Source organism: Schistocerca piceifrons, chromosome 2 (assembly GCF_021461385.2).
Source record: "Schistocerca piceifrons isolate TAMUIC-IGC-003096 chromosome 2, iqSchPice1.1, whole genome shotgun sequence".
Lineage (NCBI taxonomy): Eukaryota > Metazoa > Arthropoda > Insecta > Orthoptera > Acrididae > Schistocerca > Schistocerca piceifrons.
This window is the reverse complement of record NC_060139.1, coordinates 839,017,220-839,089,308: the sequence shown is the minus strand read 5'-3', so window position 1 is coordinate 839,089,308 and position 72,089 is coordinate 839,017,220.

The window sequence follows — 72,089 nt, the reverse complement described above, 5'->3', positions numbered from 1 at the left end:
ACATCTATAGTTTTGATACAAGGTGGCACAAAATGCAAGATGTTTACCAATAAAGATACTATGAATTATTTCCTTACCATGTTCTATTAGTGGTGCTCTTGCTGTCCATACTTCCAAATATTTGCTGTATCAAAATGTTTTTATACTATGCTGGACTGAAGAAACATATTCAACAGTTTCTGTCTACTCTGTGATGGTATTCCTATTGTATTTAGCTGTTTCCATCTCAGAAATCGCCACTGTGGTTCTGATTGCAGAATTGGTATTTTCTTTTATTTCCTCCCTGATATTTATTTGTGAGCTGCCATCTAGCAAATAAAACAGATCCCATTTATCACTGGGAAGCATTTGTCTTTATTTATTATATGATTATGGTGGAGTATAGCTCAGTGGTAAATCATTTGAGAACAAAATTTGCTAATCAAACCATCAAAAACAAAGAACTGTCTCCCAGTGGCACACACATAGACTAACGTACTAATAACATAAATCCATCGACATAGATAGCTGTTGAGTGACCTCAATATGGACAGGGATGTCTCATTTTAGCAGTTTTCATGCAGCCGCCTTCACAAATAGGCAGCAGAGCTGCCTATTGACCTTAAAGAAAACCCACGTGATTTACCAACTGACCTGCCCACACTGTGAAGCTTTCTATGTGGGAATGACCAGCAACAAACTGTCCATTCACATGAATGGACACAGGCAGACAGTGTTTGTTGGTAATGAGGATCACCCTGTGGCTAAACATGCCTTGGTGCACGGCCAGCACATCTTGGCACAGTGTTACACCATCCGGGTTATCTGGATACTTCCCACTAACACCAACCTGTCAGAACTCCGGAGATGGGAACTTGCCCTTCAGTATATCCTCTCTTCCCGTTACCCACCAGGCCACAACCTCCGCTAATTTCAAGTTGCCGCCACTCGTACCTTACCTGTCATTCAACAACACCTTTGCCTCTGTACTTCCGCCTCGACTGACATCTCTGCCCAAACTCTTTGCCTTTACAAATGGCTGCCTGTGTCTGTATATGCGTGGATGGATATGTGTGTGTGTGCGAGTGTATACCTGTCCTTTTTTCCCCCTGAGGTAAGTCTTTCCGCTCCCGGGATTGGAATGACTCCTTACCCTCTCCCTTAAAACCCACATCCTTTCGTCTTTCCCTCTCCTTCCCTCTTTCCTGATGAAGCAACCGTTGGTTGCGAAAGCTTGAATTTTGTGTGTGTGTTTGTGTTTGTTTGTGTGTCTATCGACATGCCAATGCTTTCATTTGGTAAGTTACATCATCTTTGTTTTTAGATATATTTTTCCCATGTGGAATGTTTCCCTCTATTATATTCATATCATTAATTTGAACCCAACTTTAGAAGGTTACATTTAACTGGCATATGCACAAGTATTATTGAGCAGTATAGTGATAGTGTTGTTGAGGCAGGGCTCACATAATGTTTCTAAGAGTTGCTTATCTTTTGTTAGTTTATTTAGTGATTCATTCCACATTCCAGAAGATTTTTTTCTCTTGATGGACTGAGCAAGGTAAGTCAGTTGTGAGGCACTGGACACAAACACTTTTCATTAGTGACTGCACATAGACTTGGTTCTCTCCATTGGACCTGTATCTTGTGTAAGCTGTTCCTGTGTATTGTGTTCAATAAATGAGATATGAAGCACATCTTTACTGATGCTGCTGTTATTTACATCTCTCCTGATGTATTTGCAAATGGTGAAAAGTAACAGTGATTGCCAGTAAGCTGCTATTCAATCTCAATTTCTCTGCTTTTACTGTAATTACCACTGTGCAAGGAATATGTGGAAGGAAGTGGTATGTAGCTTGACTGTTCTTGGAATCTGCAATCTAGAGCTTACGGAGTAAGTCTGTCTGTGATCTACTGCATATTCCTAATGCTATTTCTCTAACAATAACTTTGTTGATGATCTCTTTAAAATAGTCATCAATCTCAAGCATTTATTGATCTAACAGCAACTTATGATATGATTAACTATCAAATGCTCCTGTCCAAAATTCATGGAATAACTGAAGATTGCAGTCTTACAGGAATAATTCAAGATTTCCTTCAAAATAGAAAAGGTTTTATAGAATTTCAAGGTCATCACAGATGATAGAGGGTCTGGAAGAATGTGTTACAGGGCAGTGTTTCAGTTCCTCTCTTATTTAATATTTGTGATAAACCTCTGCCTAATATCACCCTAAGTTTCACTTACACTGATGATCTCAGCACCTCTTCCCAGAGTGAAGGTATAAGGAATGAGTGGAACTAAATCTTAATACTGCTTTGGAGGAGTTTGTAAGAACCAGTTAAAACCAAATTGCAATAATACACAAGTTTATGCATTCCATTTGAGGTACAGACAGGTTCTCAGCTAACTTGCAGTGACTTGGAGAGGAGTTGCACCTGGAATAGAGTTTCCAGCACAAATATCTTGGGGTCACACTTCACCGTATGTTGACTTCCAAGGAACACTGTATGAATGTAAAACAAAAAGTAGCTACAAGAAACAATATATTGTGCAAAATTACAGGAACATCCTGGGGTGTAGCAGCAAAAACTGTTAAAATCAGCCCTGTTGATACAGTTATGCCCATGCTCAATAAATGGACATCATGGATACAGTTTTGGACAGGAACATTAATCATACAGTAAGTTGCTGTTAAATCAATAAATGCTTGAGACTGATGAATATTTTGAGGATTCCATCAACAAAGCTATGTGGGTTCCTTGTGGATGCCTGAAACATACATAATGGGAAAAACTCCACCATTTACCTGAAATTGTCCCTTCAGACACCAGGTGTGTGATAGCTGCAAGCAGAGAAAAATATAAGGTATCCAGCTGTGAGAAACACCCATTATATGGTCACCATCCTCCACCTCCAAGACCAATGTTCAGGATAAGATTCATGAGTGCACCAATAACACTTGCCAATGGAAGATGAAATCTGAACACCACTAAATGATGCTATCTGAAGAATGACCCATGTGGAAAATACTGAACAGGCTCGGAACAGGGTTTGGAAAGTCAAAAGACAATTTTCAGACATGGGGTTATCCCACATCATCAACCTTTTGTGACTGTGGAACTCAACAAACTACAGAGTGGTGATATCAATGCAGACTATGTTCTGTGAGGTATGCGAATGCTATTGATAACCTGATGCTTGTAAGGTGTGGAGCCATAGTGATTATCAAATACTGGGCTAAAGTTGCTGAAGTTGTCATCTTCCTCTATATTTCTTTTATGCTAACATTCCTTTAATGTGTTCTTCAAATTTGAAATTGGTATTAGTTTATAAGTGGCTGTGACCATGGAGTTCAATGAACTTTACCATTGTCTTCAAATTTTAGTTTTGCAGTTAGTTTATAGCAGCTGCTATGTATTGTATATGTATGAATGTATGTATGTATATAATAGAGGGAAACATTCCACGTGGGAAAAATATATTTAAAAACAAAGATGATGTGACTTACCAAATGAAAGCGCTGGCTTGTTGATAGGCACACAAACAAACACCAACGTACACACAAAATTCAAGCTTTCACAAGCTTTCTTCTATACTTTTCTCCATGTTACAGAGTGATGTCAACAACAGCCACTGTTTAACTCCCGGTTCCCATGCCAGTCACGTGACCAAATTGAATCTTATGATTCGTGGGTGGGGGGTAGGGGAGTCGATTTTGTTACCAATGCAGTAAGGCGTTGGACGTTTTAGTAACATAGGTTGATTTTCTACTGCTGAATTAACACTGTTCAAACTAACACCATTATCAGATTTCCCGTATTCTTAACTATAAGAATCAAACCATAACCTTGATTTCTTAAACAAAAAATGGAGTTGGCCATGTTTGTAACTAGGCTACTCATTCACTGGTGTGATATATATGTTTTGAACATGCATCGTGGTTGTAACAACAATATTTTCAACTGTACAGTTATGTTGTGTAGATCATTCTGAGCACCATAATAGAGGGTATATCCAGTTGTACCACGTATTAGTATTTTTTCCCAGCCCTTTTGTGCGTGAAGCAAAGGACAATTGAATGATTCATTGCCTCCTCGTACACCATAATTAGTCTAAGCTTGTCTTCACCATCCCTATGGGGGTGATATGGAGAGAACTGTATGGGATAAATGACACCTATCTTCAAGTGTCTCCCCATTCAGGCCCTTTAGGATTTCCATGATGCTCTTTCTTGAGTTAGGATGCTCTTTTTTGAGTCAAACAGACCTTTGACCATTTGTATTGCTCTTCGCTGTATACCTTTGATATACATTGTTATTGTGTCTGGTATGAGTCCCATACACTTAAGGAGTATTATAGGATTGCTTGTATGAGGGTTTTTGAACAATCACCTTGGAAAACTGAATGTATTTTCCCCAAATCCAACCAATAAAATTGTGCCTACCACCTGAAATCTTTGTGATCATGTTGAAGTGATTATTCCATTTCATATCTCTGTTATTGTTGTACACAGTAAAATCTGACTGACTGCAGTTGTGGCTCACCAATAATGTAGTATAGGTTGTTACATTTTTGTGTTTTGTGAAGTGACAATTTTATATTCAATTGTATATTGCTGAACATGTAAGACATGTTACCAATCTTTTCACCATTTTGAAATCATATCAAGACCTGACTTGGTATTTGTGCAATTTTTTTCAAATAGCTCTTCATTATAGATACCTGCACCATCTTTAAAAAGTTATAAGGTTATATTAATGTTGTCTTCCATGTAATTAATGTACAAGATGAACACAAAGATCTCAACACCCTTCCCTGGGGCATGCCTGAAATTACTTCATCTGTCAATGACACCCAATCTGAGGTAACATGCTGCATCCCTCCTACCAAGAAATCCTTAACCCAATCACAAATTTTGTTTGACACCCTGTGTTATCACACTTTTGTTAATTAGCATTGATGTGGTGAATGCTGTGGATTATCCAGTTGGTAGCCAGTGTCATACTGAATGAGATTTTCCATCATGCACATCTTCATAGATTCTTTAATAATAGAGTCCAAAATGTTACTGTAACGAAACTATTGTTTTATTAAACTCCACTGAATGTCCATTAGATACACACTACTAGCAATAGCAGATGTTGTTGGTTGTAGTGTATTGTGTAGAGTTTTTTACCTAGCTAAAAATGTGATGATCAACTATTTTATTGGTTACCAGTATTTTAGTTTCATCTTTATTATTTTGTATGGATCAAACATTTTGAATAATTAGTGTGAAATTATTGTGACACACCACTTGGGGCTGGCATAGTTAGTTGACCACTTACCTTTGCAGTAGAAAAGACTACAGGAGAGCATAATCTTCTGTGGCCACCAAAAATCCTCACTCCTTGCCAATGATCATCTTGAATAGATGGATTGCTTCCTTTTTGGTGTAGTCACCTCTTGTACATTTGAATGGGTGGTGATTTTAGTTGGTCCCAATTTTTGTGCAACTGTCACTAGTTGACTTCCTGTACTTGGGTTTTCACAGTTTAGGCTTATTTCAGAGTTTCCGTTAGACACAACTGATGCTACTACTGAAAACAATGCAAGTTTTCCGCTGATGATTCTACTGGTGTTACTGCCATTTCTTCCAAAATAGTAGCTTTCAGTGGCACTGAGAGTGGAGAGTTCTCAAACACATTGTACATTTCTGATAAAGTTGCATTTGCAAGTATGATTTCTCTGAGCATTCTGTTTCTTGTAAAGTTGCTACTTTATCAGCAATTATACCAACGAATTTTACATTGTGGAATGCTTTGCATATTTTTGGAGTTTCTAATTTGTAAAAGCAATTTCTGTACTCACACAGAAACTTTTTAATAGATCGTGTAGCTATGGATTTTGTAGTGCATGGCCAAATACTCTGATTGCATTTTTCCATTCATTTGAATATACATAATTAGTCTCTACAGTTCTTCACTATTTCCTGAAACCAAAAAAATTGAGTATATTGATGTTCCACCCAATATTCTTCCACTGTGTGACACATATCAACTGTGTAAGCTTTCCAAAAACAATGGCAATAATCTCTATGCTTTCACAATTGTAAATCTTCCTTATTCACTGCTTCAAAAAGGGCTGCAGCTTTAGATGATACAGAAAACCAATTTAACTTGAATTTCTAGAAGATTCTGGGTACAGTTGATTAAAAATTCCTGACATTTTGAAGGAAAGCTATGGATTTTTCTAGCATAATATCCTCATCCTATGGCTGACTTTTGCTTTTCACTAATAATCCTCTGTAATCTGTTGAGTGGAATATCCATTTTTTCTGACAACAGTTTTCAAGAAGGCATGCTCTTCATGTAAGATCTCTAAATCAGTAACACTGAGATGGTGTTTTTTTAGCACAGCCATGGTTTGTGAGAGATGATGATAACTAGACTCTAACTACAACACAGTATGAGTAAATTTGCAATAGACTGAATGCCCCAGAGTGTGCTCAGCAACAGGGTGGTCCACTTGTTTCTTGGACATGGTTCGTCAGTAACTATTCATGCAGACTGACAGCTTGTTGGTTGTCATGCCCACATAGAATGCAGCACAATGGTTGCAGCTTAGCTTGTACATCACATGATTTGATTCACAGGTAGCCCTGTCTTTGATGGGATAGGTGCTCTCAGTGACCGGACTGGAGTAGTTAGTGGTGGGAGGATGTATGGGATAGGTCTTGCATCTAGGTGTATTACAGGGGTATGAGCCATGAGGTAAGGTACACAGCCCCTGCTTCCAAGCAGGGGTTGTGTAAGGACGGATGAGTATATTGTGTAGGTTCGGTAGACAGTGGAATACCACTGTGGGAGGGGTGGGAAGGATCATGGGCGGGACATTTCTCATTTCAGGGCATGGCAAGAAGTAGTTGAAACCCTGGCAGAGAATGTAATTCAATTGCTCCAGCCTGGGTGGTACTGAGTTACGAGGGAGTGCTTCTCTGTGGCTGGACAGTGGAACTTTGGGAGGGTTACCTGTGAAACCAGTCAAGTGATCTACAGGCTAAGCTGCGACCACTGTGCTGCATTCTATGTGGGCATGACAACCAACAAGCTGTCTGTCTGTCACCGACAAACTGTGGCCAAGATCAAGTGGACCACCCTGTTGCTGAGCACGCTGCCCAACACGACATCCTTCATTTGAATGGCTGTTTCACAGCCTGTGCCATATGGATCCTTCCCACCAACACCAGCTTTTCTCAGTTGCACAGGTGGGAACTTTTCCTGCAATACATCCTACGTTCCTGTAACCCTCCTCGCCTCAACCTTTGTTAGTCACTGTCCTCACCCATCGAGCCCCTTACCTGTTCTCATTCCAGCAGTACACAACTGTCCTTCCACCATCACACCCAATCCTTTTACTTCTCATCCTTTTATATCTCTCCCTTTCTGCTACTCCCCCCCCCCTCTCCATTCCCTCCCCACCTCTCCCCTTCCCCCCTTCTCACCTGCAGCACTTCAGTGTCCACCAGCCCCACCATACTATCTCTCCCTCTCCCCGCCCCAGCCTCCTCCTTAGCCCCACCAAGTCACCACTCCCATCATGCACTGGTGCTGCTGCTCGTAGAGTGGTTTCAGTTGCCTGAGACTGCAGTCATCTGTGTGAGTTGTGTTTGTGTGTGTGTGTGTGTGTGTGTGTGTGTGTGTGGTATCTATTGTTGATGAAGGCCTTAATGGCTGAAAGCTTTATTTGTGACAGTCATTTTATTGTGCCTATCTGTGACTCAGCATCTCCACTATATGGTGAGTAGTAACTTTCCTTTTCATAATATTGGATTTTCCATTGTTTGATTTAAGCAACTGATTTACTTTTCTTTGCTTAGTGAAGTGGATATTTTTAATGAATGGAGTTCATATACTGCTTAAAATCCCATTAATTAATTTTCTTTACAGGGTCACAGCATACCACCAAAACAGTTGGTTTAAGGACTCTCTCCTCAAAAACCAGATCTCCATAAAAATTTTGACTGTCAAAGAAGAAAGAGGTTTTTCTCTGGTTATCTCATCAATCTGTTTAAAAAATTCAGGTAGTCATAGGATAGGTTGTGAAAAGAGCATGCTGGAAGAAAGCATTGTTGTTTAAATGAAACTTGTTATGATCAGTGTCAAGCCTGCAAGCAGGACCCTAGTGAAAAGTGAGAATATATCAGTGCTAGTTAAAAGGTCTGGACTGCTTATGTGTGAATATTAAGTAATAGCTTTGTCCATTAGAAGGCTTTTAATGTGCTAAATTTATTTTGCAAAATAAGTTCTTTTAATATTTAATATACAAATATACAAGACTTCATCATTAACAAGCTACCAGTTTCAAATATTTTTAATTATACAGAAATAAAATTGCTCCATTATGTGCCAAAAACTGTAAATGTAATATTTATTTACATGTTGATTATATTGTTCCCCCATCTCATGAAATTTCAGTTAACATATTTTATTCGGAGCTCAATTACTATTCTCAGTTCCTTTATTCAAAGATTAATGTAACATGAAAATAACATAATTGAAAATATGTTTTTATGCAACAAAGTTACAGTGTACCATGATGTATACTAAAGAGATGTGTCATATGTTGCTATTGGTGGGATCTGTTACATTACCTCTCCTTCAGATTGCATGCATAAAATTTATGCATGAGATTCTGCAAGTGTATGCATGAAACACTAACCAAAACGGCCTTGCTGTACTGGTACTGCGAATGGCTGAAAGCAAGGAGAAACTACAGCTGTAATGTTTCCCGAGGGCATGCAGCTTTACTGTGTGGTTAAATGATGATCGCATCCTCTTGGGTAAAATATTCCAGAGGTAAAATAGTTCCCCATTCGGATCTCCGGGCAGGGACTACTCAAGAGGACGTCGTTATCAAGAGAAAGAAAATTGGCATTCTACGGATCGGAGCATGGAATGTCAGATCCCTTAATCGGGCAGGTAGGTTAGAAAATTTAAAAAGGGAAATGGATAGGTTAAAGTTAGATATAGTGGGAATTAGTGAAGTCTGGTGGCGGGAGGAACAAGACTTCCGGTCAGGTGAATACAGGGTTATAAATACAAAATCAAATAGGGGTAATGCAGGAGTAGGTTTAATAATGAATAAAAAAATAGGAGTGCGGGTAAGCTACTGCCAAAAGCATAGCGAACGCATTATTGTTACCAAGATAGACACGAAGCCCATGCCTACTACAGTAGTACAAGTTTATATGCCAACTAGCTCTGCAGATAATGAAGAAATTGATGAAATGTATGATGAGATAAAAGAAATTATTCAGGTAGTGAAGGGAGACGAAAATTTAATTGTCATGGGTGACTGGAATTCGAGAGTAGGAAAAGGGAGAGAAGGAAAATATAGTGGGTGAATATGGATTGGGGGAGAGAAATGAAAGAGGAAGCCGTCTGGTAGAATTTTGCACAGAGCATAACTTAATCATAGCTAACACTTGGTTCAAGAATCATAAAAGAAGGTTGTATACACTGAAGAACCCTGGAGATACTAGAAGGTATCAGATAGATTGTATAATGGTAAGACAGAGATTTAGGAACCAGGTTTTAAATTGTAAGACATTGCCAGGGGCAGATGTGGACTCTGACCACAATCTATTGGTTATGAACTGTAGATTAAAACTGAAGAAACTGCAAAAAGGTGGGAATTTAAGGAGATGGGACCTGGATAAACTGACTAAACCAGAGGTTGTACAGAGTTTCAGGGAGAGCATAAGGGAACAAATGACAGGAATGGGGGAAAGAAATACAGTAGAAGAAGAATGGGAAGCTCTGAGGGATGAAGTAGTGAAGGCAGTAGAGGATCAAGTAGGTAAAAAGACGAGGGCTAGTAGAAATCCTTGGGTAACAGAAGAAATACTGAATTTAATTGATGAAAGGAGAAAATATAAAAACGCAGTAAATGATGCAGGCAAAAGGGAATACAAACGTCTCAAAAATGAGATCGACAGGAAGTGCAAAATGGCTAAGCAGGGATGGCTAGAGGACAAATGTAAGGATATAGAGGCTTATCTCACTAGGGATAAGATAGACACTGCCTACAGGAAAATTAAAGAGACCTTTGGAGAAAAGAGAGCCACTTGTATGAATATCAAGAGCTCAGGTGGAAACCCAGTTCTAAGCAAAGAAGGGAAAGCAGAAAGGTGGAAGGAGTATATAGAGGGTCTATACAAGGGCGATGTACTTGAGGACAATATTATGGAAATGGAAGAGGATGTAGATGAAGAAGAAATGGGAGATATGATACTGCATGAAGAGTTTGACAGAGCACTGAAAGACCTGAGTCGAAACAAGGCCCCGGGAGTAGACAACATTCCATTAGAACTACTGACGGCCTTGGGGGAGCCAGTCCTGACAAAAGTCTACCATCTGGTGAGCAAGATGTATGAGACAGGCGAAATACCCTCAGACTTCAAGAAGAATATAATAATTCCAATCCCGAAGAAAACAGGTGTTGACAGATGTGAAAATTACCGAACTATCAGTTTAATAAGTCACAGCTGCAAAATACTAACGCGAATTGTTTACAGACGAATGGAAAAACTGATAGAAGCTGACCCCGGGAAGATCAGTTTGGATTCCGTAGAAATGTTGGAACACGTGAGGCAATACTGACCCTACAACTTATCTTAGAAAATAGATTAAGGAAAGGCAAACCTACATTTCTGGCATTTGTAGACTTAGAGAAAGCTTTTGACAATGTTGACTGGAATACTCTCTTTCAAATTCTAAAGATGGCAGGGGTAAAATACAGGGAGTGAAAGGCTATTTACAATTTGTACAGAAACCAGATGGCAGTTATAAGAGTCGAGGGGCATGAAAGGGAAGCAGCGGTTGGGATGGGAGTGACACAGGGTTGTAGCCTCTCCCCGATGTTATTCAATCTGTATATTGAGGAAGCAGTAAAGGAAACAAAAGAAAAATTCAGGGTAGGTATTAAAGTCCATGGAGAAGAAATAAAAATGTTGAGGTTCGCCGATGACATTGTAATTCTGTCAGAGATAGCAAACGACTTGGAACAGCAGTTGAATGGAATGGACAGTATCTTGAAAGGAGCATATAAGATGAACATCAACAAAAGCAAAACAAGGATAATGGAATGTAGTTGAATTAAGTCGGTCGATGCTGAGGGAATTAGATTAGGAAACGAAACACTTAAAGTAGTAAAGGAGTTTTGCTATTTGGGGAGCAAAATAACTGATGATGGTCGAAGTAGAGAGGATATAAAATGTAGGCTGGCAATGGCAAGGAAAGCATTTCTGAAGAAGAGAAATTTGTTAACATCGAGTATAGATTTAAGTGTCAGGAAGTCGTTTCTGAAAGTATTTGTATGGATCGTAGCCATGTATGGAAGTGAAACATGGACGATAAATAGTTTGGACAAGAAGAGAATAGAAGCTTTCAAAATGTGGTGCTACAGAAGAATGCTGAAGATTAGATGGGTAGATCACGTAACTAATGAGGAGGTACTGAATAGAATTGGGGAGAAGAGGAGTTTGAGGCACAACTTAACTAGAAGAAGGCACCGATTGGTAGGACATTTTCTGAGGCATCAAGGGATCACAAATTTAGCATTGAGGGCAGTGTGGAGGGTAAAAATCGTAGAGGGAGACCAAGAGATGAACACACTAAACAGATTCAGAAGGATGTAGGTTGCAGTAAGTACTGGGAGATGAAGAAGCTTGCACAGGATAGAGTAGCATGGAGAGCTGCACCAAACCTGTCTCAGGACTGATGACAACAACAACAACAACAACATGCATGAAACAGGAAAGGAAGAAAAATATTTATGATTGAGATTATGTGAGTACATGAATGTAACAGGAAAGGAAAAAAAATATTTTTACATGCCTGAATTTTGTAGATGCTGGCCAATCTGGATCAGCATGAGCCTGTATACATTATAGGTGTCTCTGTATGGAATAACTATTTGTGTTAAAGTTTTAACCATGGCTGCATGGTCAGCAACCATTTACAAAGTAACTTAAAGCAATAACAGCCCTTGGTCACAAAAATTAAGGCTTTTGACCTGGTTTCAGCACTACTATGAGTGCCTTCATCAGACGAGCTACCGCTAGCCACAGAATGAGGCACCCGTATTAGCAATTGCGGTCAGGTGAATATTAAACCTTAATTTTTGCAACTGTGGACTGTTATTGCTTTAATTTACTTTGTAAACAGTCGCCGATCACACAACTGTGTTTAAAACCTTTAAGATTTCTGCCTGCCCAAGCATCCAAGGCTGCCCCTAAATACAATAATATAATAACTATTTGTGTTGTTTTTTCAAACAGATGTAAATGCATAATTGTCTCTGTTGTATGTGACACATGAAAATAATAATCTCAAAAAATTAATCTTAATCTTCTTTCTTCTATCTTTTTTCCTGTCTCTTGGTACTAGTCATTCTTTGCTTGAATCATGCTTTAACTTCACATCAGAGTTCTCTCTTCTTCTATGAATGAATATTTCTTCTATGAATGAATATTTAATACAATATAATTAGTGTTGAATCAAAATCAGGGCATAAAAGATACAATATGCACAAAAAACAGTACTTTTTGGCTAGATAGATAAGATAATACATGTGTAGGGCACTGGAAACTTGTTTCAGCAGAAATAGTAAAATTCTGCATTAAAATGGCTGTCTCAACTCTGTTGCTGTAGAATGGGATGTAGTAGTTAAAATGCAGAGATGGAGCCTCAATCGAAGTAACAGAAATGAGACATACAGGTAATAACTGCTCCAAAAGAGACCACATGACATCAGAAAAGAACTGGATGTGTGATTTGTAAGAGCCATATTAATGGATGTTGATGTCAACAGTTCACACTTGTTTTGAGAATGGATGAAAACTGTGTGTCAAAATTATCTATACAATACACATCCTCAAGAAGATGCAGCATGAGACATCCCAAAAAGAGGTTTACTTTTAAACCAGAACAGGCTGCATAGCCTTCCTCAAGAAGAAGAAGAAGAAGAAGAAGAAGAAGAAGAAAAAGAAGAAGAAAATTAATGGTGGTGATGATCTGAAGCTCTCCACCTGGTACATTACACAACAGAAACTCTATAAAACAACATATACGAGGAAAAGGCTGAAAAAGGTTACATAATGAACAAAAACCCGTGAAACACTCATTCACAGACAGACAAAGGAAACTGGGAGTCACAAATTTGGATGACATTTCACACAAATGTAAGTACAATCTCATAAGTAAGCACTGTGTTTAAAATTCTTTCTCTGTTACTGCTAGTCTGATATAATTATTTGATTATTTTAATGTGTAGGTTACAAATGCTTGTATGCCAACCGTGGATGGATGTGTAGTATAGCAAAAATGTGATTCACCTGAAAAGCTAGCACATTTCCATTGATCAATTGTCAAATCCTGATGGTCCTGTGCCCACTGCAATTATAATGATGTCATTGGGTCAACACATGGAAACGTGCTGCAGAGCTTGATGTTCAACAATGTATAGTGAATAATGTGCTTCAAAACACTTGTGTTTGCACCATCATTGTCTTCTTTCAGCAGAGATGCCACAGATCACCATCTATCATACTTTTCAAAGCAGACAAGCCTCTGAACCCTATGTTCTGAGAAGAGTCATGGACAGCCAATCATTTAGTGCCTAATGGTAGTTTCACTGTCCTTCTACCACTTTCTGTAGATGCTCATGAAAGTAGCAAATGAACGTTTGAACAGCTTCACTTTTTCTGAGATACTTTCTCACAGTATCTGTGTAATAATAATCTGCCCTTTGTCAAAGTCATTTACCTCAATGGATTTCCCCATTTGCAGCCCAAATCCTTACTGGTGTGATCCCCCATTTCTGTCTGCTTTGATGACATACTTTTGTTACCGAATCAGGTGTTGCAATGCCACCAGGCAGCATCCAACATCGCAATGGGCAGTAGTCATAATGTTTTGGCTTGTCAGTGTATTTTTTAATGAAAAATGACTTGTCCTATATCATGTGTGCTTTTTCTACAATATGTGATCCACAGATAAATAAAAAATACAAATACAACTACAAATACAAATACAAACTGAAACATACTTAGGCAAGGCTAATCATAAAATAAACAGAACATAAACTGAAAAGGAGACAACAATTGAGGAGTGATCACATAGTACATATTGTAAAAGAATGACAATTAATAAAACATTACTATTACTGTCAAAGTCTTCCACATAATCCACCCCCATCCCAACTCCTTTCTCAAATTCTTTATTAACTGCAATGTTCTTGTCTGTCAGAATTTGCTTCTACTTTATTTCCCAATAAGTGTTCAGTTGACTTTTATTAATTCATTATCCCACATTGTTCTCTGCAGTTACTCTTTTGATGCTCTACAACCTGTCAATGGTGAATGGTTGATAATTTTCACTTTGAAACTTCCTGATGGATTAAAACTGTGAGTTGGACAAGGAGTCGAATGTGGGGCCTGTGCCTTTCCCAGTCAAGTACTCTGCCAACTGAGTTATTCAAGCCCAACTCATGACCTGACCTCACGCCTTTATCCCCATCAATACCTCAGCATTGAAGTAAAGCTCTTGCCTGTGAAAGGCAAAGACCCCAGGTTTGAGTCCAGGTCCAGCACACAGTTTTAATGTGCCAAGAAGTTTTAAATCAGCTAACACTCCATTGCAGGTGAAAATTCATTCTGGAGCTTGCCCTTCACTGACTGTGTCCCATCTCAGCTACACCAAGCAAATCAAGGCCCAAAAGGAAATAACCTAATTTGATGCTCAACAAAGCTAACTGGCCATGGCATATCCAGCTGATGGTTTCAGCATAGTGACACAGATCAGGAACGGATGGGCCACAATATGACTGTGATCCACAAAGCTGCTGAGTCATCCACCCCAAAGCCTTCAGGCTTTCTATGAACACTGTTTGTCCCTTAGTGGAATGAGGAATGCCACTCTGGAATATGGGGCATGCATCTATCTGTACAATGGTTCAAAGTCTAATCAGTAGTCAACCTCACATCCTTTTGGACAGTGAGACTACCAGAGACTGTGGTCATGCATGTGTGAATTGCATTTGTATGTGTGTATTTTCTATGTTTGACAAAGGCCTTGTTGGCCGAAAACTCACTTTCTGATGGTCTTTTTGTTGTGCCTATCTACGTCTCAGCATATCTGCCATGTAAAAAGAAGAGTTCGTGACATGAATTCCTGAAAATCAACAGTGAATCCACAAAGTCTGAAATCATCTGTGCAACCATTAGAAAAATTTGTGGGAGAGATGTGAAGTTCCTAGTTACAAGTGAAATGCAGAATGAATGTCTCATGACCAGCCAATGAAATTTGGTGCTTGGTTACTGACTGAGGACAGCACCACACATTCCTTTCATCCCAACAAAAAGTGAACTTAATTTTAAGCTCAGAATATTTAACAGGAGAAATCTCAGTCTACACTAATGGGGCCTATTAACGGGTAGGAGTGGGATAAGCACCCTAGTAAAAGGTAACACCTCACAGAGATAACAGAAATCACATTAAACTCCAGATCTAACAATCAAGCACACACAGCACTGAATACAGAAATTTGTAGATCCCATATAGCAAATAAACCACACTGATAAGTGCAAACTAATGATTCCATACTTACCAATACAATGTAGAGCTGATGTGGCTCTAATAATTAGTGAGAGAAGTATATCAAATATAGGTGAGAATAAGTAACATGTTGGAGAAGTTATCTGTTATGAAATACAACAATGTTGATGAGTTTAATAAATCCATAATAATAAACCAAGTTGTTAGTCAGAATTGCAGTATGTTACCAATATACATTGTGCATAAAAGCACAAGTACCTATTGGTATTCAGCTGAGACAGAAGAAGACAGTGTCTAACCTCTTATTTGCAGACAACCAGGCAATTTTAGCAACATCAGAAGATGACCTTCAGATATCTGTTCACTTACTAAACAAAATTTATGAAAGAAATAGTTGCAAAATTTTGACAGAAGATGGCATTTCAAGAGAAGGCCTTGTTTGATTAAAAATCTGTATTGATAATATGACATTAAAATGGGTTACACACTTCAAGTGCCTCACATGTAATATATACAAATATTACATACATAAGGCTGCAGTTTTCTCTGAAATCCGTGGCACAATGTGTGGAGTGCTGAGAAGCTACTGCAGCAGAAAAAAATAAAATCCCGCCTTAAAATGGTGTCCCAACTCTGTTGCTTGAGAACAGGATATATTTGCTAAAATGCTGAGATGAACCCTGGATCCAAGAACCAGAAATGAGATATACAGTTAACAGCAGCTCCAAAAGAGAACACATAATTACCAAAGACATCAGAAAAGATCAAGATTTATGTTCTATGACTGGATAGACCAAGTTGTGGCAAGAGAAAAGTACAAGCTTTTGGAGTCACTAACTCAGCACATAGTAATAAATGTGCTTTCAGTTATAAGATAAGTATTGTGCTTCATTAATGACCCTGCCTTCAGATATGGACTTGATTGTGGTTTCAACATGACAGTATCTGTAAATAGCCTTATCAGTATTAGAACCCTACAGAAATCCAAACTGTACTAAGGCAGTATGTTATTCATGGTCAGATAGTTAAGAAGCTGCCTGTACACTACTTTTCCTAAAATTTTTCTGAGTGGTGAAAAAGTGTAATTGGTTTGTAGTTTGATGACATTTCCTTACCCCCTTTCTTGAATAGTGGTTTAATGTCAGTGTATTTCAGCCAACAAAGAAATTTTCCAGTGGTAGAAGACTAGTTGCACAAATAACTTAAGATTTTATTAAACTCACAAGAAAACTCTTTAATCAATCACACAGAGAAGCATTTGTTCAAGAATGTCACCATGAAAAACTTTGTCCCCACTGACTTCCTAAAGGACAACCCCTTCTACTCAGTAGATGAATTTTTAGATATGAAGTAGTAACTGTAAAAACATTCCACATTAATACAAAATGTTGTATTCATGTTCTGTGAAACAAGTATTAATGTATGTATGTATGTTTAATTCACTTTGATGATGTTTCATCATAACAGTTGGAATACTTTGACATTAAAGATTTTAGTATGAATATTACTTCTTTTGGTGGTGTGAGTGTCATTTTCATCCAACTGAAGATATTTGTAAAGGATAGCCCCAGGTATTCTAGGGCAATCTCTAATGATCCTGATAATATCATACTATCATTTCCTCTACTTTCTTTTCCTTAGTCATTTCCTGCTGGCATGGGGTTGATATTCTTGACAACTGTTCTCCATTTTCCCTGCTCTCATATTTTCCTTTGTCCTAGATCAGTGGTTTCCTACATTTTCTTATTGGGGATATAAACTGTGTCAGTTTAAAAATAACCTGTAATAAAAACTTATAACATGTTCATTAAAGTCAAAAGTAACGTACATTAACATTACTATTATAACAGAAAAAACAACGTTTTTAGCAGAAAAATACATTCGGTATGCGTCTATGTGATTTTTGAGCTTGCATATTCTGCACAAATTCAGTACTCCTGGGGTTAATATTATTCCTCAAAGCTTTACACATGTCATAATTTACTTTCAGTAGATTCCTGGACTTGTTTTTAATTGCCAGCAAAGCAGGAAACCCTTGTTCACATAAATATGTTGTGGAGCAATGTAAGATACTGCAAGAGGATTTTCAATGTATGAAATGTATGAAAGTGCTTTTTTACACTAAAACTGCTCAAGACAATACGATTGAAATGCATCCTCATAATGTCTACCATTCTGGAATTCAATGAGTTCTTCCTGGTTTTATTCTACAACTTCTCCAGCAGTTGTGCTAAAATGGTTGTGAATGAGTCTTTGGCCAACTGTCACTTCTGTTTTGTTATGTTCTGGGAAGTAATCAACTCATAAACCAACATTTGCAGATCACTCTTGAAGTTTTCTTGTATGTTTGTCCTAATCATGTCATAATTTTTATCATCAATGCATGTTTTTTAATGTTGCAAATGCAGAATAATTATATAACACCTGTATCTAATCTATATCTATACTCTGCAAGCCACTGTGAAGTGGTGTGACAGAGGGTATTCCCAATGTACCAGTTATTAGGGGTTTTCTCCTTCTGTTCACATATGGAGCATGGGAAGAATGATTGGTTAAATGCCTTCCTTCATGTTATAATTAATCTAATCTTGGCCTCATGAACTGTGTGGAAGTGCTGTAGTATATTCTTAGAGTAATAATTTGAAGCCAGTTCTTTTAAACAGGATTTCTCTGGATGGTTTAAGTCTATCTTCAAGACTCTGTTAGTACAGTTTCTACAGCATTTCTATGACATTCTCCCACAGATCAAAGAAATCTGTGACCATTTGTGCTGCCCTTCCCCGTATACATTCAATATCCCCTGTTAGTCCTATTTGGTAGTGGTCCCACACACTTGAGCAGTATTCTTGGTTGGGTTGCATGAGTGATTTTTAAGCATCTCCTTTGTAAACTGCTTGCATTTCCCCGGTGTTCTACCAGTCAACAAATGTCTACCACTTCCTTTATCCACGACTGAACCTAAGTGATCATTCAATTTCATACCCTTACAGTTATTCCCCTGTATTTGTATGAGTTGACTGATTCCTATTGTGACTCGCTGGTATTATAGTCAAAGGATACTATGTTTTTTAGTTTTGAAGTGCACAATTTTAAAGCAAATTGCCAATCTTTGCACCACTTTAAAATCCTATCGAAAATGACTGAATATTTACACATCTTCTTTCAGACAGAATTTGATTATAGGTAACTGCACCATTTGCAAAAAGTTTGAGGTTACTGTTGATATGGTCCACAAGGTCATTAACATACAATGTGAACAACAAGGGTCCCAACACGCTTCCCTGGGGTACACTTGAAGTTCAACCTCCTTACCAAAAAATCTTCAATCCAGTTACAAATTTCACTTGATACCCCAGATGATCATGGTTTTGATAACAAATGTAGATGTGGTACTGAGACAAATGCTTTTGGAAAACAGAAATTCTGCATCCACCTGATTCCTTGATCCAAAGTGTTCAGGAGGTCTTGTGAGAAAAGTGCAAATTGGATCCCACATGATCAATGTTTTCAGCATCCATGCTGGATGGGATGTAGGAGGTCATTCTGTTCAAGATATCTCATTATGTTTGAGCTCAGACTATGTTCTAAGATTCTACAACAAATGGGTGTCAATAGTATTGGATAGTAGTTTTATGGATCACTTCTACTACCACTCTTGTAAACAGGTGAGACCTGAGTTTTCTTTCAGCAACTGGACATGGTTTTCTGTTTGAGTGATCTATCATAGTTTATAGTTAAAAGAGGGGCTGGCTCATCCACAAATTCAATATAGATCCTTACAGGGGTTCCATTGTGTCCTGGGGCTTTGTGCATTTTTAATGATTTCATCTATTTCTCAACACACATTACTCTAACACTCATTTCATCCCTATTTTCAGTGGTATGAGGATTAAATTGGGCTAATTCTTCTGAGATTTCCTTCATAAATGAACATATAGAATGGAGTTAAGTTTTTCTGCTGTTGCTTTGCTTCCCTCAATGTCAGTTCCTGTCTCATCCACAAGTTACTGGACACTAACACTAGTGTCACTAAGAGCTCTTGCTTATAGCCAGAATGACATGTGTTTTGTGAAAGATCATTTGACAATTTCCTGCTACAGTAGTCAGTGAAAGCTTCATGCATTACTTTCTTGACAGCAAATGTGTTTTATTCAGCATCTCTTTGTCTATAGCCCTATGCTTTGTTTTACATCTCTTATGCTGTAGTCTCTATTTCTTAAAAGTTTCTGTACAGAGACTGTATACCATGGAGGATACTTCCCATTATGAACTACTGGGTACATACCTATCCAATGCATTGTCAACTATCTTTTTAACCTTGTGGCAAGTTCCTCTACTTGCTCCTGTCCCTGTGCTAAAGGTTCAAGTTCCTCATTGATGTACGACACTACCACTTTTTGTCAAGTTTAATGAGCATAGTATATCTTTCTCCTTGTTTTAGTTGTCCCCTGTACTTTGGTAATCATTGTTGCCACAACCAACTCATTGTCACTGATACCAGTTTTGCTATGGACATCCTCAAAGAGGTCAGATCCATTTGTTGCCATTAGATGTAATATATTTCCATCATGAGTGGAGTTATGAGCTATCTGTTGTAAGTAGTTTTCAGAAAAGGCATTTGGTAATGTTTCACAAGTGTCTTGTCACACATCCACTAAGAAAACTGTAATTTTTCCAGTTGATTTTTGGATGATTAAAAACTTCACTATTGATTACAATATGACTGGGTAACTTATGTATAATGCCCTGACGTTTTCTCTAAAGTTTTCAGTTACATCTGGAGGTGAGTCTCATGGTTGACAGAATAATCTAGTTAAAATTTTATACCTTCTCCTGATATTGAGTCTTGCCCAAAAATCTTGCATACAGCTTCAATTTCTCTGATGTCAGATTTGAGTGTTTTATGCATAGCCAAATAAAGACACAAAATTTATCTTCAGCGATAAATATGTTTGCAAAGCCTTCTAAGACTATGTTTTTGAACCCTGCAACTGCAAGTTCAACTTATTCAAGTGTGTGAAAATATCCACGAGAGAAGCTAAATGTATCTGAGATGTCAGATCAGAAAACATCTCTAATAAGTTTTGTGTTTTTTTTTCTCATCTAAAAACAAGTCAACCTCTCCTTCCACCAAACAAGGTGACCCAGTGGTTAGCACACTGGACTTGCATTCGGGAGGACAATAGTTCAAACCTACATCCAGCCATCCTGATTTAGGTTTCCCAGGATTTCTCCAAATCACATCATTGAAAAAGTAGACAAACATGAGTAACTGACAACAATTAGAAATGTCAGTCAACTCATCATCCTTTGAAGTGATTTTTTTAACTCCTTAAACAAATTGCTCCTCAATATAATGGGTGTTTCCCTTATTGTGTGTGGCTTTTTTTTTTATTGTGCTATCAATTTTGATATCTGAAATGATGCTGCTGATGTTTTCTCCAATGATGTAAATCTTGTATAACTAGGCCCGAGTTTCATATTTTCAGATTCTCTAATGTTTCATCAAATAATACTGGTGGTTGGTCAGAGAAATTCAGATGGACTGTTTTTAAGTGGCATTCACAGGAATGGTTATGCATATAAAACACTGGATGGGTTTCTACATTACTTTCCACAGAAGTAAATCTGAATTTAATGCAACTACTGTCATATTTTCTCTTAGGTGCATTTTATGAAAAGAAAATGGAAATTCAGTTGAATGTAAGCATAACAAGAGAAAACATAAAGTAATTTTTTTTTTTCAAAATCAAATAAATACTTAATATCATAATAAATAAATTAATATAATTTTACTATTTTTATTTTTAATTGCATATCACTATGTAATGTGATATTTGAATCAGGTAATACATACATACATAGGTATACTCACACCTATATTCCATTTGTAATACCTACTTTTACATACCAATTAGCCATAAATTGATAAGACTGTTGAGTAATAATGCATGGTTGAACTACTCATGCCATCGAACCACTAAACAGCCAAATAGAATCACTGTCACTGCAGAGCAACAAAAAAGAAAGCATATCACTTGTCCACAATAAGTTGATGATCATGTGGTGGTTGTTGTAAATGGCAGAACGTGTGTCATGGGCCTGACTGTGAATGCCAATGGGAGAGGAGTGCAGAGGCAAGGTTGCACTGACTGCTTTGCAGAGTTGACACCATTACCATTAACAATGTATACAGTGTTACTTCACATCCAGGGGCAGCATAATGATGGCAGTGCTCAGAGAGAAATGAATATTTTTCAGCTAGTGACAATTTTCTCAGCTTCTGGCAGCACCAGTGAAAAAGCCGTGTTATTGTGGACACTCAATATGATTGACTGACAGGCTTGCGCCATGCTGTGATTTCAATCACTTCCCCTTCCCTGTCATCCATGCCACCTACTTCTAACCAGGTGTCAGTCACTTCACCACCACCATAATGAGGGATTAATAGTTTAAAATGAATAAAAGTCTGAAATTTTAAATCTTTTGTGGAGCATATTTTAGGTACTACTGTTGGGAACCAATGCTTTGGATGCTTCTCTTTCAAGTTTTCACAAACACAGTCCATCCACCTCCTTATTAGTCTTCATCTTCCCCTTTCACCTTCCACTACCGTTTCTACCATTCTCTTGCCAATGAAGCATCATCCCTTCTGATGACATGTCAATTCTATTGCAGTCTTCTTTTTTGAAACTTCTTTGATATCACTGTCTCTTTAATGCCTCCTCTTAATCTCTCATTTCTGATCCTATCAGCTCTTGTCACACCACAAATTCTTCTTAACGTCCTCATTTCAGCCCCACCCATAGCCTTACAATGTGTTTCAGCTGATACTCATGTCTTTGCCCTATACATTATTGCAGATCTCACAACTGACTTACATACAATTCCTTTAGTTGTCAGATTTATTCTTCTATTGCATAATACACCTGATGACCTTTCCCAGTTCATGCAACCTGCCTGCAATCTATGGGCTGTTGCCATATCTGAACTGCAATCATTAGACACTGTAGACCCCAAATAATTAAAGTGATTGGCTCTCTTCAAATTTTCTGCATCCAACTGGATTACTTCTTCTCTTTGTCCAGCTAGGCACTTGTACTACATTTTCTATCTATGTATTCTCATTCATCTGTCATCTAAAGCTTTTCTCCAACTTTCCCATATCCACACTGCTTCTTACCCACATTCTGGCTCCATTATAAATGTCCTAAATAAAACACACTTATCTCTCTGACACTTTCCTGTCTGTCATACACCACCAGATTTCTTGCTGTGGTACTCTGTCAAAAGTCTCCTGTAGGCCTGTAAAACCATATGTAATTACCTCTTCTATTCCCTCTGTTTTCTTTATATGTTGCTGAAGTGTATAGACTGCATCAATATATCCTGTCCTTGGAATGAATCAGGACTATTCCACCTCTATTCTTGTTGGAGGCATCAGTCTATTATCTTCTTCCAGATTTTCTTAGTATGTGTCTTTGGCTTTATTTGTCTATAATCACTACAATCCTGAATGTCATCCTTCTCCTCGAATAACTAGATTACTGATACATTTGTTTTGATATTCTGGGGTAAACTTGTGGTGGTGCTTTGCATCTCAACCAAAGGGGATGTTAAGTACCAACATTGATTTTGATAAATACATTTATGTTGTCGAGATGTGGTAAAGGTGCAAAACTGTCATCTTCTCTTAAATTTTATGTAATTGTTTTAAGATGTTATGATATGGTGGTAATATTGTTCTTTTTCCTGTTTTATAGCTCTAACATTTAACTGTCCTACTCTACATTTAAATCTGCTGGGATGGCCTATTGGGACCTATGGTGAATGTAGATTGCCTATACCAGATTCTGAACAAAGTTTCCAGGATGAGCTCTTGACGTCCATGGTTGGTTCCTGTCTGGCAGTTTTGGTATAAATTATGATTTGTAATTAGACCCGTGTTACTGCAGTTCTCTCTGTATTAAGTGTTTATTCTGATTACTGGAGCCTATAAACTGTTTTTTTAATAGCAACTTCTGATCCAATTATCATCACTTTTAAATAATTTTATTATTAAGTTGTTTGCTTTAGTCATTGGGGCTTTTAAGTAAATTCTGATGTTAAGTTGATGCTTTTCAATATTTGATCTTTTCAATAGCACCTTCAAACCTTTTCACATTTATCATATTTGATGTATCGCAGACAGATTAATAATCATTTACAAGTGCTTAACCAATTCATATGGAAGACTGGGGCATTACCAGACAGCTGGAAGACAACAGTCATTTGTCCAGTATACAACAAAGGAAGCAACTACTGAGGAATCATTTGCTTAATGGGGCACACAGTGTCCTTTTCTAGACATTCAGCTACTAACTATGTGTTTGCTCTTAGGCAACTTCTTGAGAAATATTGTGTAAGAGTTAGAAAAGTCTAGGTATTGTTCATAGATTTTCAAATAGCTTATGACAGTATTCATTGAGATACCCTCCATAAAATCCCAAAGTCCCAAATAAGCTTATAAAGTCCCAAATAAACTTATTGAAATAATTAAAGTATGTGTGAGTGAATTGGTAGTGATAGTAGGAACTGGCAGAGCATACTCACACCCTTTCTCGATCATCAATGGATGAGTAAGTGCTTCTATTTGCATAAGTGCAAGGTCTTTGTACGGAATCTTACTACTGGTACTGTTCTTTTCACTCCCATGTAATTCTAACAACAGATTTATTATGACTGTGCAGATTATCAATTTCTAATGAATCATGTTTTATTATTCTGATGAGCTTTACTCTGAAAAAGTAGGAAAAAATTTTTTTCTTAAGGAAATTGGAAAAAAAAGAGGACACACGAGAACTTTAAATCAAATCAGCATAGTTGTTGTATTCATGTTTTTGTACCTACATTTGTGACAAGTATAATGTGTAACCTATGGAGCACTGCGTGAATCAGGATGACACTACTTGTAGAAATGAAACCAATAATTATCGCAACATACAGTGCATGTAATGAACGCTGAGTTTTGTGCATGCATGGTTTTTGTAATGTGTCAGTTGCGACATACATGGGTTATATTCGTAAATGGTTCTCAGTCACTGCACAGTTGTGGACTGGGGATATCAAAGTATATCACTGAATACTGGTGCAGACAACTCAAGGAGTATGACTGATTAAATTTTTATGTGGTCTTCTCTAGAAGTTATCTCTCTAGCTTGCCTAATGATGTACATGCAATTTTGTAGTTGTTCTATAAGGTTCTTTACCTGCCTGTAAAAATAAATGTCACAAGGCTGCAGCAGTGGAATACATTTTAGAGGAATTACTTTAATACTGCATGTGGATAGACCATATCCATCCTGAGAAGTTTGCATGGAAATGAAAGACAAAAACAATATCTGTGTCAAGGGTTGATCCAGAGACCTAGCGCTTATGAAAGCAAGTGCTTACTTGCTCAGCTGTCGACTTCTTAAACAGTAGTGACCAAATAAAGTATATCAGCACACCTAAAACTTTCAAATTCCGTTTTCTCGAAAACAGTTGAGATTTGTTTACATATGTTGAAATCCTAGTAATGCCATACACAACCAGTCAATATGAATAAAATTGGCGGGGGGAAGTTTGTAGAGTCCCCTTGTCAGTAGCCTCTGCATATGTCTCATGAAAGGCATTCGTTACCTTTACATGTCACCTTCGGGGAACATCCTAGTATTTTATGAGGCTTAACCTAACTTTCCATATTTGATTTTGGCACATGTTTTACAGCTGGATGCCCTTCCTGCTGTGAAACCTTCCTAATCATTCAGAGACAGAAGCTGAGGACTGAATCTACTACCTAGTAGTAGTAATAGTAGTAGTAGTAGTTGTTTATTCATCCAGAGACAATAGATTTCATCAGAAAACACACACATATATAAAAATGTACAGTATCCTACAAATACTGGGGTCCATAGTAACCTTCACAAACGTACATTAAAACAGTATATACAGCTTTGATTAATTGTATAAAAGATTTTTCATGGATTATTGTTAAGATTTAAATAAAAACACATAATAGTTATAACTCTTCCGTTCAACATACTAATTCAGATCATAGGTAACATTTGACTGAAAATTCTATTGACATTGGCTGTGGCATATAGTATCAATATGGTACATGAACATAATTACTTACTGCTAAGTTGTTGAAGGTACTCATTTACACTGTAATAATAGTTGGTCATGAGACATGAGGAAGAGGCGTCTAAAATTCTATGGCCACATAATGAGACTTCCCGATCACAGACTTACAAAAAAAATAGTAAGATACGTAGCATCCCTTGTTAATGGAGGAGAATGGATCAAAAATGTAAAGAAAGATCTGGAATTAGCCAACATTACTACTGAAGACATGAACAAAAGAAACAATTTCAAACTTAAAGTTGACAAATGGGAGGTCAAACCAGAGACAAAAGCGCCGAGAACTGGAATAAAATGGAGCGAAGAAAGAAAAGCTGAATTCTCGCAAAGAATGAAGACCTGGTGGACAAACAAGAAGAATAAGAAGCCCCAGAAGTGAACCATCTTTACTTAGCGTCTTCCATGTTGGGAGCTTTACGACTAATAATAATAATAATAATAATAATAATAATAGTTGGTCATCGATAACTTGAATACTGCCTCCTTAAATGTAGACAAGTTTTTCATTTCTTTTATACACGGTGGTCCATTGATAGTGACCGAGCCAAATATCTCTTGAAATAAGCATCAAACGAGAAAACTACAAAGAACGAAACTCGTCTAGCTTGAAGGGGGAAACCAGTTGGCGCTATGGTTGGCCCGCTAGATGGTGCTGCCATAGGTCAAACGGATATCTACTACGTTTTTTTAAATAGGAACCCCCTTTTTTAATTACATATTTGTGCAGTATGTAAAGAAATATGAATGTTTTAGTTGGACCACTTTTTTCGCTTTGTGATAGATGGATCTGTAATAGTCACAAACATGTAAGTACGTGGTATCACGTAACATTCCGCCAGTGCGGACGGTATTTGCTTCATGATACATTACTCTTGTTAAAATGGACTATTTACCAATTATGGAAAAGGTCGATATCATGTTGATGTATGGCTATTGTGATCAAAATGCCCAATGAGCGTGTGCTATGTATGCTGCTCGGTATCCTAGATGACATCATCCAAGTGTCTGGACCGGTCGCCGGATAGTTATGTTATTTAAGGAAACAGGAAGTGTTCAGCCACATGTGAAACGTCAACCATGACCTGCAACAAATGATGATGCTCAAGTAGGTGCTTTAACTGCTGTCGCAGCTAATCCACACATCGGTAGCAGACAAATTGTGCGAGAATCGGGAATCTCAAAAACGTTGGTGTTGAGAATGCTACATCAACATCTATTGTACCCCTACCATATTTCTATGCACCAGGAGTTGAATGATGATGACTTTGAACGTCATGTTCAGTTCTGCCACTGGGCACAAGACAAATTACGGGATGACAACAGATTTTTTCACGCTTTCTGTTTAGCGACGAAGTGTCATTCACCAACAGCGGTAACGTAAACTGGCATAATATGCACTATTCGGCAACGGAAAATCCACGATGGCTGCGACAAGTGGAACATCAGTGACCTTGGCGGGTTAATGTATGGTGTGGCGTTATGGGAGGAAGGATAATTGACCCCCATTTTATCGATGGCAATCTAAATGGTGCAATGTATGCTGATTTCCTACGTAATGTTCTACAGAAGTTACTACAAGATGTTTCACTGCATGACAGAGTGGTGATGTACTTCCAACATGATGAATGTCCGGCACATAGCTTGCGTGCGGTTGAAACGGTATTGAATAGCACATTTCTTGACAGGTGGATTGGTTGTCAAAGCACCATACAATGGCCTGCACATTCACTGGATCTGATGTCCCCAGATTTCTTTCTGTGGGGAAAGTTGGACGATATTTGCTATCGTGATCCACCGACAACACCTGACAACATGCGTCAGCGCATTGTCATTGCATGTGCAAACATTACGGAAGGTGAACTACTTGCCGTTGAGAGGAATGTGGTTACACGTATTGCCAAATGCATTGAGGTTGACGGACATCATTTTGAGCATTTATTGCATTAATGTGGTATTTACAGATAATCACACTGTAACAGCATGCATTCTCAGAAATGATAAGTTCACAAAGGTACATGCATCACACTGGAACAACCAAAATAAAATGTTCAAACATACCTACGTTCTGAATTTTAATTTAAAAAACCTGCCAGTTACCAACAGTTCCTCTAAAGTTGTGAGCCATATATTTGTGTTTATTACAGCCCCATCTACCACAAAGGGATAAAGTGGTCCAACTAAAAGATTCATATTTCTTTACGTACTACTTGAACGTGTAATAAAAAATGGGGGTTCCTATTAAAAAAAAAAAAAAAAATCAGTTGATATCCGTTTGATCTATGGCAGCGCCATCAAGCGGGCCAACCATAGCGCCACCTGGTTTCCCCCTCAAGCTAGACAAGTGTCAATCTTTGTAGTTTTTTCATTGACGCTTATTTCGTGAGATATTTGGCCCGGTCATGATCAATGGACCACCCTGTATATGCTGGAAGTTTGCTATACAGTTTTGTACCTTGAATGTCTGTTTGTTTCTCTGCAACAGCCTTGTTTACTCTTTTTTCATGGAGATCATTGCACATTCTTATATTATATGAATGCAGATCTAAGTTGGTTTTGAAATTTTCAGTGCACCCTTTTATGTTAGTTACACTTTTTTGTGTGTAGAGTCGTGGTAGAGGTAGAATATGAAGCTGTTGAAATAGCTGTTTGGAGGGTGTTAGCCTTGAACTTTTCGTAATTATTTTAACAGTTCGTTTTTGTAATGTGAAGATGGTTTTTAGATTTGTCGGATTATTACAGCAGAAAGTGAGGCCATAGGTAATAGCAGTTTGAATGTAAGCAAAGTAGACAGTTCTAGTACACTATTTACTAGGCACATCACTAATTGCACATATGCAAAGCAAGCAGAACTTAACTAGCTAGCGAGATAGTGGACATGGGCTTTCCGATCTAAATTTTCATCTACACTCCTGGAAATTGAAATAAGAACACCGTGAATTCATTGTCCCAGGAAGGGGAAACTTTATTGACACATTCCTGGGGTCAGATACATCACATGATCACACTGACAGAACCACAGGCACATAGACACAGGCAGCAGAGCATGCACAATGTCGGCACTAGTACAGTGTATATCCACCTTTCGCAGCAATGCAAGCTGCTATTCTCCCATGGAGACGATCGTAGAGATGCTGGATGTAGTCCTGTGGAACGGCTTGCCATGCCATTTCCACCTGGCACCTCAGTTGGACCAGCGTTCGTGCTGGACGTGCAGACCACGAGAGACGACGCTTCATCCAGTCCCAAACATGCTCAATGGGGGACAGATCCGGAGATCTTGCTGGCCAGGGTAGTTGACTTACACCTTCTAGAGCACGTTGGGTGGCACGGGATACATGCGGACGTGCATTGTCCTTTTGGAACAGCAAGTTCCCTTGCCGGTCTAGGAATGGTAGAACGATGGGTTCGATGACGGTTTGGATGTACCGTGCACTATTCAGTGTCCCCTCGACGATCACCAGTGGTGTACGGCCAGTGTAGGAGATCGCTCCCCACACCATGATGCCGGGTGTTGGCCCTGTGTGCCTCGGTCGTATGCAGTCCTGATTGTGGCGCTCACCTGCACAGTGCCAAACACGCATACGACCATCATTGGCACCAAGGCAGAAGCGACTCTCATCGCTGAAGACGGCACGTCTCCATTCGTGCCTCCATTCACGCCTGTCGCGACACCACTGGAGGCGGGCTGCACGATGTTGGGGCGTGAGCGGAAGACGGCCTAACGGTGTGCGGGACCGTAGCCCAGCTTCATGGAGATGGTTGCGAATGGTCCTCGCCGATACCCCAGGAGCAACAGTGTCCCTAATTTGCTGGGAAGTGGCGGTGTGGTCCCCTATGGCACTGCGTAGGATCCTACGGTCTTGGCGTGCATCCGTGCGTCGCTGCGGTCCGGTCCCAGGTCGACGGGCACGTGCACCTTCCGCCGACCACTGGCGACAACATCGATGTACTGTGGAGACCTGTGTTGAGCAATTCGGCGGTACGTCCACCCGGCCTCCCGCATGCCCACTATACACCCTTGCTCAAAGTCCGTCAACTGCACATACGGTTCATGTCCACGCTGTCGCGGCATGCTACCAGTGTTAAAGACTGCGATGGAGCTCCGTATGCCACGGCAAACTGGCTGACACTGACGGCGGTGGTGCACAAATGCTGCGCAGCTAGCGCCATTCGACGGCCAACACCGCGGTTCCTGGTGTGTCCGCTGTGCCGTGCGTGTGATCATTGCTTGTACAGCCCTCTCGCAGTGTCCGGAGCAAGTATGGTGGGTCTGACACACCGGTGTCAATGTGTTCTTTTTTCCATTTCCAGGAGTGTATGTGGACACCTAAAAATTTTGTGACAGCTACTCTCTTAACTTCTTTCTTTTGTATTCTGAGGTCCACATCATTTTGTGTCTGTTTTCCTGTTATGGATGTAATTAATTTTTGAAATATTTAAAGTTAACTTGTTCATTTCAAAACAAATTTGGAAATATTCCAATACTCTAGTTTCAGATGTTGGCAATACTTGGTTTACATCACTTACAACAACATTTGTATGATCACCAAACAGGTTTATATGAGTACCACTAACTGGAATATTGATATCATTAACATAAATTAGATGTAAGAGAGATCGTAGAACACTTCCCTGTGATACCTTAATTGGTACAGTTCTGTAAGCAATTCTTTGGTTTTTAATGTTGGCTGAGGTAATTTCTACTGCCTGTTGTCTGTTATGGTGATAAGACTGAAACCATTTTTTTGAAACTCCTCCTATACCGATGGCTTCTAACTTGTCTAGCAACATATCATGTCCGACAGTATCAAAAGTCTTCGATAAGTCCAAATTTATTCCTATTGTACTGTTTGTCTAGTCCCATTACGATATTTTCAATGAAATGGGAAATAGCTGTTTCTGTACTCAGTTTTTTGTAAAACCCATGCTGGTTTACAGACAAGAGATTGAATTTTTCAAGGAAATTTGTAATTCTGTGTTTCATGGCTGTGTCTATTAGTTTTGATAATACAGATAACAAAGCTATTGGTCTACAATTTCCCACTTCATAGATATTGCCCTTTTTATACAGTGCTTTTATTTTTGAAATTTTTAATCTCTAGCACATTTTATTATGACTGAAGCAGATACTTTGTCAGTCCCTGAAGACATTTTATTCTTCATTGTTTTTATTATTCTTAGAACTTCTGGTTTATTTGTGGGGCATAGTGATACTGACCTGACATTTTGTTCTCTTGGAATAGAGTTTCCACTATTCCTAAGGCAATTTTTACTCATGTTGACTGGAGTATTTATGAAGTAGTCATTTACGTAATTTGCAAGGGTAAGATTTAATACATTCCATATAGCTTTTGATGTGTTTGCTGACCCTAAAGTTACTTTGTCATTGTGCATTGTTTTAGCTTTTTTAATCACCTTCCTACCTTTTGTAGCTGCTTCTCTGGGGTACAGATGGTAACAGATGGTATAGGTTTGCCTCTTCTGCTGCTGATGCCATACTGAAGTCCACCTTCTCCACACAGGTGCAAATGAGATCCTCGCTGTAATATGGTAATGGGGCCTGTGACAGGTTGCTACCATCTGGAACAAGATGAGCCCAGGTTTCTTATGAAGTTTATACTTCTCGCACTCTTTCTTCCTTGTTACTTGCAAGACAAGGTCCTGAACTTACAATAGGTATCCAATGCTATGAGTAACAGATATAGAATACTTGTTAAAGGCATTTGCCACACTACACCTGAAGAATCTGACATAAGGATAATAAAAAAAATTTGTTTAGAAAAGTAAGAAACAGTTTGTTTACTCTGACAAATAATAGGGTAAGATTTACAAGTTGAAAATAACTGACTGACGGCTGTAGTTTAGGAAACAAGTTTGTAACACAAATGAAAATGCTAAGTGTCACTGAGACCATCTTGAAACAAAGCTTACCCAAGAGTTAAATTCTTCCATATTGACATAGAGGTAAAGCCAAACAAACAAGTTAAATTCTTTTGTCTGTGATGGAGTTAAAGTTCAATAAAAGGTTTAAGTTCTTACATATACGCACGGAGTTAGTTCCCTTGGAACAATCTACAGTCAATGTACTGCAAGAATAGTTTAAGCAAAGTTTCACAACATTCACAATCTTGAAGACAGGTCCATTAGTGGCGTTGCAGTGGCTCACGGCTTTGTCCGCAGTGGCGGTGGCAGAAAAAGTGGCATCAGCATGGAGCTGAATGTCTGAACTGGAGTCCTGGCTTGAAACATATTGGTGATGGACAACCATGCATTGGCCTGAAAACCATCCAATGACTGGATATCTTGGGATCTAGTTTTGGTCTTGTGGATCACGAAAGAACATAGGCTTTGTGACCCATGGCCACTGGTGGTGCTGCTAGGGCTGCCTAGGGGAACACCAGTAAATCTGCTTTTCGATGAAAAGTCATTGCCTGGCAAGCGGGCATTACTTGACACTGGGATGTATTATTTGTTGTCGTCCTTCAGGCATAATGTCATTTCATGTCATCTCCCCCCCCTCCCCCTCTCTGAAAGGGGTGGCGAGGATGACGCTAAAATCGACATCTCCTTGCTGCTTTGGATCCACCACAGTGGCGAGGAGGAGGTCGGAATGACATCCACTTCCATCACTGTTGGTGCGTGCTGGTCTGCAGAGCTTGTTCATGCCTGTAGTTGGGATGCCCTTGTGTTGTAGCCTCTGTTATCTCTGGAAAATGAATGGATGATAACCCTTCTGCATTTGGATTTTTTCTTTGCTGGATCAGATTTGGTTTATATGTTTCTGGCAGACCAAGCTGTTGGTCACACTGACTTTGGACATGGCCCTGCCAAGATATTTTACTCTGTTTCTGGGAGCCATTGTTGGTGTTCCCTAGAAATAACAAGGACCAACCCGGATCTTGACAGTATGATGGTAGTGCCATTTTTTTCTGTGATGTCTGCTTATTAACTGGCAGACACATGATTGAAAGTTGTGACCTATATGGTCAAAGACGTAATTTTTTGGCTGGTGATGCTTCATCTTGCAGTGTGGCATGATATGAAAATAGGAATAAGGTCAAGGATTCATCCAGAGAGTGATGGCAGTGTAATTTTGATATTTGAACATGTGGAGTAATCTTTCTGCTAGGCTGTTGGAGGCCAGATGGAAAGGTGCTGTATGTATTAACTTTTCATAAAGGAAGTAAATTCGTCTGAAGTGAACTGTGGTCCATTATCAGTTACCAAGGTTTCTGGGAGCCCTTCTATTGAAAAATTAACGTTATGGGGTCTGCATTGTTTGACAGGATGAGGTATTCAACATACAAAAGGCATAAGGAAAATGTGTACGTGTGTCAGTGTAATAGACAGGTATGACCCAGAAATGGTCTGGCAAAATCAGGTGTAGACTTGACCACGGTGCAGAAGTGTCCGCCCAGAGGAAGAGTCGATGAGGTGGTGTGGCCTCTTTCTCTGGCGGGTGGTGCAAGCCACAACCATCTACATGATGGTAGGATCAAGGCCTTGAGCAGTGTATGTGTCGGTTAGCCAACTTAAGGTCCTCTCCCCAGTGCCCATTGTGGAGTAAGGCCAGCACCTGTTCCTGTCGTGAAGTCGGAGAAATCACTCTGGTGTGGCAGTTTTCACCCTGAGGGAATAGTAAATCATGGAGGAATGGAAGATCATGTCTCCTGTGCCAGCATACATGGACTTCTGGGTTCCTGATGTGTCCTCTATTGGGCCATCTCCATGGGACCAAACGAAGGAGTTCCCTGATGACTGCATAATCTGTGGAGTGTATAGCCACCAGCACCACATTCAGTGAGAAGCTGGCTACTGCTTCTTCTGCCTCGTTGCGTAAGTGGAAATATACTTCTTTCTCCTCACCAAAGCCTGGGTCCTGCCCTACTGGTTGGATTGGTTTGTTTGAGGGGAGGAGACCCAACAGTGAGGTCATCGGTCTCATCGGATTAGGGAAGAATGAGGAAGGAATTCGGCCATGCCCTTTAAATGAACCATTTGCCAGGAGCGATTTAGGAAAATCACGGGAAACCTAAATCAGGATGACCAGACATGTGATTGAACCGTCGTTCTCCCGGGTGCGAGTCCAGTGTGCTAACCACTGCGCCACCTCCCTTGGTGCCCTTCAATAGGGACAGAAGACTAGATTAAGCATATTGTTTTGTGGAATGGAATTGGACATAATAATTACATGCAATTAAAAACAGTGCCCACTGCTGTAGGTGGTGACGTTTTGGGGGTGATGGATGCTGAGGCCTGATAAAGCTGTAACAATGGCTTCAGATCTGTCAACGATGTGAATTTTCTTTCATATACATGACCACGAAATTTTTTTGAGGCCAAAGATGACGGTCAGTACCACTTTTTCAACTTGGCGATAGTTTTGTTGAGCTGTTGACAGAGGCTTGGAGACAAATTCAGTGAGGAACTTCACCCCATTGATAATGCAGGATAAGACTGCTCCACTCCATGGCCGGAGGCATCTGCTACTGAAACGAGCGTTGCCATGAATCATAGGCGGTGAGAAATGTGGGGTGGAGGAGAGCCTGCTTAAGTTCTCTGGAAGTCCTGTCGCATGCTGGTGTCCAGTTCCACTTCACATTCTTCCTGAGGAGGCTATGAAGAGATTCTGTGATTGCTGCTGCCTGTGGTATGAATATCTGGTAATAGTTCAACTGATCGAGTGCTGAGCAGAGTTGGCCAATATATTTTGATGTGGGAAATTTTTGGACTACTTCTACATTTCTACATATGGAGGGGCATGAGGAATGCCTACAGCTCCGAGGACATGTCCCAAGTATTCGAATTGCTTGACAAAGAAGTTACACTTTTCGTTATTGCACTTAAGATTTGCTTTCCAGAGTACTGAAAACAATATGATATTGCAATGCCTGTGTTATTCTGAATTACGACGCAATGTTCCTTCGAATATGCATGTATGTCCGAAAGAACAGACCCTGAAACGACTACAGCCATTATGAAATGCTTGAAATGTACACGCCGTTTGACATACTTATTTCCAGTTCTCAATGTCCACAAGTACATTTTGCCCTGCGATAATGACACGGATGCGATATTTTCACTGGCTACACGGTAACTATTGTTGGTGTCGGCGTTTCGCTGCCTGATCTTTATGTGCCACCTGCCAATACATTCTGAGTGGCGGTGCGAGTCTAAGAGTAATCCTGGTTGCGAAAAGTTGGGACGAGTCTTTCAGAGTTGTTGCTGAATGCAATGACTGTTCAAAAGCCCTAATAATTGGGAAACATGTTTCTAAGGAAGGGCCTTTAAATTTCAACAAGTCTGTCATCTGGAGCCTGCACTACTGTCATGTCTATGACTAATAAATCTGCATATGATTGTTTGCAGTCCCTGGATAACCCTTGTAACCGTACAATCAGGACTCTGTATGATTGTCCATTGAGCTTGTGACAGTTGGAGAACTTATGTCGAAACTTGAGAATCAAAATATCCAAACAAACTAGATTTGACTCTATCGCTTCGGAGGGCATGAGATTCTGCCTCATGGTTAAGCTGTTGTATGAGATGATATAACTCAGGTTCCGTGTAAGCCAACAGTAAAGCACGTTGCTGCTCGTTGCTGCAGGTCCCATAAACCGGGAAGCACTGCTCCATCCTTGCGAAGTAGTTGGCCCACCGTTCGACCTTGCGGTGGAATGGCGGGAATGACAGGGCTGCCATGCGGAGTCCATAACCATGGTGTCAGTTTTGGAGAGAGAGTTGGATACCTCGGGTGTTGGGATGGAAACTGCGAATACTCTCTCGGTTACGGCTTGCAGAGTGTGTTGCACATGCGGGAGTGTTATCAAAACTTGGGCAGTAACATCCACTGTTGCAGCCACGCTAAAGAAAAAAGAAAAACTTGGCGCAATCCGAGGGCAAACGCAGCTCACTAAACGTTGGTGTTGGCGCACACGTGAAACTTTTAACAGTTCTCGTCGCCACTGAGGAATCTGCCATGTTGATGTTGTTGTGGTCTTCAGTCCTGAGACTGGTTTGATGCAGCTCTCCATGCTACCCTATCCTGTGCAAGTTTCTTCATCTCCCAGTACCTACTGCAACCTACTTCCTTCTGAATCTGCTTAGTGTATTCATCTCTTGGTCTCCCTCTACGATTTTTACCCTCCACGCTGCCCTCCACTGCTAAATTTGTGATCCCTTGATGCCTCAGAACATGTCCTACCAACCGATCCCTTCTTCTCGTCAAGTTGTGCCACAAACTCCTCTTCTCCCCAACTCTATTCAATACCTCCTCATTAGTTATGTGATCTACCCATCTAATCTTCAGCATTCTTCTGTAGCACCACATTTCGAAAGCTTCTATTCTCTTCCTGTCCAAACTATTTATCGTCCATGTTTCACTTCCATACATGGCTACACTCCATACGAATACTTTCAGAAACGACTTCCTGACACTTAAATCTATACTCGATGTTAACAAATTTCCCTTCTTCAGAAACGTTTTCCTTGCCATTGCCAGTCTACATTTTATATCTTCTCTACTTCGACCATAATCAGTTATTTTGCTCCCCAAATAGCAAAATTCCCTTACTACTTTAAGTGTCTCATTTCTTAATCTAATTCCCTCAGCATCACCCGACTTAATTCGACTACATTCCATTATCCCTTTTTGCTTTTGTTGATGTTCATCTTATATCCTCCTTTCAAGACACTGTCCATTCCGTTCGACTGCTCTTCCAAGTACTTTACTGTCTCTGACAGAATTACAATGTCATCGGCGAACCTCAAAGTTTTTATTTCTCCTCCATGGATTTTAATACCTACTCCGAATTTTTCTTTTGTTTCCTTTACTGCATGCTCAATATACAGACTGAATAACATTGGGGAGAGGCTACAACCCTGTCTCACTCCCTTCCCCACCACTACTTCCCTTTCATGTCCCTCGACTCTTATACTGCCATCTGGTTTCTGTACAAATTGTAAATAGCCTTTCGCTCCCTGTATTTTACCCCTGCCACCTTTAGAATTTGAAAGGGAGTATTCCAGTCAACATTGTCGAAAGCTTTCTCTAAGTCTACAAATGCTAGAAATGTAGGTTTGCCTTTCCTTAATCTTTCTTCTAAGATAAGCCGTAAGGTCAGTATTGTTTCACGTGTTCCAATATTTCTACGGAATCCAAACTGATCTTCCCCGAGGTCGGCTTCTATCAGTTTTTCCATTCGTCTGTAAAGAATTCGTGTTAGTATTTTGCAGCTGTGACTTATTAAACTGATAGTTCGGTAATTTTCACATCTGTCAACATCTGCTTTCTTTCGGATTGGAATTATTATATTCTTCTTGAAGTCTAAGGATATTTCGCCTGTCTCATACATCTTGCTCACCAGATGGTAGAGTTTTGTCAGGACTGGCTCTCCCAAGGCCGTCAGTAGTTCAAATGGTTCAAAATGGCTCTGAGCACTATGGGACTTAACATCTGTGGTCAGCAGTCCCCTAGAACTTAGAACTACTTAAACCTAACTAACCTAAGGACATCACACACATCCATGCCCGAGGCAGGATTCGAACCTGCGACCGTAGCGTCAGTAGTTCTAATGGAATGTTGTCTACTCCCGGGGCCTTGTTTCGACTTAGATCTTTCAGTGCTCTGTCAAACTCTTCACGCAGTATCATATCTCCCATTTCATCTACATCTACATTCTCTTCCATTTCCATAGGCAGCGCCAAAAAATGTCAGATTCTTCAAACAATTTATTTACAAAAATAAGGAACACTGTCCATCTACTTTGGCGAATAATGATACAAAATTTATATGTTGAAAGTCACTGACTGAAAGCCATAATCTAGAAAACAAGATTGTCACACAAATGAAACTGCTGCCTCGCTGAAACCTTGAAGCAAAGTTCAACCAAGAGATAATTTCTTTCTTACTTGGCACGGTGTTAAAATCAAGCAAACAATTTAAGTTCTTCCATCGTCGCAGCTCTTCGTCCGAATCAAATCAATGGCCGCGAATGTCTTTCTTCAGGGCTCCAAAAAATGGATATCGCACTGGGAGGGAGCATTATTGTGTAAGGGCTTCCCAGAGAAACGTGAGCAGCGCAGTCGAAACAACAGGCGCACTAACTCCTGGAAAGTCCTGATGGCCGTTTACTTGTCTCTAAGCGACCTCTGCTCGTTGACTTTCTGGAACACGGTGCCACAATTAACGAGCAGCGGTACTTTCCGAAAATCGAAGACCGTCATCAAGTCCAATCGCCCAGAGATGTTGACAAACGGCATCATTGTGTTGCAGGATAGTTGCCGCCCACATACTACCAATATTGTTTCGGGTATGCTGCAGAGTTTCACTGGGAAGTCGTTACACGTACAATCCTGATATCTCCCCATGCGATTTCCGTGCTTTCGACGTCCTGAAGAAAGACATTCGTGGCCGCCGATTTGCTTCTGACGAAAAGATGTAAGCCACGATACGATATGGTACTGTAGGCAGCCGGAAACATTACCACAGTGGGATAAGTATATTAACAGTTACGGCGATTACCTTTGAAATAAAAAAAAACCAGTTTAATTACTTTTTCTCCATCTGTCTCGTTTTCATTTGACTGCCCCATATAGTTCAACAAGCCTCGCCAAGTCCCTTTATTTGGCCGGTGCCGAACACCACCAGTTATTGTCTTAGCAATGTTCCCTTCGGAGTGTAGTACCAGCCTCTTTAAGTCTCCACACGATCCACCTCGACCACAATCATCGGTAAGATAGCAATACCGACAGACGCCCACCATGAAGTCACGTGCATCTGATAACAAAACACTCCTTCTGAAATCGAAAACTGCTGATATTACTCCGCATCTGTGTATGGGATACTTAGTTCTTGCAGTATTTTCGCACCAGAAACAAATCTAAGCCAGACACTATGGATCCCAAATGTCTGTCTTGAGAGACTAAGACATTATCGAAGTTAATTACCAAGTTCTGCCTCTCACTGGACGCTAATACCTAACGTACACACTACCGTTGTGGGTGGACAACATGCAATGATGCCAATCTTTCAGATCCACCATGAGCGACAGAGAAGCTCATATAAACGAATTAGCAATGGAAATATAGAAATAATTATTGTAAGCTGCGACATTCTAGCAGAGAGCTTGTAATTATCAAATGGTGCTTGTTCATTCGACAACAAATGCAGCACGAACTCAGAAACGCTCGATTTCGCAGTGGTTGTTTTCAGTTGAATTGGAGAAGAAAGAAAAAACTGGTATCGAGTACACTAGTACATCAGCCAGTTTCGAACCTGCATTTACGGCAGGCAACAACAGCCCTGGCACACGTTTAGCGAGATGGCGCTGAGGAGAAATGGTGATTTACACGTAAAATTACCTGCTTGCAATCGAAAAATTAAAGTTTTGGCTCATTGTCACATCTTACGTACAGACTGTTTGGAACATGTCATGGAAAGAGCAAGACTGAATTTCAGTACAATGGATGGCGTAATTTTTTTTTTTTTTTGCTTTGAATTACAGTATGTAATGCCCTTACATCGAATTTTTGAAACTTCCCACTGAATAGTAATTGCGCATTACGTTTAACCGTTGGCATAATCCTTTTTGCTTTGAATTACACTGAACTTTCATACTTTGCCAACTTCGTATTAAAGTTAAATGATCGCGGTCATCACATCTGGCAACTGACGGCTAAGCTGACATGGACAGTACTGGAAACCATGACGACGTTGTTCACTGATGTCCATTGTCTTCCTCAATGATTAATAATTCCCATCAAAACTACCTTACTGGAAACGAGAAAGTCATTATCACAGATAATTTATTTCAATGGAATACGTCCTGTACAGGGAACTAATGTTTGGAGCTACCACGGCTGCCTTTACGTGCCTGAAGGGTCGCGACGCTCTTACTCGGCGCTGGGCAACCGGTGTCAGGATGGCCAGGGGCCGCTACTGCATATCTGCTGCCTGCTGAGGAATCTCTCATGCAGAAATTGTTCTGATGCGGACAAGCGACCAATAGAACTTTCGCGCAGATATTTTTGGAAATTTTGCTGTCACTGTCAGTTAGGAAGTGAAGTAAATTGTGTTTTAACTTAATCAGAGTGACACTTATAATAGAGAGACAAATTGCAGTGCAAAAAATAAACTAGTGAGTGATCTCACAGTCGACTTAGCGTTTCCAATGCGCGACATGTACCACTGAACAACGAGCAGATACAGCATCAGAACATCTCGAGTGGAAGACAGCACTTCCTGCAGAAGGTTATGTTCCTACGGTGTTGCCATTTCATACAGACGGCTCTTATGTCATTTTATTTCGGTGATTACAGTGATGACCAACCAATTTCAGCGGCAGACGCTGCAAAAAAGGCGTTCTGCATCATGGTGTGTTGTTAAAGTCCTGAGAGCGTATGTTCCTAGAAGAGTCGGGAAATACACTGACGGAAAAAAATGGCGACACCTGAAATTTCTGGAATACATTTGTCAAGGTAACATATTTACGTCATTAACAGTGCAAGATCAGCGGTCAAATCAATATAGGGACGGTTAATACTGTTTGTGGATGACGCTAGAGCTGTCGTCGGATGACGGCCCATACATGCTCTATTGGACACAGATCTGCTGATCGAGCAGACCAAGGCAACATGTCGACACTCAGTAGAGCGTGTTGGTTTACAAAAGCAGTACGTCAGCGAGCGTTATCCTGTCGGAATACACCCCCTGGAGTGGTGTTCATGAATGGCAGCACAATAGGTCGAATTACCAGACTGACGTACAAATTTGCAATCAGTTTGCAACCACAACAGTGCTCCTGCCGACATACGAAACTGTACCCCAGACCACAACTTCAGGTGCAGGTCCAGTGTGTCTAGCGCGCAGACAGATTGGTTGCAAGCTCTCAGCCGTCCTCATTCTAGCCAACACAGGGCCGTTATTGATACCGAGGCAGAACCAGCTTTCATCAGAAAAGACTGCAAACCTCCATCCTGCCTTCCGATGAGCTCCTTTTTGACACCACTGAAGTCACATGTGGTGGCAGTTTGGGGTCAGTGGAACGCACGCTACACGGCGTCTGGCTCGGAGCTGTTCTTGAAGTAACCAGTTTGTAACAGTTCGTTGCGTCACTGTGGTGCTAGCTGCTGCTCAGACTGCTGCTACAAATGCAGTATGATGCGCCAGAGCCATATACAGAACACGATGGTCTTCCCCCTCGGTAGTGCCAAATGGACATCCAGAGTCCGATCAGCCCTGTTACATGACCTCGTTGAAACTCAATGAGGTGTTGATAATGGCGTCTTTGTCGCCTTAAAAATGTTCTTGATTAACATCAACTCACCACGTTCAATCTGAAAGGTAACTAACGCTCACGACCGTAGCAGCGTATATTTAAGGCATATCTGATTTGCATCCTCATAGTGGCGCTGCTAGCGTCACTCCTATGCTGCTGGCACGAAATCTGAATAGACATCACCTTCCAGATGTAGAAAACTCCTACAAACTTTCGTTTATGTCACACAACTCCTTCTTGGTGTTGCGGTTTTTTTTTCTGTCAATGTATGTTGGTTCCTGCTCTCGTGGAAAGAGTGTGAAGATAAAATTAGAGACATCTGAGAGCTCTTGGATGCTTATTGGAGTTCATTCCTCCCGCGAACTATTCGGACTGGAACAGGAACGGGGGAAGTGACTCTGATACATGAAGTCCACTCCGCCACACACCTTAAGGTGGTTTGCAGAGTATAGACGTAGACGTGAAAGTAGGCGATGGGTAGGTGAGGCAGCTGGTGAATGATGACGTGGTCGAGGAAGGAAATGAACAAATTGAATAGACTGTAGACCACCTGTATGCGAGTCAGAATTCTTATCCACTGTGGAGCATGCTCCATTACGACAAAATCATGAACCAGTCGTACGAGTAGTTCAGTAGTTTGAGGAGGTGATTCTAACTTCGTTTCCTGTGCCTTATTGAACAGTACCGCTACGTTCCCCGTCGCCATCGATGCTGTTCTTGGCTATGTAGTACTGGTGCCACCACAGCGCAGCCGCTACAAAGGGTTTTAGACGACACAGAAACTTGGGCCCGTCGCTGGCGCATCACCATCAACTCTGAAAAGACACAGGCAATGCTGATTACCCGTAGGCTCGGAAGGCGCGAACCTCCTCAACGTCGCCCCCTCCATCTTCATCTAAATGGAACCCAACTCCCCTGGCGCAGAACCGCCAAGTACCTTGGCGTAACCTTGGACTCTCGTCTCACGTGGAAACCCCACGTAGACGAGGTCCACAGGAAGGTCTGCGCCAGAATGTCCATCCTATACCCAATCCTGAACTCAACCAGCTCCCTTCCCTATCCAGTAGCAGTAAACGTGTGCCAGGCCCTGATCCGGCCAGTCATGGAATACGCGTGCCCTGTCTGGGGATACGCGGCGAAGCAGCACCTGGAAAAACTCCAGAGGCTGCAGAACCGCGCCCTCAGGAGGGCATTGCACTTACCTCTTGGATTCCCCATAGATGATCTGCACGCCGCAGCTGAAATCCCACTTCTGAGAGAGCGTTTCCAGGATCTGGCAAGGGCTTTACATGAAGGTTCTTCCAGATCAGGAAACGCCCTCATCCACTCCCTAGGTCGGTATGACATGTCCCGCGAGAAGCACAAGCGCCCTATGACGATCTTCGACGATCAAAGTCGAAGAGAAAATCCCAACACCCAATCCCTTAATCCTGTTCCCTCCCATATAACACCAATCATCTCGCCTACCTCAGGCAAGTACCAGACACAGACAGAACAATCATCACATATCACAGACACCAAAAAACTATAGAAAAATCACACACACACGTTCACAGGGGAGTAAAAGCCGAAAGGCTACAAACTCCCCCTCACACTTCCCCACAGAGGGGAAAGTAAAAGATGAGAGCAGCAGCGCAGCCGCTGTGAGACATGTGATCGACGGGAGTGCCGTCGTGGCCGCGCTGGTGAGAGGCGCGGACGGCGGCCGGCAGTCCGCTGGATTCAAATAGAACGGACACACCTCCCGGAAGCGAGCGCCGAGTCTGTAATTGGAACCAGCGGCGCTCTGTCGACATTCAACGTGGGGTGCGGAAGGCTGTGGTGGCGGCCGAGGCTGCAGGCTCGAGTTTGCAGTGGTGGTTGCTGCTGGAGAGACGCCAAGGAAGGCAGTTCTGCGGGAAGTCCAAGATCCTCACCGACTGGCGTGTACATCGACACCGAACGGACGCGGTCAGCATGTGCAGCCCTGCTGTGTGAAACACATGTAGCTCTTTATACTCATGAAGTAATGAGAGCTATCGACAGGCGATGTCAAACTGATTCCACATTTTTAGATTTCCAGAAGGCCTTCGACACCATTCCTCACTAGCGTCTTCTAACCAAACTGTGTGCCTATGGAATATCGCCTCGGTTGTGCGACTGGATTCGTCATTTCCTGTCAGAAATGTCACAGTTCGTAGTACTACAGAAGTAATATCCGGCGTTCCCCAAGGAAGTGTTATAGGTCCTCTACTGTTCCTGATCTATATTAACGACATCTGAGTAGTCCTCTAAGATTATTTGCAGATGATGCTTTCATTTACCGTCTTGTAAAGTCTTCAGGTGACCAAAACGAACTACAAAATGATTTAGATAAGATATCTGTATGGTTCGAAAAGCGGCAACTGACCCTGAATAAAGAAAAGTGTGAAGTTATTCACAAGAGTACTAAAAGAAATCCGCTAAATTTCGATTACGCGATAAGTCACACAAATCTGAAGGCTGTAAATTCAACTAAATATTTACTGATTACAATTACATATAACCAAAATTGGAACGATCACAGGGATAATGTTGAGGGTAGAGCAAACCAAAGACTGCGATTCATTGACAGAACACTTAGAAGGTGCAACATGTCTACGAATGGTTGAAATGGCTCTGAGCACTATGGGATTTAACTTCTGAGGTCATCAGTCCCCTAGACTTTAGAACTACTTGAACCGAACTAACCTAAGGACATCACCAACATCCATGTCCGAGGCAGGATTCGAACCTGCTACCGTTGCGGTCGCGCGGTTCCAGACTGTAGTGCCTAGAACCGCTCGGCCACCCCGTCCGGCCTCTACAAAAGGGACTGCTTACACCACTGCTGTGTGGTGTGTGATACGCATCAGGTAAGACTGATGGATGACATCGGAAAAGGTCAAAGAAGGGCAGCTCATTTTATATTATGGCGGAATAGGGGAGATAGTGCCACAGACATGGTACGTGAATTGGAATGGCGTTATTCGTTGCGACGGGATCTTCTCATAAAATTTCGAACCAGTTTTCTCCTCCGATTGCGAAAACATTCTGCTGAGACCCACCTACATAGGGAGAAATGATCATCACGATAAAATAAGAGTAATCAGGGCTCGCACAGAAAAAATTAAGTGCTCATTTTTCCTGTGCGCTGTTCGAGCGTGGAACGGTAGAGACACATCTTGAAGGTGGCTCATTGAACCCTCTGCCTGGCACTTTATTGCGAATAGTCGATACTCACGTAGACGTAGACGTAGGCTACAATCTGTTGGAGTGGATACTGTATCCTCCAGTCGCACACACAGCACTGCTGGAGGTCCAGGAATGGCTTCAGCAGATCGCAAGGAGCACAATCACAGTACTTATGGAGTCAAGGTTGGTATCCTGCTGGTCTGGTGTTCAAGCTGAGTCACAGAGTCATATTCAAGGATGACTTAAATGAAGCTACTTGTATTAAGACGTTGCATATGTACATAGCTTTTTTCCACAAATTTGATAAAAACAACACATACACGCAGGGCCACTGCGTGGGTGTATCGCCTGTAGCGGTCCCTATAGGCATAGTGCTTGAAGTGGCCTCGCACTTGGAGCGGTCACGCGCCGAACTTGCGAAGGGCGGTGTTAGACAGAGCAAGTGAAGTTTCATGAATGCAAAAGAATTGTGCAAACGAATTTTTGCTTGCTCTGTGGTACTCAGAGAGTTTTTCTCTGGTCTAATCATGGATGTATTACTACATCCGTTGGTGGGCGGAGGGACAAGCGCAAACGTAGTATGGCAGTCTTTTATTGGGCTCAATCTGGCAACGCTGGAATCGGCGCTGCAGTCAGCTAAAAGTGAAAAGCACACGTTGTCGCTTCGGGTGTTTCTGTAAGACCGCTGTTCTCTTCGGCTTTGTTCCTCATCCAACCCGAAAGGAACTGCTGGCGAATGCGAAGGGACTCCAGTCATATCAGAAACGTTCGCACGCCTCGTTGTGTGTAGGTTGATGGTGTGCACAGTTTTTGGTTTTGTGAAGGTCGACATAAATGAGGTGAGTTTTCTTTGCTCTTTGTTTGCTTGTATGAGAATATACACTGAAGAAGCAAGGAAACTGGTACACCCGCCTAATATCGTGTAGGGCCACAGCGAGCATGCAGAAGTGCCACAACACAACGTGGCATGGACTCGGCTACTGTCTGAAGTAGTGCTGGAGGGAACTGACACCATGAATCCTGCAGGGCCGTCCATAAATCCGTACGAGGGAGTGAAGATCTCTTCTGAACAGCATGTTGCAAGGCATCCCAGATATGCTTAATAATGTTCATGTCTGGGGAGTTTGGTGACCAGTGGAAGTGTATAAAGTCAAAAGAGTGTTTCTGGAGCCACTCTGTAGCAATTCTGGACATGTGGGACGTCGCATTGTCCTGTTGGAATAGCCCAAGTCCGTCGGAATGCACAATGGACAGAATGGGTACGAGTGATCTGAGAGGATGGTTATGTATGTGTCACCTTTCAGAGTCATAGCTAGAAGTGGCAGGGATCCAATATCACGCCAACTGCGCGCGCCCCACACCATTAAAGAACCTCCCCCAGCTTGTACAATCCTCTGCTGAAATGTACGGTCCATGGGTTCATGAGGTTGTCTCCACACCCGTACAGATACCTGTACTCGTCCATCCGCTCGGTACGATTTGAAAGGAGACTCGCCCGAGTAGGTAACATGTTTCCATCAACGACAGTCCACTGTCAGTGTTGACGGGCGCATGCGATGCGTAAAGCTTTGTATAGTGCAGTCATCATGGGTAAACGAGTGGGCCTTCAGCTCCGAGAGTCAATATTGATGATGTTTCGTTGAATGGTTCGTACTCTGACAATTGTTAATGGCTCAGCATTGAAATCTGCAGCAATTTGCTGAAGGATTGTACTACTGTTTCGTTGAACGATTCTGTTCAGTCGTCGTTGGTCCCATTCTTGCAGGATCTTCATCAGTCCGCGGTGATGTCGGAGATTTGATGTTTTGCCGGATCCCTGACGTTCACGGTTCACTCGTGAAATGGTCGTACGGGAAAACCCCACTTCATCGCTACCTCGGAGACGCTGTGTCCCATCTCTCGTGCGCCGACTATAACAACACGTTCAGACTCACTTAAATCTTCATAACTCGCCATTGTAGCAGAAGTAACCGATCTAACAACTGCGCCTGACACTTGTCCTATATAGGCGTTGCCGACCGCAGCGCCATATTCTGCCTGTTTCGTGCCTGTACTAGTTTCTTTGGTGCTTCAGTGTATAACGTTAAAACATCCGACAGTCATTCTAGAAGTTTTAGTGTAATTTTCTTCTGTTTGATAAAACGTGAAAGAAAATTCCGGGAAGAATTTCAACAATCACGAAAAGGTGCCCTAGAAAAATTTTTGTGCACCTGTTCATCGCAGTTGTTTGACCAAACATCGAAGGCAGAGTCGATTAGCGCAACGATGGGTGAAAGCAGAGAGGAAGAAACAACAGAACGAGAAGTTTCGAGTAAGGACGGCGATCAGTCTACTTCTTCTAATGACGAATCTGAGACAGTGCTAGTGCTTTCGTCATCTGAAACGGCAACATTAGATTCGAAAAAAAAATTCACTTGCTCCCTCTGAGTCAGATCTAGCCGGACGTCGGGGCCTAAAAATTGATTTGAATGATCTGGGAAAATGGCGATACGTTATTAATGCTGCAATGACGGAAATTATGGTACAAAAGGGTCCTGCGGAAATTCCTTTATCGCTCACATTCCCAAGAAACGAAGATGGAAGCCGCTTTTCCAAATATTTTTGCTTCTATTGATTACCAAACAGTGAAATTAAATCACGAACTTGGCTCATTTACTCTAAATCTAAAGATGTCACCTACTGCTTCTGTTGCCGAATATTCAACCTTATATTCACAGCGCATATTAAAAGTAAACTCTGAAACCCTGAAGGATTTAACTCATGGAGTAATTGTAGTGATGCCCTACGAGAACGTGAACATTCAGAGGGTCACATTTCGTCCTTCAGAAAACGGATGGAACTGAAACAAATGCTAAAAAAGAACTGTACCATTGACGACATGGGCGAAGCGCGAGTAAGTCTAGAAAAGAAACACTGGAGAGATGTTTTAACGAGAGTAATTACAGTGGTGGAAATTTTAGCACAAACGAATATAGTGTTTCGAGTACCTTCGTCAATAATTTATCAACCTGACAATGGAAATTGGCTGAAGTTGATAGAAATGATCGCATCTTTTAGTGGACCGATGAAGGAACACTTACGCCGTATTCGTGACGAGGAGATTCATTATCATTACCTTGGACCGCAAATTCAAAACGATGAGTTTGAAATGTTGAGACAAGTCTTAGCTATACTTGTATTCATGGATCTAATAACGAAATAACGCATGTGAAGTAAGGTGAGGGGGACATTTAGACTGTGTGTAAAAAATTACGTGGCAGAATAACAAAACTTACGCGTTACCCATTATGCATCCACCAATTTTTGTGCATTTTCGTTAGATATTGGAAGTGTCTATTCGCCCTTAAAGAGCCATTAAATACAAGGCCATGCTGTGCAGCTCGAATTCCCTAGCGTTCGAGTCTACCATATCAATGCCTGCTAGTTGAAGAGTGGCTGTTACTGGTGAATAACCTCACTCTTAGATATTTATTTTGCAAGAGATTTTTGGTGTCTGATTTGCCGCATTGGTACCTACTGTGAGCGAAGTGTCGCATTATCTTTGGTTGATATTTAACATTGGCACATATCATTGCTTACTGCACTCAAAGTTTCCTTTTTAACCGTCACGCTTGTTTCCACGTGCTGTTTGAAGCAATACCATCTCAATTTTTGTGTATCGTTTTAAAGTAAATTTAAATATTTTCTTAGTTGCAGTGCAAAGATATGACGTAGTGTAAATGCAGCGAAATAAGACACTGAGAAATAATTTCAAAATAAAGGTAGAAAATTATGCATTACTGATAAGATACAGGCACAGAGCGTCCGTTATCCAAGCACATCCGTTTGCCAGCACGACGGCTCTCTCTTCTAGGCTGCTCAGCTGACATGCACCGTGTTCACGATCGGATGCACGTGGATCGGTAGAGGCAGTGCACAATCTTAGATTTGATACCCTATACAGTACGAACGACCTCACTATTTTCCGTAAGTGGTACCTCCCTCAAAGATTGTTTAAAACTAACGTAAAACACTGAACATGCTTAAAAATATCCTCCGCTTTTTACAGGTGAGGCAACTAAGGAAAGGATTCTAGATGAATTTCGAGCTACAAAGTATTACGCCGTCATCCTGGAATGCACCCCAGATGTTAGTCACCAGTAAGAAATGAGTCTGATTATCCGTTACGGCAAGAAGTCGGGTGTTCCAGTTCCAACCGTAGTCGGAAAATTCGTTTGGTTTTTAGTAGTGAGAGATAGAGCTGGAGAAGGACTGACTAAGGTTTTAATAGACAATTTCAACATCGTGGATTGTTGAGGCAAAGGATATGACAACAGAGCCAATATGAAAGGAAAATACACAGGATTACAGGCTCGAGTTCTGCAGATCAGCAAGAGGGCAACGTTTACGCCTTGTGTCACTCACAACTTGCATTTGGTCGTTGAGGAGATGGTCAAATATAGTACGGAGGCAACGACATTTTTCGGCATAATACAACGATTGTACACTATTTTCGGCATCTATAGAAAGGCGGAATATTCACACTGACATCTGCTCTGAACTAACCTTAAAGACACATAATGATGTCAGATGCGAGTCTCAGTTGAGAGCGTCGAACCTGTCAGATAGGGAAAGTGAAACACTCGTAAAGGTTGCTGAAACAGCACAGGATTCATCTGTCCAATTTGGAGTACTATCTTTAGTAAATCATACCCCCATCCCTTTGGAATTCGTTTTGGCTCTTCTCGTATGGCACGACCTCCTACATGCCGTCAGTGGGGTCAATAAACATCTTCAAGCTGAAGATATCCAGTCGTTCTACATGAAATAAGTAGACTGAATGACTTCCTCAAAAACTACAGGGAGTTCGCATCCGCTACGTCGATTACAAAAAAATTGATGGTAGATGTAGGATGTGTCGCAAAGTTTTCAACTCGTCGCTAAAAGAAGCGCAAACCATTTCTCGACGAGACTGAAGATGATCCAGACATTGTCGAGGACGAGACCAAAAAGCAGCTCAAAGCCGAAGAAAGATTTAGAATCGAATACTACTTGGCGGTCGTCGATGACGCTTTGAGCTTTTGCTGTAGGATTGTACTACGATTCTGTTCAGTCGTCCTTGGTATCGTTCTTGCAGGATCTTTTTCCGGCCTCAGCGATGTCGGAGATTTGATGTTTTACCGGATTCCTGATGTTCACGGTACACTTGTGAAATGGTCGTACGGGAAAATTCCCACTTTATCCTCGGGGATACTGTGTCCCATCGCTGGTGCGTCGACTATAACGCCATGTTCTAACTCACTTAAATCTTGGTAACCGACCTAACAACTGCGCCAGACACTTGTCTGATATGGTCGTTGCCGACCGTAGCGCCGTATTCTGCCCGTTTACATATCTCTGTGAGTGAAAACGCATGCCTATACCATTTTCTTTGGCGCTTCAGTGTAGTAGCCATTACATAATTACAGCCGTGCTCCTATCTCAGTTAGATCGTTTATTGTAGTGAAGTGAATAATGAAGGAGTTTCTGGTTCATTCCGGAGTCATTTTCATGAGATATTTAAGCCTATATGTATCAATTTTATTGTCACAGATGGATGATACAAAGAGTATTTGCAATAGGTGGACTATGTGAGGAACAAGGAAATACATCCGTTTCACAAGCTGTAACCTCCACCACATTACCTCTCGCATTAATACTCGTATTTGAAATTAAAAATTTAATTATTAGTAATCAAGTAAACAGTATTAAAGTTTTACGAAACAGTGATGATAATAATTATGAGCTTTTGAAAATAGTTCAGTTTCGAGACCCAGACACTACTGAACTCTTTTCTTTACCCCTTAGAAAATTTCATTCTACTTCTCAGGGGATAATTATCCCCGGTTAGGAACCACTACTCAAGCAGGATGCGGGTAGGCGTTATCGCGGGGAAGCGTCACTTCACGCAGTCTTCCTGGTCGTTGTGCTTGGATTGCGTCTGCGAGACGTGTCAGTTGTTGACAGTAATGTTGTGGTCATTGCGTGTTGGACTGTACTTTGTGAAAATTGTGTGTAGCATACAGGGCGTGCTAAAGTGAATATCTTGTCTTAAAGCAAGACGGATAATAGCAGTAGGCGTAGGGCGCGTGGGTGTGTAAAAATTAAAATATTTTTACAACTGTGGATTGTTCCGCACTCTGTGGTTTTAATGTTGATTCATTTCGGATCTTGTGTACTGTGAACTGATAGATTCTCTTATACTATATGAATGACTTCTTTATACAAGGTGAGTCTAAAACGGTCGGCGAATTGTCTCAGAAAATAAAAGAAACAAGAATCACAAACAAAATACTTTTACTGATCTTTTGAGTAAACACCAGTAATTGCAACCCGCTTGCGACGTCAGTTGCGAAGTTGTTAGAAATTGTCAGCAAACTTCTCTTGTGGAATCACTCGAAGCACCGTGGTGACGCGTTCTTGGATATTTGCACCACTACCAGAGACGAGACGTCGTGCTACCAATACGATCCTGAGGCCAAGCGACAGTCAGTGGCATGGTGTTCGTCATCTTCCCGCCTCCCAAAAGATCGGCTGTCTAAATCCAAGATGAAGACTGTGTGATCGTCTTTTTCGAGGGCAAAGCCTTGATACATCACCATTTTCTACTCTAGGGAGACGGGGAAGACGATGAAGACCATGCCGTTGACTGTAACTTGGTCTTAGTATCGTAATGTTTGCACCAGGTGCCATATACCGTAATGGTGCGAATATCCAGCAACGTGTGACCACCGAGTTTCGAGCGATTCCGCGAGAAGCGTTTGCTGACACTTTCCAACAGCTTTGCAACCGATGTGAGAAGGGTGTTGTAGCTAACGGCGATTACTCTGAAGGCCAGTAAAGGCATTTTACTTGTAAATTTTGATTCTTTTATTTGCTGAGACCATTCATCGAACTTTTCAGACGCACCTTTTGTATGTAACTGGTGTACTGATCACTTAGACGTAAGCACTGTCAGTTGAATAGTGTGTTGGTAGTTAATGTCTAAATCAGGGGTGTTCGATTTTGTACCTTACTAGGGTCTCACTGGTAGAAGACGAGATTTAAGGTGCACTGAATATACAGGGTGTTTCAAAAATGACCGGTATATTTGAAACGGCAATAAAAACTAAACGAGCAGCAATAGAAATACACCGTGTGTTGCAATATGCTTGGGACAACAGTACATTTTCAGGCAGACAAACTTTCGAAATTACAGTAGTTACAATTTTCAACAACAGATGGCGCTGCGGTCTGGGATACTCTATAGTACGATATTTTCCACATATCCACCATGCGTAGCAATAATATGGCGTAGTCTCTGAATGAAATTACCCGAAACCTTTGACAACGTGTCTGGCGGAATGGCTTCACATGCAGATGAGATGTACTGCTTCAGCTGTTCAATTGTTTCTGGATTCTGGCGGTACACCTGATCTTTCAAGTGTCCCCACAGAAAGAAGTCACAGGGGTTCATGTCTGGCGAATAGGGAGGCCAATCCACGCCGCCTCCTGTATGTTTCGGATAGCCCAAAGCAATCACACGATCATCGAAATATTCATTCAGGAAATTAAAGACGTCGGCCGTGCGATGTGGCCGGGCACCATCTTGCATAAACCACGAGGTGTTCGCAGTGTCGTCTAAGGCAGTTTGTACCGCCACAAATTCACGAAGAATGTCCAGATAGCGTGATGCAGTAATCGTTTCGGATCTGAAAAATGGGCCAATGATTCCTTTGGAAGAAATGGCGGCCCAGACCAGTACTTTTTGAGGATGCAGGGACGATGGGACTGCAACATGGGGCTTTTCGGTTCCCCATATGCGCCAGTTCTGTTTATTGACGAAGCCGTCCAGGTAAAAATAAGCTTCGTCAGTAAACCAAATGCTGGCCACATGCATATCGCCGTCATCAATCCTGTGCACTATATCGTTAGCGAATGTCTCTCGTGCAGCAATGGTAGTGGCGCTGAGGGGTTGCCGCGTTTGAATTTTGTATGGATAGAGGTGTAAACTCTGGCGCATGAGACGATACGTGTACGTTGGCGTCATTTGGACCGCAGCTGCAACACGGCGAACGGAAACCCGAGGCCGCTGTTGGATCACCTGCTGCACTAGCTGTGCGTTGCCCTCTGTGGTTGCCGTACATGGTCGCCCTACCTTTCCAGCACGTTCATTCGTCACGTTCCCAGTCCGTTGAAATTTTTCAAACAGATCCTTTATTGTATCGCTTTTCGGTCCTTTGGTTACATTAAACCTCCGTTGAAAACTTCGTCTTGTTGCAACAACACTGTGTTCTAGGCGGTGGAATTCCAACACCAGAAAAATCCTCTGTTCTAAGGAATAAACCATGTTGTCTACAGCACACTTACACGTTGTGAACAGCACACGCTTACAGCAGAAAGACGACGTACAGAATGGCGCACCCACAGACTGCGTTGTCTTCTATATCTTTCACATCACTTGCAGCGCCGTCTGTTGTTGAAAATTGTAACTACTGTAATTTCGAAAGTTTGTCCGCCTGAAAATGTACTGTTGTCCCAAGCATATTGCAACAAACGGTGTATTTCTATCGCTGCTCGTTTAGTTTTTATTGCCGTTTCAAATATACCGGTCATTTTTGAAACACCCTGTACATAACACACACACACACACACACACACACACACACACACACACACACAGAGAGAGAGAGAGAGAGAGAGAGAGAGAGAGAGAGAGAGAGAGAGAGAGATGGACCAATGACAGAATAGCATCATGTAGGAGCAGTTTCACATTGAAAATATTCGATTTACCAAAGCTTTACATAAAAGGATATTTTTTTACTGATCGTGTGATAGATGCTTACTTCTTGGTTCGCAGTAATACTTACATCGAGCCGCATGCTGACATCCCTAGTCCAGGTGATTGGGGGTAATTAAAACGAGGGTTGGAACTTAAATAGTGGCAACTATTTAGTCACAACCTATACAAAAGAGTTACATGTTTGCACCTGTTACCGTGTCCTTCAAAGCAGTCACCAGCTTTGTGTAGAACTTGTTGCCAGCGATGTGGAAGGTGTAGTATACCGTTAGCAGAGCCTGTTCTGTTGATGGTACGAATGGAGCGGTCTACTGCCTGTCGAATCTCTGGAACAGTTCTGAAGCGAATGCCACGAAGTGGTTCCTTCATCTTCGTAATTAAATCAAAGTCACAAGGACTTAAGTCCGCCGAATATGGTGGATGGTATAGTACGTCCCAGTCCTATCGACCGAGCAGAGCAGCCAAGCTTGCAGTGAATGCGCCCGCACATTGTCGTGCAAAATGATGGGTGGGTTGCGCAGAAACTATTGCCGCTTCTTTCGCAAAGCCGGTCGCAGATGATGCTCCAAAAACGAACGCTAATACTGTGCAATTACGGTCTGCCGTGGAGGATCGTAATGCGTTAGGATAACAGCATCACTGTCGTACACGAGAATCACCGTAACTTTCACCATACTGAGGCTCTGGAGGATCGGTCGATGGGACTGGGAGGTACTGTACCGCTGTGGCCGAGCGGCCCTACCCTTCACTCCGGAACCGTGCTGCTGCTACGGTCGCAGGTTCGAATCCTGCCTCGGGCATGGATGTGTGTGATGTCCTTAGGTTAGTTAGGTTTAAGTAGTTCCAAGTTCTAGGGGACTGATGACCTCAGATGTTTAGGGACCGATGACCATCGCAGTCTGGTCCCTTCACTCTCACAAACCAACCAACCTCAGATGTTAAATCCCATAGTGCTCAGAGCCATTTGAACCATTTGAACAAATTACAAATGAATCATACAACAATTCCTAAGGTGTTCGTTTGGCGTTAAGCATGGGTGTACAGGTGTGATACTGTTAGTTACGTAAGCCCATCCACCACGGCAAGGTCACATCACATCGAATGGGAAAAATCGGTTTTTAATTGTCCTGAGGTCAAAACCCGCATAAAAAGCATAATTCACATCGGTTTTTGATTGTCCTGAGGCCAAATACCGCATAAAAAGCATGAATGAATATCAAATCGGATTATTAATTTCCATGTTACTGGCGCAAAACATGTTTAGTATGCTGTCCACCGTTTTTTGCAACAAACTGAAATCGAGAAACAGCATGTTCCACAGCTGATCGAAGTGTTTCCAGGGTCACGTTCAGAATGTGTTGCACAATGCGTGCCTTCAATGCAGCTAAGTTTGCAATCGGAACACTGAACACAACATCTTTCAGGTAGCCCCACATCCATAAGTCATATGGATTAATATCAAGTGATCGGGACGACCAGGCTGTAGGGAAATGCACTCCGTCTTCAGGCCACAAGTGGCCCATCGGGACCATCCGACCGCCGTGTCATCCTCAGATGAGGATGCATATAGGAGGGCCTTGTGGTCAGCACCTCGCTCTCCCGGTCGTTATGATGGTTTTCTTTTACCGGAGCAGCTACTATTCGGTCGAGTAGTTCCTCAATTGGCATCACGAGGCTGAGTGACCCCCGAAAAATGGCAACAACGCATGGCAGCCCGGATGGTCATCGATCCAAGTGCTGACCAGACCCGACAGCGCTTATCTTCGGTGATCTGACGGGAACCGGTATATCCTCTGCGGTAAGGCCTGTAGGGAAATGGCGGCTGATAATTCTAGCATTTCCGAAATGGCGCTTCAGCAGCTACTTAACTGGATTTTCAATGCGCGGAGGTGCGCCATCTTGCATTAAAAATGATTCCATCCACACATCCACGTTGTTGGAGAATTGGAATGGCGTGGTTGCGCAAAAGACACTCTAAGCACCTGCTAGTGACGGTACAGGTAACAGAACAGGAAGCACCTGTCTCTTCGAAAAAATATGGCGCTATGATAAATGATTCCATAAACCTACACCACACAGTGACCTATTCAGGATGAAGTGGTACTGGTTGATTTGCGTGTGTATTTTCCGTTGCCCATGTTCGACAATTCTGTTTTTTGACATATCATGTCAGATGGAAGTGGGCTTTGTCTGTTCACAAAATCTTGCACGGCCAATGATTGTCCTGTTCCACGCTAGCAAGAAATTCTAAAACAAGAAGCAACTCGTGCACATGGGCAATTTTGAATGGATAGCTAAGAAGGATGTTTCGTAGGTTCAAAAATGGTTCAAATGGGTCTGAGCACTATGAGACGGTGGACAGCATACTAAACATGTTTTGCGCCAGTAACATGGAAATTAATAATCCGATTTGATATTCATTCATGCTTTTTATGCGGTATTTGGCCTCAGGACAATCAAAAACCGATGTGAATTATGCTTTTTATGCGGGTTTTGACCTCAGGACAATTAAAAACCGATTTTTCCCATTCGATGTGATGTGACCTTGCCGTGGTGGATGGGCTTACGTAACTAACAGTATCACACCTGTACACCCATGCTTAACGCTTAGGAATTGTTGTATGATTCATTTGTAATTTGTTCAAATGGTTCAAATGGCTCTGAGCACTATGGGATTTAACATCTGAGGTTGGTTGGTTTGTGAGAGTGAAGGGACCAGACTGCGATGGTCATCGGTCCCTAAACATCTGAGGTCATGAGTCCCCTAGACTTAGAACTACTTAAACCTAACTAACCTAAGGACATCACACACATCAATGCCCGAAGAAGGATTCGAACCTGCGACCGTAGCGGTCGCGCGGTTCCAGACTGTAGCGCCTAGAACCGCTCGGCCACTCCGGCCGGCGATGTTTCGTAGGATTTTATGCACCGTGCGCATGGGTATGTGCAATGTTCGGGCAATTCTCCGTCCACTACACATTTGCACGCCACCACTCGTCTCCTCCTGCATTGTTGTGGCCACTGTTTCCACACGTCGAATCAATTCGTTTCCTCCCTCTGCCAGGTTGCACGCCAAAAGAACCCGTCTTCTCGAATTTTCGAATAATTTTCTCCAGATCCGCGGCAGTCAACGGGCCCACGCCTTTTTCCAAACCCTTCAGTGTATGGAACTTCTGCAGAGTGACGTGTGCACAGTCATCATTCTTGTAATGCAGCTTTACAAGCAGAGCGCAATCTTGCATTGAGACAAAAAATGATTCAAATGGCTCTGAGCACTATGCGACTTAACATCTGAGGTCATCAGTCCCCTATAACTTAGGTACTTAAACCTAACTAACCTAAGGACATCACACACATCCATGCCCGAGGCAGGATTCGAACCTGCGACCGTAGTGGTAGCGCGGTTCCAGACTGAAGCGCCTAGAACCGGTAGGCCACTGCGGCCGGCTGCATTGAGACAGTCGTGGCGTACGTCGCAGACGCGAAAGAATGAAAAGCCGCGTATCCATCTTTTTATACTAACTTCAATGTGTCGTGCGCAAGACAGATGTTTTCATTTACGTATTCTGGCACGTAGAGCACCATCTATTGACCAATTTTCACACTATTTTTTTCCTCTTCTGCCATACGTTTTCCCCCTTCTCCAATAACATTCCGTTGAAATTTGACGTCACTCTGACCAGTGGTGTTATTTCCAAAGCGTTTTGAAAGTTTAACTTTAATTACAATCATATCCTATATAAAATATTGGACTGCGATTCAAACTCAGATCTCCCTTTATCTGGTTAACTGGAACTGATTCCTTTGGGAAGATACAGTTTCATCATTTCACTGTTTCCCCAAGATTCCCAAACTCCTCAAGGGCACCACGAAAGGGACGTGTCTAGGTTCGAATACTGGTATGGCACAAACATTTTCATCGTGTGATTTCAAGGTGTAGCATCAGCATACTAAACTACTGGTGAAAAATAATTATGAGTTTTAATGTCTCTCCATGTGTTGTTAACGATAATGATCGACGCCAGTTTCAACTCCTCGACACATACAGAACTTTTGATTGCATCATTTCAGTTTTGCTACTGGTGGAAATGAATTCGATAGTTAACGTCTCTTCGTGTGTACTCAGCAGTGATGATATTTGCAGGTTCGACTCAGAGTCAGAACAGAACTTTTCGTAACGTAATAAGCTCAAACGTACCCTCCCCTCGCTAATGATTAAAAAACCGATATTTATAGTCTATTCGTTACTAGAAAACAACGGCAGTGGGTCCAGGGTTCAAATCCCGATAAGGCAAAACTTTCTGGTCTCATCATTTCAGTTTTAGTCATCTCGGTACTGGTGGAAAACTTCAATATTTATCTATTGATTGTACTTAGTTAACAATCGATTAGCTTATGGATTCGAATCCCTGTCCAACACAAAGGTTTACGCCACGTCGTTTCAGGTTTAAACATGAGCGCATTTTGATCCTTGTGAATGGAACCATATTTAAGATCTTTCGTAGTTAGTTAGCAGAGACATTAGTTGCAGGACAGGAGTCCTGGATTCCAGTTCTTTGTAAAAGTTTTCGTGATGTAATTTAAAGTTTACACTTGCTTTTTAAAGTGTGATTTATTGCATTAAATTTGAGTTTACAAGCTGTGAAGAATGGATCATCTCTAAAAACTTGTTTCCTGGTATCTGCATTATCGAAGTATAAATCTGGACAAGGAATGTTTTCGTCTAATAAACATTTTGCATAGTCAAACGACTGTACCAAAGAGAAATTAGAAGGCGTGCAAGAAAGCTACATTATGTGGGTTGTATAGAAATCAGCTGGGTGTAGTTCGGGTTGTTCACATTAGTCTGAACATGAGAATGCATTCCTAGACAGGGTGACGTGTTGTAGTTCGTTAAAAATATAGGATTCTACCGTTGTTGCGCTGTAGTTTTTTTATCTGCATTTCAACAAACTTGTAAAGTGAGACGTTTCTGTTACGTTACAGAAATGAAAAGAGATAGATTTTAGGGCAAAGTTTACGTTCAGTACTAGCTTGTTAAGTGCTTGAAGTGATAAATTCCCATGTTAATGGTTTAGTAATCTTCTGTTACTAATGATCTGAAGGATAACGATCGTGGTATATCTGTTACGTATTACATATGATCTATAAAAAGCTGTGATACAGTCAAAACGATTGTCCTTTTCATACTAGGCTCCCGACGACGCTCCAACAATGAAATAACGCGCGATACGTCACGCGTGGTTGCCTGGTACCATTGCAATACTTATTCGCGACGCGTCAACTCGTTCTGAGTGTTTGCTTGTGCCTTATTAAGTGTTGCGTGCTATTTAACTAACATCTTACAGAGATACTTGCTTTCTGAGAGTGCCTGAACTTTCTCGAGTTCTAGCAAGAAGACAGAAAGCCAGTACAGAAGGGATTCTGTTGAGGAACAAGTAAGCGGCCGGTCACTATCTTTCCTCAGATTTTGTATATCCACGCAATGATGTTCTGCTGTGGGCGTTCGCTGTACTCTACTACTGCTGAATCCTGTGATGCCAGTTGTTCAATCAAAAGTATAATACTTTTTTTTAAACAAGTTGAGCCCTTTTAACTCCATTTAACCTGTTTAACCAATTCCTTCTAGTGATCCAAGTTAAAGTACAAGCTACGGGTGCAGTTTTACAGAACTATCCGATTTCATCCTCCATTAGCGGTTACCATATGTACTGTGTGATCATTTGAACATTAGCATGTACCATGTTTTTGAGCGTTCTGTATATTTAGATGGACTTCTTACTGTTAAGTATACACTGACGAGCGAAAATATTATGACCACCGGCCTTATAGCTTTTTGGGCTATCTCTGGAACGGAATACGTCACCGATTCTACGTATCAATCCGACAGTTCGTTCGCAGGATGTGCAGGTATGGAGCACCAGATTTCTATGCGTTAAGTCATGTAATTTCCTTAAACAAGGGGCTGCTGATTTGCGGGCGTGGCGTTGGCACCTGAGAGCGCCCCAGATTGGTTCCATTGGATTCACATTAGGCGAATTTGGTTGTCAAGACATCAACGTGGGTTCACTATCATGTTCGTCAAAACCGTATAGTACTGTTCTGGGTGTGAGACACGAATAGTAATCCCGCACAAAGATGACATCACCGTCGGGGAAGACATTAAGCATGCAGTAACACAGGTGGCTCGCAGCTATCAGCATGTCATCGCTTACTACCAGAGTTCCCATGCGAGCGCAGCAGAATGTCTCCCATAGCATAATACTGCTCCCAACAGCCTGCGTTCATGGCGCGGTGCACGTTTCGAGCCGTCGTTCGCGTCGACTACGGCGGTTGTGGAGACGACCATGAACCTGGTGTAGCAAAACCGTGATTCATTTGAGGAGGCGACGCGTTTCCGTTGATCCACGGTCCAATCTTGCCGATCCCTTGGCCGCTGCATTTGTAATATTGACGATGTCGTTGGGCCAACATGTGGAGGCGTAGGGGTCGCCTGCAGCGGAGCCCCATGTTCAACAATGTACGATGAACAGTGTACTCCGAAACACTACACGTGCACTAGCATTGTGCCCTTATGGCAGAGATACCATAGATCGCCAGCTATCCTGCTTTGCAGAGCAGCCAAGCCTCCGAATCCTACGTTCTGTAAAGAGTCGTGAACCACCAACAATTATTGCCAAGTGGTAGTTTCATTGTCCTCTGTACCACCTTCCATAGATGCTCAGTACAGTAGCACATGAAAATTCTACCAGCCACGCCGTTTTCGAAATATTCATTCACAGGTATAATAATTGATTTATTCATTTGCGGTCACTGTCGTAGGTAGAATGATTCCCCATCCATCTTTAATCCACTTATGTATTTCACTTGCCCTGTCACGTTGTCGCAAAGCGACCAGGCGACATCCAGCGCGGTGGGCAGTGGTCGTAATGTTTTTGGCTTATCAGTGTATTTGGCTGCCGTCATGCTGTTATAAAACTGTATCAGGTTACGTTCCACCTGTGATCCTGATTATCACTTATTTTCAAGAAATGTATTCTATTTTATTTTGTGCTAAGTGATTTATTAATTGTAGTGATACATGCATAATTTGCATGTGTCTAGTAACTGGTTCTGTAACCGTGATTTAAGTCATCGTTGTGTGTGCGAAGTGATTACTACAAACAGCAATTTAAACATCTTATTCAACCGAGAGTCAAGTGTGCTAACTTCTGATTCTCTTTCAAGAATGAAACCGTCACTCTGCAGCGTCGTGTCTGCTGTCACTGAACTCCCAGACAAGCTGAAATCGTGTGCAAAGCTTTGACTAGAGACTAGAGCTGTGTCTTGCCCCAGGGATATTGTTACCAGCTGAGCTGTCCGATGTGTCTCCTGGGTAAACTTCATACTTCAGTTTCACTCTTCCTCTCTCCTCATTCCACTGGAGAAAGAAAATTTTATCATCGCTTTTTTACTTTTCCCCCAAGAAAGAATTTACTCACCTTCGTCACCAAAACGCAAAGGTCTGGTTTAGAATACGTGGGTAGGTATCCAAAAGTAACAGAACTCTAGTTACCAATGCTGCCACAAGGTGCCTTCACTAGACACCACTGTGTGTCGGTTGCTATAGCGTCATTCGTGTGGAAACATTATTCCGGCTAATGTGAAAATCAGCATCAGAAACCGTCGCACTGCTTCGGACGGCTTTTAGGGAGGAAGCTTTGAGTAAGGAATGAGTTTACGAGTGGTTTCCTCGTTTTAAAAGTGGACAGATGTCAACTGAAGACGAATCACGACCGAGACGTCCCTCGCCTTCCAGATCGGACAAAAACATTGAAAATATCCGTGCGTCGATCATGTTTGATCTTTGTAGAACAATGAATGAATTGCTGGAAATACAGGAAGTCGAGCCCATGCCAACGAATTTTGTCTGAAGTTCAGAAGATGAAACGCGTGGCAGTACAAGTCGTTCCGCGTGTGCTTTCTGACGACCAGAAAGCCAATTTTTTGCACGTATGCCGGGAATTACAACAACAGTTAGAAATCGATCGAGGTTTTGACGCAAAAATTATCACAGGTGACGAATCAAGGTGTTATGGATAAGACACAGAAACCAAGCGACAATCGAGCCATTGGAAGACTCCTTCATCACCGAGACAAAAAAAAAAAGTAAAAAATAAAAAATAGAAGGCAGGTGAAGACGACATTGGTCTGTTTTTTTGCGACGTCAAGGGAATCATCCACGATAAATTTGTTCCCCGTGGCACCACAGTTAACCAACATCAACGCACTCAAGAGCTAAGACGATGATGTGAAGCACTGAGAGAAAGAAACGACGCGCATTGTTCTAATAGAAGATTGTTTTTTTTTCACCACGACAACGCCCCTGCACATACAGCGTTGTGTGTCAAGCAGTGTTTTACTAAAAACCAAACGACAACGGTCTTAAAACCGGACCTAGCCCTGTGAGGTTTTCTGTTCCCAAGAATGAAAATAAACGTAGAAGGGAAGTAGTTCCAGCATGTAGAAAATGTGAAAAAATCGCGTTAAGCAGCGTAATCTCAAGCGAATTAAGAAATATTACCGTCCACGGAAAGAATTTTGGGACAAGTATACTTGTATTATGTCTGATGGACTGTATTTTGAAGGTGTTAGTTTTGAAAATGATCCTTTAAATACATGACTGACTATCGCTTGGTCTCAGGAGCGTATGGCAGCACCAGGTGTCATATTCCGTAACGAAGCGGATATCAACCACGCGTGACCACGGTGCTTCGAGAGATTCCACGAGAAGCGTTTGCTGACAGTTCCCATCAGCTTTACAGCCGATGTCAGAAGTGTTTTGTAGCTAATGGTGATAACTCTGAAGGCTAGTAAAGGTATTTTACTTGTAAATTCCGATTTCTTTATTTTCTGAGACCATTCATCGAACTTTCCGGACGCACCCTTATTGTGTAGCCGGTGTACTAACCACTTAGATACAAGCGTGGGTAGTTGGGTTGTATGTCGGTAGTTGATGTCTATGTGATTTGGGAGTTAGTACTAACCAGGGAAGTAGTAGCTATTAGAGATCTGACACAGTTTTCTATTAGAGATACGTGAATATTTTCTACTATAGTAAGTTACTATTGCCATAATTATTGCAGGTCGAAGGCCATATATTGTGAAGTGTTACGTCGGATTTGGGTTGCCTGTGTAGGGGCTAGACAGAATTGTTTTCGTATTAATTATTGTTATTATTTTAAGAAGATGTTACGTGTAAATCATGCACTTTTCAGGTTTATCAGCCCGCAAAAAATCTTTGATTTTACGATAGTGTTTTCCATATTGTTAAATTGGTTAATTTAAATTGGTAAGTAAAATGTTGAGCTCCGCGTCTACACTATTGCCAGCCGAACTTCACTCATATTAAACCTCATGCTACATCTTTAAGGACCGAGTTTATTACACACTTCAGGTAACCATTTTTAATAGACTTCGCCTCTGGTAACGCCAACTGAACAACATATGGCTGTACTCGTGGTTCCAAATCCGCGTTAAATATGATGTCCCTGTGCTACCAACTGGAGGAAAGTCAGTGTAGGTTGGACCATGACAGACGTGGATGTCAAAAGCAGAAAATCTCTCACCAGAGAGCTTTCTTACACCAGAGATCTAATTTTATTAATGAAACAATCGTAATGTGATGTCACAGGAGACTCATTTCTCATTTAATATGAACTCGAGAGGTACTGAACTAGGATGCAAACTCTGATCTCCTCTTAGGTGGAACTGTTCCCTTCCGAAAGATGCAGTTTCATCATTTCAGTGTTTCCCCAAGATTCCAAACTCCTCAAGGTCCCCGCGAAAAGTGCGTGTATAGGTTCGAATCCTGGTATAGCACAAACATTTTCATCATGTAATTTCAAGATGAAGCATGACCATATCAATCTACTGGTGAAAAATGATTACGATTTTTAACGTCTCTCCACGTATTGAAAGCAATAACGATTTGCGTTGGCTTCGGTTCCCAATCAGATACAGAACTTTTCGTTGCAAGATTTTAGTTTTAAACATGACACTCCTAGCTACTGGTGAAAAAGAATTTGATAATTAACTTCTCTTCGTGTGTACTCAACAATGATGATATGTGCAGGTTCGGCTCCGAGGCAGAACACAACTTTTCATAATGCAATAAAATAAAACTTACGCAAACCTCGCTTCCGATTAAATAAACCGATATTTAACATCTGTTCGTGGCTAGAAAACAATGACTATAGGCCCAGCGTTCAAATACGTAAAGGGAAAACGTTTTTTCAATATTCAACTCTTACTGTGCTTGGTTGATGATCGATTCCCTAGAACACATATGTTCTCGCCGCATCATTTCAAGTTGAAACGTGGGCACATTTTGTCACTTGTAAATGAAATCATATTGAAGATCTTTCGTGGTTACAATGAAATGAACACCCTTAGCTGCTTACAGGCGTTGACATACGTCAACGGGGACAGATGCAAATGTGTGCCCCGACCGGTACTCGAACCGGGATCTCCTGCTTACATGGCAGACGCTCTATCCATCTGAGCCACCGAGGTCACAGAGGATAGCGCGACTGGAGGAATGTATCTCTGGCGCGCCTCCCGCGAAACCCACATTCTCAACGTATTGTCCCGCACTACATTCGTAGTGCCACCGCCCATTATACTCATTACTCGCGGCGCGTTGCCGATTCCCGTAAGCGTTCGGGCACTGTTTGTGCATTCGCACAGAAGAAGAAGATCGTCAAGTGGCCGGTGAGCTTGTACTATATATATACTAAGTTGGTATCTGTTCTTTCGGACAGATACCATCTTAGTATACATACTTTCGTGTTTAGTTAACAGGGACCACAATTACTGGATAGAAATGTTGCATCCTTATCCTTGGATCCCAGTCCTTTACAAAAGTTTTCGTCATTTAATTTAGTGGCGAACTTGCTTTTGGAAATGTCATTTATTGTATTAAATTTGATTTTACAAGCTGTGAAGACTGTATCATCACTAATAAGTTGTTTCTTGGTGATGGCATTAACCAAGTATTAATTCTTGTTGGGACTGATTGCCGTAGAGAGGAACCTTCTCTAGTTGTCGTTGTGGTAACCATTTTATATGCAGAATGTCCATAATTAAAGTTCCAGTTTCAAGACGCTGTAGAGGAGAGCCACTGCTCAGAACTGCGTCAAATTTGAACAGCATATTATAGCAGGGGAAACCGTAGTGGAGCAGAAAAAAAATGAAAGAAAATTTGAGCAATGAATGTCGCTGTAAGCGTCAGAATACACTCACCAACAGATACGTGGCACACGGCTGTTCATCAGTTTGCATCCGAGACGCCCAGCAAGACTGTCTCCTTGAAGGATCGTGCGCTGGTGGTGAAGTTCTTTACAAGACGGTGACTCTGCTCCAGTAGCCCTGCGGAAATTTCCAACACTGAAGGATATGAAGAAAGGCATTAATCTGATGTCTGCTAAGGCTATGGAGGAAATTATTACAACATTCAAAAAGAAAGGCCCTTTGAAGTGGCTTGTAGTAGAGTGAGGAAAGCAGCTGATCCGACGTCTGTCGAAGATGCGGCCACAGCATTGCAGGAGGGGTCGAGCGGTGGTTTGCAAACATGCAATTCATGGGGAGTCGCCCTAACGTTGGATATGTCTACGAAACAGCCTGCGTTGCTGTCCGCATAAAATCACCCCTGCTCAGGAGCTGCTTCCTGGACCTACCAGAGATACAAATGTTCGCTCTGGAATATCTTTCTCTCATCTAAGTGGTCAATGAATAGCCATGGAAGATTATGTGGATAGACGATACCTCTTTCCATCTCCAACGACATGTCAATATGCAGAATTGCAGAAAACGGGCAACAGAAAATCCACATGCACATCAAACAGTACCACTTCATTCTGCAAGTGTGACTGCGTGGTGCGAGTTGACGGCATCGTTTTTCGGTAGGGCTGTATTTTTCCGAGGAGATGAGTCCGGCGGGTCCTGTTATCTGTGCCATCTCTGGTAAATGCTATGACAATCTTTCGGGGACCAACGTCAATCCAACCATTCAACAGCTTGGAAGTGTGGGTAGGATCATTTTTATGCAAGATGTATTACATTTGATTTTACGAGCTGTGAAGACTGCATCGTCTCTAATATCTTGTTTCCTAATATTTGGTTTATCGAAATATTAATCTGGATAGAGATTGATTGCCGTAAGGAATGTTCTCGTGTAATAACCATTTTGGATAGTGAAACGACTGTACCGAGGAGAGATTAATAGGCGTGCAAGAAAGTTACGTCACGTGGGTTGTAGAGAAACCAGCTGAACGCAGTTCGGGTTGTTTAGATACTTCTGAGCATGATAGTACATTCCTAGACAAAGTGACGTACTGTAGTCTCTTAAAAGTATGGGTAAGGCTACAGGTCTCGATTCTACCGTTGTTGCGGTGTAGTTTTTTTTTATCTCCATTTCAATATACTTGTAAAGTGAGACGTTTCAGTTACATTATAGAAATGGAATGTGTTAGTTTTTAATGCAAAGTTTACATTCAGTACTAGCTTAATCAGTGCTTGAAGAGGTAAATACCATGTTGATGGCTTAGTAATCTTCTGTTATTAACAATCTGAAGTATCATAGTCGTGGTAAATCAGTTGCGAATTTCGTATGATTCACAAAAAGCTGTGGCACAATCAAAGCGATTGTCACTTTTTATAACAGGCACCGTACGACGCTCCCAACAATAAACTAACGTGCGATACGTCACGAGCAGTTGCCTGGCATCATTGCGATACTTCTTCGCGACGTGTGAACTCGTTCTGAGTGGCTGCTTGTGCTTTATTAAGTGTTGCGTGTTATTTAGCTAGCATCTTTAAGTGATACTTGCTTTCGAAGAGTGCCTGAACTTTCAAGAGTTCTAGCAAGAACACAGAAAGCTAATATCAGACGGGATTCTGTTGAGGAACAAGTAAGTGGGGAACCACAATGTTTTCTCAGATTTTGTATATCCACGCACTGATGTTCTGATGTGGGCGCGCGCTATACTCCACTGCTGCTGTGATGTCAGCTGTTCAATCAAAAATATAATACTGGCTTCTTTTTTTTTTTATTTATTTATTTATTTATTTTTTTTTTTTTATTAAGAAGTTGAGTCCTTAACCGATTAAACCAATTCCTTCTAGTGATGCTAGTTAATGCACAAGCTACGAGAGCAGTTTTACAAAACCATCCAATTTTGTCCCCCACCACTGGTTGCGGTATGCACCATGTAACCAATTGAACATTAACATGCACCATGTTTCTTAGCGTTCTGACTATTCAGATAGATTTTTTATTGCCAAGCATCGTACTGTTGTAATCCTGTGTCCGGTTACGTTCCACGTATTATGCCGATTATCACTCGTTTTATTGAAATCTAAGTTTTTATATTTAATGCTACGTGATTTGTCAGTTGTAGTTATACGTGCTTATTTTACATAACTGGTAACTGGTTCTGCAGCTGTAATTTAACACATTGTTGCATTTGCTAAGTGACTACAACACGTAGGAATTTGAATATCTTACGCAACAGATAGTCAGCAGTGTTCAAACTTCCAATGGCCTTTCCAGACTGAATCCATCTCTGTGCAACCATGTGTTTGCTGTGTTACATCTCCCAGACAAGCTGAAACCGTTTGCAAAGCATTGACTCGAAACCAGAGCTGTGTTTTTCCCCAGCGACGCTGTTTCCAGCTGAGCTGTTCGATGAATCTGCCGGCTAAACAACATACACAAGTTTCATCCTTCCACGCACCAACATTTCGTCACTGACAGAATATTTTACTTTCACTTCTTTAATTTTCACCCAAGAAGATAATTACTTTCACCGTCGGGCCAAATGTAAAGACCTGGGTTCGAATACGAGGATTGACCAAAAAGTAACGAAAATTTTTCTCCATCAGTTACCAGAACAGTAGTTACTAATTCTGCCTCTCGTTGCCATCGCTAGACACCATTCAGTATTAGTTGCCCTACCGGTATTTGCGTGGAAACGTTATAGAGGTTAGGCAACTGGTTTTTGGAAGCGCTGTTTCAGGTATTCGACGAACTTTCAGCAGCAGACATCAAATACCAACGTGCTACAATCAGATTCTATTTTCTGTTAGGGAAATCAGCAGCAGAAACTGTCAGAATACTTCGGACGGCTTTTGGGGAGGGAACTTAGAGCCAGGCGGTGGTTTAAGAGTGATTTTCATGTTTTAAAAGTGGCTAGATATCGGTTGAAGATGAATCACGATCGGGACGTCCCTCGACTTCCAGAACGGTCGAAAACATTGAAGAAATGCGTGTTACGATCATCTTCGATCTTCGTAGAACAATCACTGAACTGGCGGAAATACAGGAAATGGAGCTGTTGTCAGTGCATTGTGACTGAAGATCAGAAGACGAAACGTGTTGCAGTAAAAGTCGTTCCGCGCGCCACGGATGACGAATCGTGGCCTTACGGATGCGACCTAGAAACCAAGCAACAAACCAACCAGTGGAAGACTTCTTCATCACCAAGAATAGAAAACGTCCGCAGCTCGTGGTCGTGTGGTAGCTTTCTCGCTTCCCACGCCCGGGTTCCCTGGTTCGATTCCCGGCAGGGGCAGGGATTTTCTCTGCCTCGTGATGACTGGGTGTTGTGTGATGTCCTTAGGTTAGTTAGATTTAAGTAGTTGTTCTAAGTTCTAGGGAACTGGTGATCGTAGTTGTTAAGTCCCGTAGTGCTCAGAGCCAATACCTCTCCTCAAGACTAGAAAAAGCAATACAGGCGAGATGCATTGTGAGGACAATGTTGTTTGTTTTTTCAACGACAATTGGATCGTCCACCGTGAATTCATTCCCCATGGCACCACAGTTAACCAACATTACTATGTCGACGTACTAAAATGATTGAAGCAGTGAGGAAAAGAAGACTATTAGCATTGTTGCTATTAGGAAGCAAGCTTTTGCAACACGAGAAAGTCCCGGCGCAAACAACATTGTGTGTCAGCCAGTTTTTTTGCCAAAAGCCAAATGACAACCGTTTATGACGCCTCCTACTCACCTCACCTGGCCCCCTGTGACTTTCTTATTTATTTCTAAGAACGAAAAGAAACCTGAAAGCGAAGCGGTTTGCACACGTGGAAGAAATGAAAAAAAAATAAATAGTCGCGTTAAACATCATAGCCTCAGACAAGTTAAGAAACTATTTCCGCCAGTGGAAAAAACGTTGTACAAGTACATTATATCTGATGGACAGTATTTTGAGGTGTTTAGACTTTGAAAATGTTCTGCCAATTACACGTTTTTTTGTGAAACAATTAATGTTATTTTTGGGTCTGCCCTCGTATGGCACACGCAGTTTTAATGTGCTTGGGCATAAAAGAAACTGTTGTTTGCTGTTGTAGATATGCGCCATTTACTGAATGCGTGAATGTTTACTTGCGCTGAATTCAACGTTGTAAAGACATGTTGTCGGAGATACTGACAGCCTTTTCGTTATTGGCGGTTGCCTCGCAACAGAGGCTGCCATTTTACTGAGGACTTCCTCGAAGACGTTGCCTTTCGTGTTCACCGGAAGTTGTGTTGTGATCTGTTGTGCTGCTATGTAGTGCTGTGTGTGCTGCGAAACAGCAGACAATACGGGTTTAGTGCACCGCCTTTTATACCCTTCTCTATCAAACTGGTTGGTTCAAATGGCTCTGAGCACTATGGGACTTAACATCTGTGGTCATCAGTCCCCTAGAACTTAGAACTACTTAAACCTAACTAACCTAAGGACATCACACACATCCATGCCCGAGGCAGGATTCGAACCTGCGACCGTAGCGGTCACGCGGTTCCAGGCTGAAGCGCCTTTAACCGCACGGCCACACCGGCCGGCTATCAAACTGGGAGTGGTTTTCTCTTTAAAGATACTTGGCGTTTATTTCTGTGGGAAATGAATGATAATCATTTCCCGACTTCCTCTCTTCCGGTTCTCATCTTTTCTCGATTGCATTTGACGTGTAGACATTAGCGGATATGAGAAGAACATCAACAGCGGATACTAGTGCTCGTAAATTCCGGCGAATCCAAGAAACCTCATTGCTGCGGAGGCCCATACAGAGCAACGTTCGCTGAACGGTCACTGAGGAGTCGCTGTTGGTAGCCCCTCGGTTCACCTGTCGGTTATATGCTGAACAGTTGCGCGTCTATTCGCACGTACACATCTCCACAGCCGTCGTTTACTTCTGTCATCTACGCCCCCTCGAGCTCCTCAGTTACCTCGGCGCCTGGTTTTGGCGACACTTTGCCATCCATGGTGTACTTTAACGACGGCGGCATGCGAACAGTTTACAAACTTAGCGGTTTCGGATATGTTTGCACCCTTGACACGAAAGCCGATGATTATGCCCCTTTCAGTGTTAGATAAATCGCTCCATTTCCGCATTACGACAACGACTGTACTATTTTCTGGGTTTCTCCGACAAGCTTTATATACACTGCACTGCTAGTGCTGCCACGTGTCTTCTGTGAATGTGCAACCTGACGTCGGGCATAGGCGAATATATCGAATGGCTTCCGGGACTCAAGGAACGCGGCGCTAACCTGAGCCCATTTGTTTACGGCGCTCTCGATTTCATGGATGAACAGAACGAGCGGACTTTTTCAATAACCCTGTTTCTGAAATTATGTTGATTTTCAGACAGGAGACTGACGCTCTCGCAAAACTTCATAAAGCGTGGGCATAAAACATTTTCCATAATTCTACAACAGACTGACTTCAGCGATATAGGACTATAATTATGTGCGTATGTCTAACGACCCTTCAGGAAAACGCGAGTGACCTGCGCTTTTTTTTCCAGCCGCTAAATACCTTTATTTACTCCAGCAGTCTGCGATAAACTGGTGCTCGCATAAGCCCTGCAGAACTTCACAGGTACGTGATCCGGTGTAGTTGCCTTTCCGCTACTGAGCGATTGTAGTTGCTTTTCTAATTCCGCAATGACTTATCTCAATATCTGACAATTCGCCATTCTTTCTGTGATGGAAAGGTGGCACCGTATTACCATCTTCCGCCGTTAAACAATTGCGGAATACTGTAATCAGTTTTTGGGCCCCTTTTTATCATCATCTGTTTCGGTCCCAGTATGGCCATTGAATAGATGATTTCGGTCAGCTTACTGACCCACTATAGCATCAAAACTTCTTAGGATTCTTTGTCAGATCGGTTGATAAAATTTTACTTCCGAATTCATTGAAGGCGGCTCGTATTACTCTCCTTATGTTCATTTCCGCTGCAAGTCTGGTTTGTCAACTAGGCTTTGACTTCCTATAAATCTGTGATGAACCCTTCTTTACTTTTGTGGCAACTTTCTAATACGGCTACTGATCCGCGGCAGATCATCTTCATCCTCTAAAACTTTTGTCGATATCCATTTGTGATCCACTTCTTCGTTTCCCAAAAATTGAATCTTTGATGTTGACTGCTCAAATACCCTGCAATTTAATTTCTGTCACTATGGCTAAGAAAGAATATTTTCCTAACTTTCATACCGTTCCTTGTGGGGCCTCGTCGTTGATACTCTACCAGCCTTACCACCAACAACGCCCTACTCTAAGTTAAGTGATTCGAAACGTTTGGGCATACTAGTTACTAGGAGGTCTAAGGCGAGATCTAAGGCGATACCCTGATGACTCGATTTTCTTTTTGTTCGAAGCAATTTTCAGACCAAACATTCAGAAGAGTCTTACACGTAACCTTGGTTCTGGCACCAGTTTTAACTGTATGGCGTTCCCACTCTGCAGAGCCTGGAAAATGGATGTCTCCCCGTATTACAACTGCATGATCGGGAAATTTATGATTTTCTCCAATTTTTGCTGAAGCGATCTGACGATACGGTCCATGGAGGAGGACTATAAAAGTATCTGGTTACCGTGTGTAATCCCCCTCTCACGCATACCTGCACCCGATTTCAGTCAGCTTCCGTACTGCGTCCTGTACCTGAAACACCCAATGAAAGAGTCGACGGTAAAACAACACATTAAAGGCACGAGAGTGAACATATTATCTTTACAGTAACAATCCTGTGTCATTCACAAGCCATCTCTGGACAGACGGAGTCAAGTTTACAATAATAAATAAAATGTAATATATGAAATGAATGCAGTATCGCAGTTTGAACTATCAAACTAAAATAAATACCGTAAAACAAAAATAATAAGAAGTCAGTATTAAACTATATTACTATTACTAAGTGAACATCGTTCACTGGCCATGGCCAGGCAGATTACGTTACATCTTAGCGATTATATGTGAAAACCTAGTACTAAAACTAAGATAACAGACAAGAAGCATTACATAACACTGGAAAAATGGAAATGTCGTGTGGCTAGGGCCTCCCGTCCGGTAGACCGTTCGCCTGGTGCAGGTCTTTCGATTTGACGCCACTTCGGCGACCTGCGCGTCGATGGGGATGAAATGATGATGATTAGGACAACACAACACCCAGTCCCTGAGCAGATAAAATCTCTGGCCCAGCCGGGAATCGAACCCGGGCCCTTAGGATTGACAGTCTCTCACGCTGACCACTCAGCTACCGGGGCGGACATTACATAACACTGATGTTATAAAGAATGGTTATAAACAACGATTTGCAGCTCTTAAAATGTTTCCAGACTGTGGCTTTACATGTGATGGTATCATGTTGACCAGTCTGCAGTTCCAATTGCAGGAAAAAATTCGTTTACAGAATATAGTGTCTATTGCTTGAGCATACACGTCAGTCTAGCTCTGAACATCGTCAGTGGCAATGTTCGAGCATCCAGTGACAGGTGGTTGAACATCTTCAGGGCTGCTGTAGGAAAACTGTCCAGTGTCTTACTTCGGGGACAACTTGGAACATCTATATCGGACGTATTTCGTATGTCGTGGTTGTGAATCTCTTGTCTCTTACAGAAGGAGCCTTGATTTTCTTTTACATTAGACAAGAGCTTCGAGAACGTACTGGTTAAATATTGTCATTATTCCCGAATGCTTGAAAATAGGCCTATAGTGGTCAAATTACTTGCTGGAAGATATTATTCTTGCAGCCTTCTTTTGTAGGAACAA